General features: G+C 40.4%; 3 protein-coding genes across 4 annotated transcripts; 2 read left to right on the top strand and 1 right to left on the bottom strand.

The window, feature by feature from the left end:
- Window positions 1–36,161: 36,161 nt before the first annotated feature.
- On the top strand, window positions 36,162–41,288 carry LOC109213532 (5-methyltetrahydropteroyltriglutamate--homocysteine methyltransferase-like). 2 transcript variants are annotated; one of them, XM_019377340.1, is made up of 12 exons: window positions 36,162–36,271; window positions 37,616–37,969; window positions 38,058–38,145; window positions 38,414–38,541; window positions 38,612–39,003; window positions 39,088–39,251; window positions 39,374–39,454; window positions 39,542–39,708; window positions 39,786–39,891; window positions 40,012–40,262; window positions 40,351–40,552; window positions 40,641–41,288. In XM_019377340.1, exons 2-12 carry the CDS (start codon window positions 37,620–37,622, stop codon window positions 41,007–41,009), a joined length of 2,298 nt encoding a protein of 765 aa, XP_019232885.1. In that variant the 5' UTR covers window positions 36,162–36,271; window positions 37,616–37,619; the 3' UTR covers window positions 41,010–41,288. The 2 variants fall into 2 exon arrangements, with proteins under 2 accessions (XP_019232885.1, XP_019232886.1); XM_019377341.1 differs by lacking the exon at window positions 36,162–36,271 and adding an exon at window positions 36,414–36,431.
- Window positions 41,289–42,843: 1,555 nt separating this feature from the next.
- Window positions 42,844–45,533, top strand: LOC109213531 (blue copper protein-like). Its single transcript, XM_019377339.1, has 3 exons — window positions 42,844–43,016; window positions 44,145–44,423; window positions 45,040–45,533. Exons 1-3 carry the CDS (start codon window positions 42,854–42,856, stop codon window positions 45,408–45,410), a joined length of 813 nt encoding a protein of 270 aa, XP_019232884.1. The 5' UTR covers window positions 42,844–42,853; the 3' UTR covers window positions 45,411–45,533.
- A 599-nt stretch (window positions 45,534–46,132) lies between these two features.
- On the bottom strand, window positions 46,133–52,783 carry LOC109213533 (V-type proton ATPase subunit d2-like). The gene is made up of 10 exons (XM_019377342.1): window positions 52,396–52,783; window positions 50,114–50,234; window positions 49,000–49,107; window positions 48,823–48,925; window positions 48,001–48,081; window positions 47,815–47,900; window positions 47,654–47,713; window positions 47,522–47,570; window positions 46,788–46,922; window positions 46,133–46,596 (listed from the first exon to the last, which is right to left on the bottom strand). Exons 1-10 carry the CDS (start codon window positions 52,574–52,576, stop codon window positions 46,465–46,467), a joined length of 1,056 nt encoding a protein of 351 aa, XP_019232887.1. The 5' UTR covers window positions 52,577–52,783; the 3' UTR covers window positions 46,133–46,464.
- Window positions 52,784–72,089: the final 19,306 nt, after the last annotated feature.

The raw sequence follows: 72,089 nt of genomic DNA, 5'->3' as shown, positions 1-72,089 counted from the left end.
TGTCTAAATCAGAACCAATTCGAGTTCATGCCTGGCCGTGCAACTACGGAATCTATCCATCTTATCAGGAGGTTGGTGGAAAAGTACAGGGATAGGAAGAACGATTTACACATGTTGTTTAGCGATCTAGAGAAAGCGTACGACAAGGTCCCGAGAGAGGTTCTTTGGAGGTGTTTGGATTCTAAAGGTGTTCCGGTAGCATATATTATGGTGACTAAGGACATGTATGATGGAGCTAAGACTCGGGTTAGGACAGTAGGAGGTGACTCGAAGTATTTTTCGGTGGTTATGGGATTACACCAAGGATCTGCGCTCAGTCCTTTCGTATTTGCCTTGGCGATGGACGTTCTAACGCACTATATTCAAGGAGAGGTGCCATGTTGTATGTTATTTGCTGATGATAGTCCCGATTGATGAGACGCGAGCCGGTGTCGATGAGAGGCTGGAGGTTTGGAGATAGACCCTGGAGTCTAAAGGTTTCAAGTTGAGCAAGGCTAAGACATAATACTTAGAGTGCAAGTTCAGTGACGTGACGAGGGAAACAGACAGTGACGTGAGGCTTGTGTTTACCCTCAAATTCGGATAACAATTAAACTTATATTGTGATTTTAAGGATATGTGATTTCGTCCAATATCAATTGATAAGTAAGAAAATAAACAAATAAATTGGAGAATAAAATAAATCAAACCAGTATGCTAGCCAGGTCTCGACCTCGACTTGGGATAGCCTCGAGGTGGGATAGTAAATGATAAAGCAACTTTGATGAATAGTAAATGAAATAGAAAGAAAATAATGAGAGTATAAATTTTTATCAATGAACAATGATGCTTACAAATGAATGGGATCCCTCTTTATATAATAGAGGAGTCCTAAATAAGATACACTTCTAATTATAGTAGGAAATCATATTAACATCTAATTAACCGCTATAGATTGATCCGTTCCGAGATTCACGCTATGATCCTCGACCAATTGCGGATATCTCGCCTTTTCCGTTATCAAGCTACGCCGATTTCACTCGAAGTGTGCCTCTTTCTGATCGCAGTCGATGTCTATCTCGATCCGGACTCGACGTCCCAGCTCTTTGATGTGACGTTCCTATCCTGACCAAAGAATGAAATCGGGTAGCCCCGATTTCTACCGTATACAGATAGTCCCCTTGTTTCTTAGAGTAAAACGATAAGAAACGACTTGAGCCTCGATTTTCTGGAGACCCTGATAGTGATGTCATCCCCGTGACGTAAGCGATCGAGGTGACCAAAACGTCCCGTCGGTACAGTTCCCCAAACTATTAATGCTTGACAGTGGGCGGTCACCCACTAGCACCACCGAACCGTCGTCGTGAATCTATAAATACAGGTTCTTTGGTTGAATAAAATTTTTACTTTCACCACCAAGTTTTCTAAGTTTCTTACTTTCTCCATCTCTTCTCTTTCACCGCCCATTGAGTCAACTTAGTCAGTACCAAAAATACCAAATTTCACCTCTTTCTGCTTCCTTCTACCTGAATCAATGGCGAAAACCTCCAAGACCGTCCCACAAAAGGAGAAAGCTTCTTCTTCTTCTTCCCGGCCGGCCGGTGACAAATCGCCGGTGGAACCGCTCCCTCATGAGTATGTTCCCGGCCCTTATGTCTTAAAATCCGACTTCAAAGTCCAGAACCCTCCATCGATCCCTGGCCGATGTGAACACGTGTCGAGATACATCTGTTCGATAATGGCGGGCCATCTTAAGGCTATGAAGAGAGATTGTAACTGGGGGGCCAAGGTCGTGTTACTAATCCCCGCTCCTAAAGAGAGAATTACCACATATGTGGAGGGTTTTCTAAGCGTCTACACTTACCTCTTCACATTGGGTCCTCTCGACCCAATCATTGTCGATTTTTGCAAGAGGTACCAGGTCACCCTCGGCCAGGTTCACCCCTCATTCTGGCGCATAGTGATCATGCTCCGCTTCTTTTCCAACACGGCCGAGGGGCTGGAGTTCACTCTCAGCTACCTCATACAGTTATATCGACCTCGGTTTTTTTGAGGGTTGATCAAGCTCCAACACCGAGCGACGAAGGCCTTGTTCGCGAGCATCGATGAGGACAAGTATCGGGGTTGGATGAGCCGGTTCGTGCGGGTAAGGACCTGTGACCTCATCCCAGAGGAGAAACTGCCGTTCCCTAAGAAGTAGAACCCCGATCGTAAGTAACATATTACCCATTAATCTTCGTACTCTATTTTTTGCCTTATATAATACTTTCATCTGTTATGCAGCGGTTGCCTAGATGCCTCATACGGTCTCCGACCTCGAAGACTGGGTTTGGAAGTTGGCTGCAACTTCCTCCCGTGCTGAGCGTTGCTGGCGTGACCGAGCAAGGGGCAGATGGAAGGCCAAGAATCATGGTAAAATTATCATGTACGCTTTCGATGTCTTTTTTTTGAAACGTTTCTTTTTATTCATACTTGACTCCCTTACATGCAGGCCTCGGAGATGTTGCTGAAATAAGACCGGCCCCGCCTGAGGAAGAGGCCGAGTCCCCAATTTCGAAGTCGGGGAAATATAACAAGAGAAAGAGGGTCTCGAGTTCGAGGACCCCCAACCTAAAAAGGCTCCAGCTCGAAGACGCAGGAGAAATGTCATCCCTCTGACTGTAGAGTCGGTCCACCAGCTGGGGGAAAAAGAAGAAGAAGATGAGGGCGATGACTCGGCGCTGGTGGTTCGAGCAAGGAAGCCGGTCAAGGTCGCCAAGCCTTCCAAGCCGGCGATGATTGTCGAGACCCGTCCTCGTGATGAGGAGGCCTTGAAGAAAGATTTGGGCCAAGATCCCGAATCGCCTGAGGTTGAGGTGATGCCTCGGCCATCAACGAACATACCAGAGGGGGCCGGTTCTGAGACCCTAGGACTGAACAGGGCACCCCGAGCGATTTGCTTGGGGTTGTGACAGTAAGTCACTCTCCTTCTCTACCGGCCTTTTCGGAGGAGGCTATAAGGGATGCTCGGGCTCTACAGACCCCCGGCATAGGCGAAGCCACCAATGAAGAGGATCCCTTTCGGGATTATTTTACTGGGGTCGATGATGCCGCTGATCACAATGATGCGTCTACCCTCTTTGAAGAGGCCCAAAGCATTTTATCTCGAGTAAGTAGTGATCCCCATTGTTGCAATTTTCTTTTCCTTCTTCTCCCTTTAACCTAATTTGTATTTTTCTTCTCATATAGGCTTTTACTAAGTCTCGGGCCGACCTGAGCCTATGCGAGGTCGAGCCCAAAAGACCTCGGAGGAGAGGAATGCTTTGAAGCTCCTTTTTGGTCAGAAGGATGAAGAGCTCAGGGATCTTCGAGCAGACTTGGCCCAGGCTCGTAAGGAAGAGGCCGAACTGGACGAGCTGGTAAATTTCCTTTTGAGAACATATGGGCTTGACCAAAGAGTGGAGGATAACACCTCGATGTCTCAGTTGCAGCAAAAGATGGAAACAATCGAGCTGCTCCGGGGGGAAGTCAATCAAATTAAAGCTGACTGCAATCGGTAGAAAGAGAACATGGACCGCCTAGCTGCGAGAAAGAGGCTGCCTCAGCGCGATTGTCATCAGCTGAAGTTCAACTTCGGAGTACCAAAGAGAAGAGCTTAGCCCAAGCCAAAAAGATTGAAGAGATCGAGGCCGAGCTTGTTGAGGTCAAGGCGGAGGTCAGAAAGGTGAAGGTCTTAGCTGACAAGTCCATAGCCGTATACCTGGCTGATTCTGAGGGTGCTCAAACTCAGCTAAGGGAGGCCACCGATCAAGCGCAGTGGAGTAATGATCTCGCCAAGTGCCAATCTCGGAGGGAGACCCTCGAGGAAATCCATGCTCGAGGTTTTGACCTCTCCAAAGAGACACCTCAAGCTAAGGTGCTCGAAGCCGATGCCAGGTTGCTTGTCTCCTCCGATGATGACGATGATGATGAAGGCAGCCAAGGCGGCTTTGATAACGACGAGGGGCCCGAAGGAGAAGCTCCCCCCGAGGGAGAAATTAGACCCGGGCATAGTTAGGATTTTATTTTTCCTTTTCTCTTTTGTAAGACCCTTTTCTGTCCCTTGTACATATTTTGCCCATATATATAAAGAAATTTCTCTTTTGGATGCTTTCTCAAATTTTGCCTTCAAACATTTTTCGTGCCTTGTACAATTTTAGCACATTTTTATGCTTCAAAAATATGTTCGAGGTTTTGGTTTCAAATGACATGATCGAAGCCACAATAATGATACTGCTTTTATAGTCGGTTTCGAGTGAAACCTGAATTCGAAGCGAAAAGACCCTTAGGTTTGTTTTGAACGACATAGTATCCTCGATCTGTAGTCGAGTAGGTTCCTGTTCGAATTCGGGATTAGGATTTTATTTTTCCTTTTCTCTTTTGTAAGACCCTTTTCTGTCACTTGTACATATTTTGCCCATATATATAAAGAAATTTCTCTTTATGATGCTTTCTCAAATTTTTCCTTCAAACATTTTTCGTGCCTTGTACAATTTTAGCACATTTTTATGCTTCAACAATATGTTCAAGGTTTTGGTTTCAAATGACATGATCGAAGCCACAATAATGATACTGCTTTTATAGTCGGTTTCGAGTGAAACCTGAATTCGAAGCGAAAAGACCCTTAGGTTTGTTTTGAACGACATAGTATCCTCGATCTGTAGTCGAGTAGGTTCCTGTTCGAATTCGGGATAGTGGGACCTTTAGGTTCGAATTGATCGAGAACGTATTCTCGAACTCAAAGTGTGTTGGCCCTTGGGCTCTTTGAATTGGGCCGATATGGCCTCTAAAGGATGGCTATTTTTTCCCTCTTTCGGCTCAAAGACTTAGTAAAAATTTTCTTATGCATTAGCATATTTTTTTCTTTTTTGGTACCCATTAGGTTTTTTGAGGGTTTAGTGTTGATCGAAACCCCTTTGTTTTTTGTGCCTTAGCACAAGTTTGTATTTGAATAACTCGATACCTCTTAAGGTTTTTCGAGGGCGGATTCTATCGAAGCCCATTGATTATTTTGCCGAGGGTAGCCTTTTTTAACCGGTTTTTGGAGAATTCGAAGGCTTGTTTTTATTGCGAGGTTCGGACGTCTCCGAGCCGGGTTAGTTTGACCGTAGCCTTTGGGCATGACTCTTGGTCTCACTTTCCTATCAACACTTCGAAGTGTTAGTCCTCGAGAATGATGACCTTGGCCTATGAATCGAGGGGTGCCTCTTTGAGGTCTTTAGATAATTCAAACATGTTGGTTTTTTATGGCAATCCCCGAGTAAGGGGGGTCGATTCGTTCGAGGTGCATTTATACTTGGCCCTTGAGCCATTTTTCACAAAATCATAAGCATGGAACTTGTATAGTAGAAAATTTTCTTTGAGGCACAAGGTATTTGATAAGGAAAAATGCTTCTTTGAATAATTTATACATGCGTACATGTATCGCCATTGGGCTCGATTAATCTACATGGACACGATTCTTTCGACGGTTTGGCCCATTATAAAGTTTCCCTATCGAGGCCCTTTTGACACGAAGTACTTTTCCTTGAAAATAAATCATCTGAGGGTGATGCCCCCCCCCCCCAGTATTCGAGGTTGAATATAGAGAAGCCTCGGATACTGTTGAATTACCCCCAGGTAGCACATATAATTGTTGCCTCATTAAAAACCTCGCCGGAAAAACCCATTTGGGATAAAAAACAGATCTAAGGAAAAAGAGTGCAACGTGTGCTTTAAAACCTGAGGTCCTTGTGTTGAAGAGCTTCTTCGACGTCTTCGATTGAACGCCTGCAACAAGTTAGTATCAAATACAAATGGAAAGGGAGGAAATCATACCTTAGCAATAATATCCTTTGAGGAGTGATATATTCCAATTGTTTGGCAACTGTTCGCCCTCCACTATGCCAAGTTTGTAAGCTCCCTTCCCAACGATATCGAGGACTTGATAGGGTCCTACCCAACTTGGGCCGAGTTTTCCTTTGTTAGGATCTCGAGTGTTGATGGTGACTTTTCTTAAGACTAAGTCCCCGATTTTGAAGTGGCGAAGGTTGGTTCTTCTATTATAATATCTCTCCATTCTTTGTTTTTGCATAGCCATCCGAACGAGTGCGACTTCTCATTTTTCATCCAATAGTTCGAGGGTAGTATTCATAGCCTCGTGATTTGATTTTTCCGTTGTATGCCAAAATTTGGCGCTAGGTTCTCGGACTTCGACCAGAATCAAGGCTTCGGAGCCATATACTAAGGAGAACGGGGTTGCCCCCGTACTGGACTTCGATGTTGTTCGATATGCCCAAAGAACCTCGAGTAGAATTTCTCTCCATTTTCCCTTGGCGTTGTTCAATCTTTTCTTTAGATTCTGAATGATGGTTTTGTTCGTTGACTCGGCTTGTCCATTTCCACTTGGATGATATGGTCTTGATAAGACCCTTTTTATTTTATGTTCTTCGAGAAACTTCGTTACCTTGTTGCCGATGAACTGCTTTCTATTGTCGCATATGATTTCGGTAGGTATCCCGAATCGGCATATGATTTGATCCCAGATGAAGTCTATAACTTCTTTTTCTCTGACTTTCTCGAAGGCCTGTGCTTCCACCCATTTAGAGAAGTAGTCAGTCATAAACATAATGAATTTAGCTTTACCTGGAGTCGATAGCAGAGGGCCGACGATATCCATCCCTCATTTCATGAATGGCCATGGAGATATGACCGAATGATGTTGTTCTCTGGGCTGATGGATCATTGGTGCATACCTTTGGCATTTATCACACTTTCGAACAAACTCCTTAGCGTCTTTTCGCATACAGTCCCAATAGTATCCTGCTCTGATGACCTTGTGAACTAGTGATTCGGCACCGGAGTGGTCCCACAAGTACCTTCATGGACTTCTCATAGAACATAGTCGGTGTCCCCTGGTCCCAAACATACTGCTAATGGTCCGTCGTACGTCCTCCTGTATAATGTTCCATGTTCAGTCAATGTGAATCGAGCAGCTTTTATTCGTAGGACCCTCGATTCTTTAGGGTCCGATGGGAGCTTTCCGTTTTTCAAGTACTCCATATATTTATTCCTCCAATCCCAAGTTAATCTTGTGGAGTTTATCTCAGCGTGACCTTATTAGATCACTAATATCGAGAGCTGAACGACAGTTCCCGGGCTGATTTCGTCCTCCTCGACTGATGACCCCAAATTTGCAAGAGCATCGGCTTCACTGTTCTGCTCGCGAGGTACGTGCTGCAAGGTCCATTCTTTAAAACGGTGCAAAGTCACCTGTAGCTTGTCCAAATACCTTTGCATTCTATCCTCTCGAACTTCGAAAGTATTGTTTACTTGGTTTATTAATAGCATAGAGTCGCACTTGGCTTCAATGACTTCTGCCCCTAAGCTTTTAGCTAGTTCGAGACCTGCAATCATGGCCTCGTACTCGGCCTCATTGTTAGTCAGCTTAGAAGTTTTGATAGATTGTCTAATAGTGTTGGCCATGGGCGGCTTCAAAATGATGCCTAGCCCGGACCCCTTCACATTCGAGGCGCCGTTTGTGAAATGGGTCCACACCCTCGGTGATGTACCTGATTTTAACAAGAGTTCCTTCTCGACTTCGGGTACGAGGGTTGGCGGGAAATCGGCCACGAAGTCTGCTAAAATTTGAGACTTGATGGTCGTTCGGGGTTGATATTCGATATTGTACCCACTGGCTCGACGACCCATTTGTCCAATCGGCTCGATAGCTCGGGATTATGCAAAATATTACGAAGTGCATAAGTGGTTAGTACACATATGGGGTGACACTGAAAATATGATTTTAGCTTCCTAGAGGCGCTTATCAACGCAAGTGCCAATTTCTCTAAGTGTGGATATCTAGTCTCTGCTTCTCCTAGAGTTCGACTTACAAAATAAACAGGAAATTGCGTACCTTGCTCTTATCGAACCAGGACACCACTTACCGCGATCTCCGAGACTGCCAAATATAAGAAGAGTTTCTCATCCGCCTTTGGAGTATGAAGCAATGCTGGGCTAGAGAGGTATCGCTTCAATTCTTCTAGCGCATGTTGGCATTCGAGGGTCCAGGCAAAATCATTCTTCTTTTTGAGTAGAGAGAAGAATCTATGACTCCGATCCGATGATCTCGATATGAATCAGCCTAAGGCAGTTATCCGCCCTTTCAGCCTTTGCACTGCTTTAACGCTGTCCACGATGGTGATGTCTTTGATAGCCTTGATTTTATCGGGGTTGATCTCGATTCCCCGATTTTACACCATGAAGCCAAGGAACTTGCCCGAACCGACCCAAGAACACATTTCTCAGGGTTGAGCTTCATGTTGTATTTTCTCAGTATCTTGAATGTTTCCTACAAATGTGTCAAATGGTCCTCTGCGCGCAGGGACTTAACTAGCATGTCATCAATATATACTTCCATTAATTTACCTATCTGTNGTAGTATGTATTTATAAGTGGTCGGCGCGCCACACGATCCCATTTCATAATTCATAAGTGGACTGCATGCCACACGATCCTATTTCATAATTCATAAGTGGACGGGGTGCCACACGATCCCATTTCATAATTCATAAGTGGACGGCGTGCCACACGATCCCATTTCATAATTAATAATACATATAATCTTTCTAGAGGAGACCCCAATAGGGGAATTCAACAACATAACGATTTAACCCGGCAAGGGTACAACTAACAGCCCAAATATCCCGGCAAGGGAGAATACATATAATGCTTAAATCCCGGCAAGGGAGCAACAACAATAATAGACTGCGCGTCCCGGCAAGGGAATAATCACAACACTTCCTCTTTTAATCACTTCTTTCTCAATTATCAATTTCCAGTTCGAGCCAACGCTCCAATAATATACCAATCACATTTCTTCCTCAACTATTCACATTATATGAAACTTATCAATTAAACAAGGAAGATGTATCACAAAAATCCGAGTCAAACACAATTAAGACTCACGGTCATGCTAGACTCCGGTGCATAGATAATCGTCACCATGCCTATACACTGTACTCCACATTTAGCAGATAGCAAATAACATCCTAGTCCTATTCCCTCAAGCCAAAGTTAGAACAAACACTTACCTCGGTCCAAAGAATAGCGATCAATCCTCAAATACCGCCTTTCCTCTACAATCCGACTCCGAAACAATGGTATCTAGGCATAATTAATTCAATAATATCAATAAGGACTCAATGGTAACATCCCCTAGCCTAGATATGAATTTCCTAGCATTCTTCCAAAAATACCAAAATTCGACACCGGGCCCACATGGTCCAAACACGAGGCTCGGACCAAAACTCAATCACCCATAACCCCACGAGTTCAAATATGCAATTTGTTTTAAGATTCGACCCGAAATTGAGGTTGAATCACCCAAAATTCTCAAAACCCTAGCTATACCCAAAACCCTTAATTTCTACTTTGATTTCATGATTTAGGTCTAGGAATTCAGTAATTAATGAAGAGGAGTGAAGGAATTAGGTGGGAAATTACTTACCCAAAGACTTTGGTGAAGAAGAGCTCCAAAAATCGCCCCCAGAGCTTGAAGAAGAGAAGTTTTATGAATGAATGGGAATAATCCCGTAATGGTTCTGTTTTGAACTTTAAAAATCACTGGGCGAAAATGCCCTTCGCGTTCGCGGGAAAGGGGCCGCGTTCGCGAAGGGTAAGCTGGGTAGGCATCGCGATCGCGTGGGAAGGAACGCGAACGCGTAGAAGGCTAGAGGCTGGGGTCCTGGGTTTACTCTACGCGAACGTGTAGGTACATACGCGAACGCGATGAAGGGTGTGCTAATACTATGCGAACGCGAGGACGAGTTCGCGAACGCAGTGAAGGAATTACTGGGGGTCCTGAAATTGGCCTACGCGATCGCGATGATGGGGACGCGAACGCGAAGGAGACCAACCTGAAGCTATGCGAACGCGGGGGAAACTAATGCGAACGCGATGAAGAAAATCCCTTTGTAAAAATTGCAGAAAATCTGATATCATCCTAAGTCCAAAACCACCCCGAACACCTCCGAAAACACTCCCGAGCCCTCGGGGCTCCTAACCAAACCCACACACTAACTCAACAACCTCATACGAACTTAACCGAGCGATCAAATCGCCATAACAACATCAAAATCAATGAATCAAACCCCAAAATCATCATTTTTCATTCTAACTTCATAAACTTCAAATTTTAGATATTTAGGTCCGAAACACGTCAAACAACGTCCGATTTCGACCAAACTTTACAGAAAGCGCTTAACACATATTTAAGACTTGTTCCGGGCGTCGGAACCAAAATACGAGCCCGATACCATAGTCTTTTAATCAATTTTCATTTCCATTTTCCTTAATAATTTCAGAAAAATAATTTCACAGAAAAATTCTTTTCTTGGGTTCTAGACCTCGGATTTCGACTCCGGGCACATGCCCGAGTCCCATATTTTTCTACGGACCCTCCGGGACCGTTAAATTATGGGTCCGGGTCCGTTTACCATAAATGTTGACCGAAGTCAACTTTAATCATATTAATATCAAAATTCTTCAAATTTTTCAGTGAATTCACATGTTTCAACATAAAAGCTTTCCGGCTACGCGCCTGGACTATGCACATAAATTGAGGCAACTAAAAGTGAGGTTTTCAAGGCCTCAGAAGCACAGAAAAAGAGAGAAAACCGGTGTTGACCCTTTGGGTCGTCACATTCTCCACCTCTAAAAAAACGGACAAAAGAAAGTACCTGAGTCGGGAAATAGATGAGGATAACGGCTCCGCATATCAGACTTGGACTCCCAGGTTGATGCCTCAGGAGGCTGACCTCTCCATTGGACACACACTGAAGGAAAACTCTTCGACCTCAACTGTCGAACCTGCCGGTCTAGAGTAGCTACCGGCTCCTCCTCATAAGACAGATCCTTGTCCAACTGGACAGTGCTGAAATCTAATACGTGGGTTGGATCGCTGTGATACCTCCGAAGCATGGACACATGAAACACTGGATGCACGGCTGACAAGCTGGGCGGCAAGGCAAGTCTGTAAGCCACCTCTCCCACACGATCGAGAATCTCAAATGGGCTAATGAACCTAGGGCTAAGCTTGCCCTTCTTCCCAAATCTCATCACGCCCTTCATAGGTGACACTCGGAGCAAGACCCACTCACCAACCATGAAAGCTACATCTCGAACCTTACGATCCGCATAACTCTTTTGCCGCGACTGAGCGGAACGAAGCCTATCCTAAATGATCTTGACCTTATCCAAAGCCTCCCGAACTAAATCTGTACCCAATAACCGAGCCCCTCACAGCTCAAACCATCCGACTGGAGACCGACATCGCCTACCATACAACGCCTCATATGGAGCCATCTGAATGCTGGACTGGTAGCTGTTGTTGTAGGCGAACTCTGCTAAAGGCAAAAATTGGTCCCACGTGCCTCCAAAATCAATGACACAGGCTCGGAGCATATCCTCCAATATTTAAATAGTCCTCTCAGACTAGCCGTCCGTCTGAGGGTGGAACACTGTGCTCAACTGAACCTGGGTGCCCAACTCCTGCTGAACTGCTCTCCAGAAGCACGAGGTAAACTGCGTACCCCGGTCCGAAATGATAGATGTCGGCACCCCATGAAGGCAAACAATCTCTCGGATGTAGATCTCAGCTAACCTCTTCGATGAATAAGTGGCTGCAACAGGAATAAAATGCGCTGACTTGGTCAGCCTATCAACAATGACCCAAATAGCATCAAACTTCTTCCGAGTCATCGGAAGTCCAGTAACGAAATCCATGGTAATCCTCTCCCACTTCCACTCGGGAAGCTCAATCCTCTGGAATAAACCACCAGGCCTCTGATGCTCATACTTGACCTGCTGACAGTTCAAACATCGAGCCACATATGCAACGATATCTTTCTTCATCCTGCGCCACCAGTAAAGCTGCCGCAAGTCCTGATACATCTTCGCGGCGCTCGGGTGAATAGAATATCGAGAACTATGGGCCTCCGCTAAGATCAACTCTCGAATCCCATAGACATTGGGCACACAAACTCGCCCCTGCAATCTTAAAACACCATCATCATCTAAGGTCACCTTCGTGGCACCTCCACGCTGCACCGTGTCTCTCAGGACACACAAATGGGGATCATCAAACTGCCGATCACGGATACGCTCCAATAATGAAGAACGAGAGACCGTGCAAACTAACACTCTGCTATGCTCAGAAATGTCCAACCTCACAAATCGATTGGCAAGGGCCTGAATATCCAAAGCAAGCGGTCTCTGGCTGATCGGAACATAAGCAAGACTACCCATGCTGGCAGACTTCCTACTCAATGCATCGGCCACCACATTGGCTCTCCACGGGTGGTACAAAATAGTAACATCATAATCCTTCAGTAGCTCCAACCACCTCCTCTGCCTCAAGTTCAACTCCTTCTGCTTGAACAAGTACTGCAGACTCTTGTGATCAGTGTACACCTCACACGTCACACCATATAAGTAATGCCTCCAAATCTTCAAAGCTTGAACAATGGCTGCCAACTCTAAATCATTACCCGGATAATTCTTCTCGTGGATCTTCAGCTGCCTCGAAGCATAAGCAATGACTCTGCCATCTTGCATCAATACCGCACCAAGCCCAATACGGGAAGCATCACAATAAACTGTATAAGGTCTTGAGCCTGTGGGCAAAACCAATATCGGTGCCGTAGTCAGAGCTGACTTGAGCTTCTGAAAGCTCGCCTCACACTCATCTGACCATCTGAACTGGGCACCCTTCTGGGTCAATCTGGTCATCGGGGCTGCGATAGATGAAAAACCCTCCACGAACCGTCTGTATTAGCCTGCCAACCCCAAGAAACTCCGAATCTCTGTAGCTGATGCTGGTCGAGGCCAGCTCTTGACTGCCTCAATCTTCTTCGGGTCCACCTGAATGCCTTTCTGCTGATACAACATGACCCAGAAATGCAACCGAACTCAACCAGAACTCGAACTTCGAGAACTTAGCATACAACTGACTATCCTTCAGAGTCTGAAGAACCACTCTGAGGTGCTGCTCGTGCTCCTCCTGGCTGCGGGAGTACACCAAAACATCATCAATAAAGACTATCACGAACATGTCCAAATATGGTCTGAACAGTCGGTTCATCAACTCCATGAATACTGCTGGGGCATTGGTCAACCCAAACGACATGACCAGGAACTCATAATGCCCGTACCGAGTGCGGAATACTGTCTTAGGGACATCGGATGCCCTAATCCTCAACTGATGGTAGCCAGATCTCAAGTCTATCTTTGAAAACACCTTCGCACCCTGAAGCTGGTCAAACAAATCATCAATCCTCGGCAGTGGATACTTGTTCTTAATCGTCACTTTGTTCAATTTCCGGTAATCAATGCACATCCTCATCGATCCATCCTTTTTCTTCACAAATAACACTGGCGCACCCCAAGGAGAAACACTAGGCCTGATAAAACTCTTCTCTAGCAAATCTTGCAACTGGTCCTTTAACTCCTTCAACTCTGGCGGGGCCATGCGATACGGCGGAATAGAAATGGGTTGCGTGCCTGGGGCCAGATCTATACAGAAATCAATATCCCTGTCGGGCGGCATACCCGGCAGGTCTGAAGGAAAAACCTCGGGGAACTCCCGAACAATAGGAACAGAGTCAATAGAAGGAATCTCCGTGCTGGAATCGCGAACATACGCCAGATAAGCTAAACTCCCCTTCTCGACCATGCATCGAGCCTTCACATATGAAATAACACTGCGGGTGGCATGACCTGGGGTCCCTCTCCACTCCAATCGGGGCAAATCTAGCAAAGCCAAGGTCACGGTCTTGGCGTGACAATCCAAGATAGCATGATACCAATCCATCCCTACTATAACATCGAAATCCACCATGTCTAAGAGCAATAAATCAACACGGGTCTCAAGGCCCTCAAACACTACCACACAGGAACGATGAACTCGATTGACCACTATAGAATCCCCCACCGGTGTAGATACATAAATAGGAATACCCAAAGCATCACTGGACATAACCAGGTAGGGTGCAAAATAGGACGACACATATGAATACGTAGACCCAGGGTCAAATAGCATTGTTCACAGACCAAAATAGTACCTGTAATAACTGCATCTGAAGACTCAGCCTCTGGCCTGGCTGGAAGAGCATAACACCGGGGCTGGGCCCCACCTCCCTGAACCATATCTCTGGGACGATCGGCTGCTGGCTGGCCTCTACCTCTAGCAGTCCGAGCTCCACCTCTATGATCTCTACCTCCACCTCTATGGCCTCTACCCCCACCTCTAGCTGGCTGGGCGGCCTGTGGATCACCTGATGCCTGAATCATAGGACGAGCGCCCTGCTGCTGAGAGCTGTCAGAAGCTCGAGGGCAATACCTGGCAATATGTCTCGTGTCGCCACACGTGTAACAAGCCCTCGGCTGCTGAGAAGTGGTGGTGCGCTGATAGGTGCTGATCAGAAGACTGCGGCTGAGAGCCACGACCACCTGAAGTACCATGTGAGACCTGTAGGGCTGACTGAAAGGGTCTCGGAGGATGGCCTCTACCATAAGAATCCCCACCTCCAGACGAGGTACCACTGAATCTACCTGCATGACGGGGTCTCTTGTCTGACCCATGACCACCTCCCCGTGCAAGAGCCATCTCAACTCTACGGGCCGCATTGGCCGCCTCCTGAAAAGAAATCTCGCTACCAGCTCTCGTAGCCATCTGGAGGCGGATCGGCTGAATCAATCCATCAACAAACCTCCGTACCCTCTCTCGCTCTGTGGGGAGTATAACATTAGCATGGCGTGCCAATTCAATGAACCGAGTCTCATACTGCGTGACTGTCATAGTGCCCTGCTGGAGGCGCTCGAACTGCCTGCGAGAGCCTCTCGCTGAGTAACTGGGAGAAACTTCTCCAGAAACAACTCTGCAAACTGGTCCCATGTCAATGCTGGCGACCCTGCTGGTCTAGATAAACAATAGTCCCTCCACCAAGTCTTGGCGGACCCTGCAAGTCGAAAGGTGGCGAAGTCGACCCCATTGGTTTCCACAATGCCCATAGTCCTGAGGATCTCATGGCAGCTGAATAAGAAATCCTGTGGATCCTCTGAAGAAGCACCGCTGAATGTGGTGGTGAAGAGTTTGGAGAACCTATCAAGCCACCACAAAGCATCTGAGGACATAGCCGCTCCATCGCCGGTCTGAGTCACAATACCCGGCTGAACTGCCACCGCTGGCTGAACCACGGGAACCTGTGCCTGGGGAGCTACCTGCTCCGGAGTACGTGTAGCAGGAGTCTGAACCCCTCCCCCAGCCTGAGAAGTGGCTGGTGCTACTGGAAGCAAACCCGCTCTAGTGACGCTCTCCACAAAGCCTACCAATCTTACCAGAGCGTCCTGAAGAACTGGGATGTCTATGAACCCCTCTGGGACCTGAGCTGGGCCCACCGGAGCTGCTGGGGCTGGAGCCTCCTCATCATAATCAACATGAGGCTCCACCTCTGGGACTGCTGCTCGGGGCTGAGCTTTGCCCCAGCCTCGGCCTCTGGCACGGCCTCGGCCTCGCCCTTTGCCCCTCTTAGGAGCTGCTGCTGGGGGCTCGGGCTGCTGCGCGGTAGAAGAGGAAGCGCGTGTTTTCGCCATCTCGAAAGAACAGAGTGGAAAGACAATCAGTATTTGGGGAAATAGATTCGCACGACAAGAAAGAACAAAAGTGAAGTTTTCCTAACTCTGTAGCCTCTGGGGGATAAATACAGACGTCTCCGTACCGATCCCTCAGACTCTACCGAGTTTGTCCGTGAGTTGTGAGACCTATGTAACCTACTGCTCTGATACCAACTTGTCACGACCCGGATTTCCCACCCTCGGGAGTCGTGATGGTGCCTACTAATAGGAGCTAGGCAATCCAATTAATTTAACATTTCTCTCAACATCATTAACAGTATAAAGAAGAACGAGTCAATTAATATAAAAACGGAAGTCTCGAAACATAAATAACTAAACTAAGTGCGGAAATTCAAATACACTTCTACCCAGATCTGGTGTCACTAACTCACGAACTTCTACTGAATGCTAAATACAAAGTCTGAATAAGAATACAGTACTGTCTGATCTGATACAAGGGAAATCAAACGAAAGACAGAGATAAGAGAGAATACGGGCCATGCGGACGCCAGCAAGGCTACCTCGGAAATCTCCGGACTGAAGTAAGCTCCCAATGCTCCTACTACTGTCCAAAAGCTCCTGCTCCGGTACTATGATCTGTGCAAAAAGCACAGAAGTGTAGCATCGGTACAACCGACCCCATGTGCTGGTAAGTGCCTGGCCTAACCCCGGCGAGGTAGTGACGAGGCTAGACAGGACCTACCAAAAACAACCTGTGCAGATATATATATATATACAAAGGCAACAGAAATAGCAACAGAGAATATCAACTAAAAAAAAAGGGGAAGGGGGCATGCTCGGGAAAAAAAAATACAGCGAATACAGATCAACGGATATAACGACGAAACTATCTCAATACCATAGGTCATATATAGGTGGTCGGCGCGCCACACGATCCCATTTCTTAATTCATAAGTGGACGGCATGCCACACGATCCCATTTCTTAATTCATAAGTGGACGGCGTGTCACACGATCCCATTTCATAATATATAAGTGGTCGGCGTGCCACATGATCCCATTTCACAATATATACATATATGTGGACGGCGTGCCACACGATCCCATATTGTAGAATATAAGTGGACGGCGTGCCACACGATCCCATATCATAGTATATAAGTGTACGGCGTGCCACACGATCCCATTTCATAGTATATAAGTGGACGGCGTGCCACACGATCCCATATTATAGTTCAAAATATCTGACTTTGTAAAGAAGGCCCCATTAGGGGAATTCGACAACATAACACTTTAACCCGGCAAGGGTACAACTAACAGCCCAAATATCCCGGCAAGGGAGAGTACATAATAATAGTCTACACGTCCCGGCAAGGGAATAATCACAAGACATCCTCTTTTAAATCACTTCTTTCTCGACTATCACATTCTTGTTCGAGCCAACGCTCCAAAATATACCAATCACAATTCTTCCTCAACCGTTCACATTATATGAAATTTATCAATTAAACAAGGAAATTGTGTCACATCATTCGAATTAAAAGCAGTTAAGACTCACGGTCATGCTAGACTCCGGTGCATAGATAACCGTCACCATGCCTATACATCGTACTCCACATTTAGCAAGTAGCAAATAACATCCTAATCTTATTCCCTCAAGCCAAAGTTAGAACAAACACTTACCTCAAATGCTCCAAACTCAACTCAATCCTCTAGTATAGCTTTACCCTTCGAATTCACCACCAAACCGCTCGAATCTAGTCACAAATTACTTGAGTGTATCAACAAAGGCTAATCTAATAAATTTGAATGCATGAAAAGTGAATTTCCCAAAGTTTCTTCAAGAATCCCCAAAATGCCCCCGGGCCCACGTGGTCAAAACCCGAGGTTCGAACCAAAACCCGACTACCCATTCCTCCATGAACTCAGATATATAAGTTATTTTTGAATCGGACCTCAAATTAAGGTCCAAAACCCCCAAATTTTGAAACCCTAGTTCTACCCTAAATTCCCAAATTCCCCCATTAAAATCTTTGTTTTGAAGTTGAAATTATGTTTAAAGATGTTAAGAAGCAAGGAAAATAAGTTAGAAATCACTTACCAATCGTTTTGAAGGAGAAGAATCGTTTGGAAAATCGCCTCTTATGTTTTGGGTTTTGAAAAAGTGCAAAATGACTGAAAATCTCAGATTTATATACTTTGCTGAAGGACTGGCGCGGACCGCGCAAAAATGCCCCGCGGCCGCGCCGAGGAAGGGAGGGAAAACGACTCTCTGAACCTATCCAGCGCGGACCGCACTAATTTGGTGCGCGGCCGCGCTGGTTGACCTAGAGTTCACTGGCCCTCTGAACCTAGCCACACGGACCGTGCAGAAATGCACCGCGAGCGCGGTTTCCAGCGCGGACCGCGCAGAAATGATCGCGGCCGCGCTGGAGGCCTGCAACACCTGGACCTGCAATTTCTGATACTTTTAAGTCTAAAACCCTCCCGGGACGCACTCAAAACTCACCCGAGCCCTCGGGGCTCCAAACCCAACATACACACAACTCCAACAACATCCTACGGACTCATTCGTGCGATCAAATTGCCAAAACAACATCGAATTAGGCCTCAAGACCCATGATTTCCTTCCAATTTCCATGAAACATCAAATTTTACTGTTTCTAGCTCAAAACACGTCAAATGACGTCCAAATCTAACCAAACTTCACAGCAATTGCTTAACTCATATTTAAGACTTGTGCCGGGCGTCGGAACCAAAATACGAGCCCAACAGCACAGTCTTCTAACAAATAACACTTTCCAATTCTTTAATTATTTTCAGAAAACAATTTCACGTAAAAATTCATTCCTCGGACTCGGGACCTCGGAATTTGATTCCGGGCACATCCTCAAGTCTCATATTATCTTACGGACCCTCCGGGACCGTCGAATCACGAGTCCGGGTCCGTTTGCCCAAAACGTTGACCGAAGTCAACCTTAATCAATCAAAACATCAAAATTTTTATTATCTTTCTCGCAAATTCATCTTTAAACGTTCCGGCTACGCGCTCGGACTGCGCACACAAATTCGAGGCAACCCCCAAGTGAGGTTTTCACGGCCTCATAAATACAGAGTGAGTAGGAATACAGGTGATNGCAAAAGATGTGTGAAAATTGCATAATACTGGAAATAAAAAAAGAAGGTCAATATGTGTTTTTTCAAGTTTTTCTATTCCATAAAACATTCATAATTGTAAAAAAAAAGGTTCTCTATTGACTGGTAGCCTTATTTCACATTATTTTTGATTCATAAAATCTATACCTATAGAATTTGCTAATCGGCTGTTCTGTAGAAAGGAAATTAGTTGAACTTAATAAAAATCAAAAATAAAATAAAGAATCCAAAAAAACACGATTTCTATTTATGGTTCCACATTTCATTTACATGCAATAAAATACTTCGAAAGGTTTAAAGATAAGAACCGCATTTTTACTTCATGAAATGAAAAACTTGAATCCCCGTTCGATTCACTGGTCAAACTTGGAGAAAAATAGGCCTATTTCAAAAGAGAAAAAGAGACTAGTAATTAATCCCTTTCATATCATTTGACCAATTGTAACTTCTTGATTTCAATAGTTGAAGTATTTAGCAAAGACTCAGAATAAGTAAGAATAGAAAATTCGATTTAAGTTTTAAATTAGTTTAAGTTAGTCCATATTTTGACTTTTTATTGACTCCTTTCAAAAGAGGTAAGATCCGGTGAATCGGAAACAATTAATTAAGAATTCTAAACTTTTTTATGGAACAGACATATGAATATGCGTGGATCATACCTTTCATTCCACTTCCAGCCCCTATGTTAATAGGAGCGGGACTTATTCTTTTTCCAACGGCAACAAAAAGTTTTCGCCGTATGTGGGCTTTTCAGAGTGTTTTATTGTTAAGCATAGTCATGGTTTTTTCAATCTACCTGTTCATTCATCCATAATTACCTGCTCTATACCCAAATCTTACTTGATTCCCTTCCTTAAATACCTGTTCTGCTTTTACCGTTGATTTATTATCCCTTGATTAAGGGGAAGACATACTGATTTTATGTGTGTGATTGATTCTGTAAATTTCCTTAATTGCTACATGATTGATTCTTTACCATATTTTGTTTAACTCTCGACTACTATATATACCTTTACCTATTCTCACTTCTTGACACGAACACTAGTTCCTCCACACTTTGACACTCTCAAAAGCTCTCTATTCTCTTCTGTTACTTGCAATTCTCACTAATCCAGCCGGCTGTGAGCCAAGGCTGGCTATTTGCACCATCTTTGCTATATACCTTGTATTCTCTCCTTAACTGTATGTCCTGATTCAATTCAAATCCCAAAACTATGTGTTTCTTTGTTGTTTCAGTTCATTAGTTGTAGCTTTCAGTCCTATGTATTATTTTACTATCATGTTGCTCAATGTATAACATCATGCTTAGATTACACTGCCTGATTACTGTATCACTCAGCATGCTTAAGTTTGTTCTGTTAAAAGCTGTAATTAGTATATTGCTTGGCATGCCCCAATCCTGCTTTAGATAATTGCATGAACCCTGTTTGTTCACTAGTATGTTCAAGCTGCATTGTTTGATTACTGTCTCACTCATGTGTATTGGTCATGGTTAAATACCTTTGTGTTCTCAGCATGTCTTTGTAACTAACTTATCAATTCCATGACTTCTTGAAGAGTTTGTGTATTTGTCTGCTGTCAATAAGGTACATTCTATGTGTCCCTACCCCTCTCTCCTTGTGTGAAGTCTGCTTGCAAAAAATGTCTTCTGAGGATGTTCTGAGACTGGTATGCTGATTTCAAAATATTCCTTTTTTATGTTTTTCCAACTACTGTTTTACTCAAACCAGTACAGGTTTTCAGAAAACTCTTTCATTCCTAGGACCTTCTTTGTACTGTTTACTAAACTCTTTCAAATCATTATGCAGTCTCACACTACTCTTAAATACTAAGTCCTGCCCCTCTGGTATGTGTACTGCCTTGAGACCCTTGAGATCTCTCTGAACTCTGGCATATCAGGATGGCCCTTCCACACTGCACATAAATCAGTTCATTTGGAAAGGTCTGGGTGTGAGCACCGCCCGGGATCCTTGAGGTCCTTAGGGAACTCTGACACACCTAGGCATGAAATTGGCTATGAAACTTTGGGCATTTGAGACTACTGGAGGCTTGGAAATCACTTTGGGCCTACTTCAGGCTCCCTATAGTTTAATTTCAGTTCTATTTATGTAATTTATTCAATTCTTGGTCTGTAATAATTAATTATAAACAAACATTGCGGTTATTAGTGAAAAAGGGTGGGTAGTCATATATTGTGGGTAAAATTGGGTAGATACAATGCCTATAGGGTCCATATTGATTCAAATGTATTTGTTAGATAATATGCCTATAGGATTTGCTTTGGTTTAGATGAGTTATGTTTGCCTTACTTCCACAAATTAGAAGTCATGCCTATAAGATCTAAACCGGCTTTAATAATAGAGATCATGTCTATAGGGTTAAAATCAGCTTTAATAGAAATCATGCCTATAGGGGTTTCACTTTGGTTAAATGAATATTGTTTATTTCCCTCTAACACACGTCAATTATGACAACACGTAACGACAAGATCGGAGTAGGAGAAAAATCCATATGATATTCTTGAGAAAGATTACACTGTACTCCCTTAAAATTATAACACCTCACGTTAATAAGATGCTAAGAGATCTTGTTTTGAATTTTGTTTCAAGAACATCACGTTACTAAGATGCAAACTTTTGTTTGAATTTGATGAAGCCTTCATCTCCCATATCATAGAGATATCAACATCCCTTAAGTGAGTTAGAGATGTTTCTAAAGATTGGTGGGTGTGAGCCCCTCATATTAGATGACTAAGCCACATATCCTCTTAATTTTGCCACCTATATATGAATTTAATGAGTCAAAATTGTTGGCTTTCATGGCTGCCACGTTAAGGGGTTTAATCTTACCCAAATTCTTTAACTAATCACCCACATTTTCTTAATTAACTAGGTAATCTCTCATTACCCAATAATTAACTAATTACCCATATAATTAGAAAATTTTTCAAATTATTTAAAATACTACACACTTTAACATATTGTATACACTTCACTATCATGGTCATGTGGTACCTTGTATGGCACTAATCCCAGGTAGCTCGGGCCGTATTATATCCCAAATTGACAAACTTCGACGAAACTTATTTTCTTCGATTCGCTTACCCTCTCACCTTCACGAATTTACTTATCACTTGTTTAAAATAGTATAATATTTGTAACCTCAAAATTATCTCATTCCCGAGCTTGCGTCGATTAACTTACGTCGAAACTTTAACGTCCGTAAATGCGGGATGTAACATCTCATTCCCGAGCTTTCATCAATTCACTTATGACATACTTTCACGTACGAAAATATGGGGTGTAACAAAAACTATGAATAACCTATCGGGTCATCACACTCATAATATATATTTCCAAAATATATCTCATGTAATTCCCATTTCAAAATCTTTCTTATCTTTCGGTGTTTTCAGTGCCATGTTAATATTTCTATATGCATTTTGTCTCGTTAAAAATATTTAATTCACTATCCACAGGCAAAAGTCATAATATGCATTTGCAATTAATCGACATGATATTGCAGCATGGAGGAAAAACCTTTGTTTACCCTCAAATTCGGATAACAATTAAACTTATATTGTGGTTTTAAGGATATGTAATTTCGTCCAATACCAATTGAAAAGCAAGAAAATAAATGAATAAATTAGAGAATAAAGTAAATAAAACTAGTGTGCTAGCCAAGTCTCGACCTCGACTTGGGGTAGTCTTGAGGTGGGATAGTAAGAATAGTAAATGATAAAGCAACTTTGATGAACAACAAGTGAAATAGCAGGAAAGTAATGAGTGTATATATTCTTGTTAATGAACAATAATCCTCCTTACAAATGAATGGGATCCCTCTTTATATAATAGAGGAGTCCTAAATAAGGTACACTTCTAATTATAGTAGGAAACCATATTAACATCTGATTAACTACCGTAGATTGATCCGTTCCGAGATTCATGCCACGATCCTCGACCAATCGCGGATATCTCGCCTTTTCCGTTATCAAGCTATACCGATGTCACTCGAAGTCTGTTTCTTTCTGGCGCAACTGATGCTGACCTCGGTCCGGACTCGACGTCCTAGCTCTTTAACGTGACATTCCTACCTCGACCAAAGAATGAAATCGGGGAGCCCCGATTTTTACCGTATACAGATAGTCCCCTTGTTTCTTAGAGTAAAATGATAAGAAATGACTTGAGCCTCGATTTTCTGGAGACACCGGTAATGATTCCATCCCCGTGACGTAAGCGATTAAGGTGACCGAAGCGTCCCATCGATACAGTTCTCCAAACCATTAATGCTTGCCAGTGGACGGTCGACCACTAGCATTACCGAACCGTAGTCGTAACTTTATAAATACAGGCTCTTTGGTTGGATCAAAATATTACTTTCACCTCCACCAAGTTTTTAAAGCCTCTTACTCTCTCCATCTCTTCTCTTTCACCATCCGTTGAGTCAAACTTTGTTAGTACCAAAAATACCAAATTTCACCTCATTCCGCTTCCTTCTACCTGAATTAATGGAGAAAATCTCCAAGACCGTCCCACAAAAGGAGAAAGCTTCTTCCTCTTCTTCCCGTCCGGCCGGTGACAAAACACCGGTGGAACCGCTTCCTCACGAGTATGTTCCGGCCCTTGTGTCGTAAAATCCGACTTCAAAGTCGAGAACCCTTTATCGATCCCTGGTCGATGTGAACACGTGTCGAGATACATCAGCTCGATAACGACGGGCATCTCGAGGCTGTGAAGAGAGATTGTAACTGGGGGGCGAGGTCGTGGTACAAATCCCTGCTCCCGAAGAGAGTATTACCACTCATGTGGAGTAGGGGTGGGCATCGGTCGATTCGGTTCGGTTATGAATATTATCGGTTTAGCATATCGGTTATCGGTTTACAAATATGATATACTGCGCTCTCCAAGTGTGCTTATTCCCCCCTTCTTCCTTACCCTAGCAAGTCTAAATCGATAACCAAATCGATAAGATATTAGTTATCGGCTATCGGTTAATCGGTTATCGATCATTATCGGTTCGGTTATCGTTTACCCGATAAGATAACTCAATCTAGAGTTAAGCAAAAAAGAGAAGAGTAAAACAGTTGTAAAACTCGCTTCAGGCCACAACAAAAACAGTTTTATAAAATAACTTTATATTGGTTCTGGACAGTGGACACAACTAATTGTGCTAATCTTCCTGCTAGCTTTGACTTAATCTGACCCTTGCAATACAGTTGTTGTATCACATGTCTTACTAATTGTGCTAAAACAGTTTTATATCGGCAACTAATATTCAACGTAAACAACAACACATTGAACAAAGAATCTGCAACAAACATAATAAAACACTACATTGAACAAAGAATCTGCAGCTAATATTCAACATAATGTTGCTGCTACAACTTTCCAGTTTCCAACACTACAAACATCAACATAATGTTGCTGATAAGCCATAAAATCTGCAACTAATAATTCAACACTACAAACAGTTGTCCAATTGAAGAGTGAAGAGTCTGAACTCTCAAGAATGCGGCTGAGGCTAAGAAAGAATAGGAAAGAATGAAGCCCTAGCATATCTGCATATGTATATACTTAAGGGTAAAGTAGTAATTTCGTTAATACTTATTAGGTTATCGGTTAACCCAATAACAGATTTCCAAACCGAGGCCTGAACCCATAACCCAATAGTGAAAAAAATTCTAAACCATTACCGAACCGTTAACCCAATAACGATAACCCAATAAATAATTAACGGTTCGGGTTATCGGTTTCACCCGATATATGCCCAGCCCTAATGTGGAGGGGTTTCTAAGTGTCTACACTTACCCCTTCACATTGGATCCTCTTGACCCAATTGTTGTCGACTTTTGCAAGAGGTACCAGGTCACCCTCGACTAGGTTCATCCCTCGTTCTGGCGTATAGCGATCATGCTTCTTTTCTAGCAAGGCTGAGGGTTGGAGTTCACTCTTAGCCACCTCATGCGGTTATATCGACCTCGACTTTTTTGAGGGTTGGTCAAGCTCCATCGCCGTAAAATGAAGGCCTTGTTCTCAAGCATAGGAAAATGACCAGGGTTGGATGACCGGTTCATGCGGGTAAAGACCTGCGACCTCATCCTAGAGGAGAAATTGTCGTTCCCCGAGAAGTGGAACCCCAATCTTAAGTAACATATTACCCATTAATCTTTGTACTCCATTTTGCTTTATATAATGTTTTCATCTACTATGCAGCGGTTGCTTGGATGCCTCACGCAGTCCCCGACCTCGTCGACTGGGTTCGGAAGTTGTCCTTGACTTCCTCCCATGTCGAGCGCTGCTGGCGTGACTTGGCAAGAGGCAGATGGGAGGCCAAGAATCATGGTAAGCTTATCTTGTACGCTTTCGATGCCTTTTTCTGGAACATTTCTTTTTATTTATACTTGACTCCCTTTTATGTAGGCCTCGGGTATGTTGCTGAAATGAGGCCAGCCCCGCCTAGGGAAGAGGTGGCTCCTAAACCGGCTACAAGAAAGGGAGAAAGGCCTCGCCTTCTGATACCCTGAAGCCTAAGAAGAGTAAGGCTCGCAAGTCGAAGGACGAGTTCACTGCTCTGTCTGCTGCCCTAGCCTAAAAACTACGAGATGAAGAAGAGGAGGGGGAAGATGCTGGTTGCGAGCTGGTGGCTCGAAAGAGGGGAAGCGTCGAAGCTTCGAAAGAAGCTGAGCCGGTGATGGTTGAGGAAGCACATCCTCGGACTGAGGAGATCTCGAAAGGTGGTCCGAGCAAAGTTCCCGAGTCATCGGGGGCCGAAGATATCTCTTGCCATGACGAACAACCGGCGAGTATGCCCGAAGGGTCTGGTCCCGAGGTTCTTCAAAAGGGATAGAGTGCCCCAAGTGACTTGCTTAGGGCAATCAATATTTATGATTCGCCGCCCGACCCCACATTTTTTTAAGGGCAATTTTGGGAGGCTCGGTCTGTGGAGACCCCCGATGTGGGAACGACCCATGATGGGGAAGACACATTCCATGGCTGCCTTGCGGGGGTCGATAATATTCCTAGATGCAACGATCATTTTTGACGAGGCTCAACGACTCCTGAACCAGGTAAAGTTCATCCTCTGTTATTACGTTTGCTTTTATTTCCTTCTGTCTGATTTCTTTCCTTTCTCCATAGGCTGTGACGCTTAATCGGGAAGCATTCACCAAATCCCAAGCCGAGCTGAACCAGTGTGAGGCCGATCTCAAAAGGTTATGGAGGAGGGAGACGCCCTCAAATGCCTCTATGTGCAGAAAGAAAAGGAGATTAGGGACCTCCGAGCTGAATTAGAAACAACCCATAAGAGGCAGACCGACCTCATCGAGCAGGTAATGTAAATTTTTAGGAGCTTGACATATCAATTTGATATTGGTGACTAACACCTAGATCCTGCAGGTTCAGCAGAAGGCCGAGAAAATCGAGCAGCTTCGCGAGGAGGTAGAGACAAAAGAGGTAGAGACTTTGGGGTGGAAGCAGAACAAGGACCGTCTTGCATCGAAAAAAGATACCCCTCGGGCCCAACTATCTTCGGTGAGCATCAACTCCAAAGCATAAGGGAAGAGAGCTTGGCTCGAGCCAAGAAAATTAAAGAGCTCGAGACTCGGCTGGCTGCTGAGTTTGCAAAGGGCGCATCTGTAGCGGAAAAAGCAAAGGTCGACACGGAGGCGGTCATCGCTGTCTGCCGAGCCGACGCTGAAGCCGCTAACGCTCGAGCAAAGGAAATTTCTGATGCCGCTCAGGTTCGATTAGAGCATGCCAAATGTCAATCTTGGAGGGAGACTCTCGAGGAGGTTCATGCTCGTGGCTTTAACCTCACGACCGATATTGAGAGTGAAAAAGCGTTGGAGGCCGAGGCCGAAGCTTTGCTCTCTTATGACGATGACTCCGGGAGTGTGAGCGGATCCGAGAGCGGAGAAGATGGAGATGAAGCTCCCGGGGAAAATTAGGCACTTAGGGTTTTTTCCTTCTCTTTTTTTTAAATTTTGTGTAAGGCCCTTGTCGGTCTCTTCTACATATTCTTGTCCATATATATAAAGAAATTTCTCTTTTGAATGCCTTCTCAAATTTTGTCTTCGATCATGTTTCGTGCCTTGTAAAATTTTAGCACATATTTATGCTTTAAATACTATGTTCGAGACTTTGGTTTTAAATGACTTGATCGAAGCCATAATAATACTACTTTTATAGTCGGGTTCGGGTGAAACCTGAATTTGGAATAAAAGTAACCTTAGGTTTGTTCTGAATGATAACGAATCTCGATCTGTAGTCGAGTAGGTTCTTATTCAAATTTGAGAGAGTGGGACCCTTAGGCTTGAATTGAGTGAGATGTGTTCTCGAACTCAAAGTGTGTTGGCCCTTAGGCTCTTTGAATTGGGCCGATATGGCCTCTAAAGGATGGCTATTTTTTCCCTCTTTTGGCTCAAAGACTTAGTAAAATTTTCTTATACCTTAGCATGTATTTTTTGTACCCATTCCCCTTTGTTTTTGTGCCTTAGCACAAGTTTGTATTTGGATAATTCGATACCTCTTAATGTTTCTCGAGGGCTGATTTTATCGAAGCCCTTTGATTATTTTGCCGAGGGTAGCCTTTTTTAATCGATTTTTTGAGAATTCGAAGGCCTATTTTTATTGCGGGGTTCGAACGTCTCCGAGTCGCGTTAGTTTAGCCATACCCTTTGGGTGTGACTCTTGGTCTTACTTTTCCAATATTACTTCGAATTTGTTTGAAGTGTTAATCCTCGAGAATGATAGCCTTGGCCTATAAATTGAGGGGTGCCTCTTTGAGGTTTTAAGGTAATTCGACACATGTTGATTTTCGACGGCAGTCCCTGAGTAGGGGGTCGATCGTTCGAGATGTATTTATACTTGGCCCTGGAGCCATTTACCGTTCGAGGTATAGTTGCACTTGGCCCTTGATCCATTTTTCACAAAAATCATAAGCATGGAGCTTGTATAATAGAACATTTTCTTTGAGGCACAAGATATTTGATAAGGAAAAATGCTTCTTTGAATAATTTATACATGCGTACATGTTTTGCCATTGGGGCTCGATTAATCTACATGGACACGGTTCGTTCGATCGTTTGTCCCGTTACAAAGTTTCCCTATCGAGGCCCTTTTGACACGAAGTATTTTCCCTTGAAAATAAATCATCCAAGGGTGATGCCCCCCAGTATTCGAGGTTGAATGTAGAGAAGCCTCGGATACTGTTGAATTGTCCCCAAGCAGCACATATAATTGTTGCCTCGTTAAAAACCTTGCCGAAAAAACCCATTCGGGATAAAAACCGATTTAAGGGAAAAAGAGTGCAACGCGTGCTTTAAAACGAGTGCGGCTTCTGGTTTCTCATCCAATAGTTCAAGGTTAATATTCATATCTTCATGATTCGATTCTTCCGTTGTATGTTAAAATCTGGCGCTAGGTTCTCCGACTTCGACCGGAATCAGGCTTCGGAGCCATATACTAAGGGAACGGGGTTGCCCCCGTACCGGACTTTGATGTTGTTCGATATGACCAAAGGACCTCGGGTTGAATTTCTCTCCATTTTCCCTTGGTGTCGTTCAATCTTTTCTTTAGATTTTGAATTATGGTTTTGTTCGTTGACTCGGCCTGTCCGTTTCTACTTGGATGATATGGTGTCGATAAGATCCTTTTTATTTTATGTTCTTCAAGAAACTTCGCTACCTTGCTGCCGATGAACTACTTTCTGCTGTTGCATACGATTTCAGCAGGTATTCCGAATCGGCATATGATGTGATCCCAGATGAAGTCTATAACTTTTTTTTCTCTGACTTTCTCGAAAGCCTGTGCTTCCACCCATTTAGAGAAGTAGTCAGTCATAAACAAAATGAATTTAGCTTTACCTGGAGCCGATGGTAGAGGGCTAACAATATCCATCTCCCATTTCATGAATGGCCATGGGGATAGGACCAAATGAAGTTTTTCTCCAGGCTGATGGATCATTGGTGCATTCCTTTGGCATTTATCATATTTTCGAACAAACTCCTTAGCATCTTTTCCCATACTATCCCAATAGTATCCTGCTCTGATGACCTTGTGAACTAGTGATTCTGCACCGGAGTGGTTCCCACAAATACCTTCATGGACTTTTCGTAGAACATAATCGGTGTCCCCTGGTCCCAAACATACTGCTAGTGGTCCATCGAACGTCCTCCTGTACAATGTTCCATCTTCAGTCAATGTGAATCGAGCAACTTTTGTTCGTAGGGCTCTCAATTCTTTAAGGTCCAATGGGAGCTTTCCGTTTTTTGAAGTACTAGATATATTTATTCCTCCAATCCCAAGTTAAGCTTGTAGAGTTTATCTCAGCGTGACCTTCTTCGATCACTGATCCCGAAAGTTGAACGACAGTCCCCGAGCTAATTTCGTCCTCCTCGACTGATGATCCCAAATTTGCAAGGGCATCGACTTCACTATTCTACTCGCGAGGTAGGTGCTTCAGGGTCCATTCTTTAAAACAGTGCAAAGTCACTTGTAGCTTGTCCAAATACCTTTGCATTCTATCCTCTCTAACCTCGAAGGTTTTGTTCACTTGGTTTACTACCAGCATAGAGTCACACTTGGCTTCAATGACTTCCGCCCCTAAGCTTTTAGCTAGTTCGAGACCTGCAATCATGGTCTCTTACTCGGCCTCATTGTTAGTTAGCTTAGAAGTTTTGATAGATTGTCTAATAGTGTTGCCCGTGGGAGGCTTCAAAATGATACCTAGCTCGGACCCCTTCACATTCGAGGCGCCGTTTGTGAAAAGGGTCCACACCCCCAATGATGTACCTGGTTTTAACAAGAGTTCCTTCTCGACTTAGGGTACGAGGGTTGGCGTGAAATCGGCCACGAAGTCTGCTAAAATTTGAGACTTGATGGCTATTCAGGGTTGATATTTGATATCATACCCATTGAGTTAGATGGCCCATTTGGCCAATCGGCCCGATAGCTCGGGCTAATGCAAAACATTATGAAGTGGGTAAGTGGTTAGTACACATATGGGGTGATATTGAAAATACGGTTTTAGCTTCCTAGAGGCGCTTATCAACGCAAGTGCCAATTTCTCAAAGTGTGGATATCTAGTTTCTGTTTCTCCTAGACTTTGACTTACATAATAAACAGGAAATTGTGTACCTTGCTCTTCTCGAACCAGGACACCCCTTACCACTATCTCTGAGGCTGCCAAGTATAAGTAGAGTTTTTCATCTGCCTTTAGAGTATGAAGTAATGGTGGGCTCGAGTGGTATCGCTTCAATTCTTCTACCACTTGTTGGCATTTCGGGGTCCAGGCAAAATCGTTATTCTCTTTGATAGAGAGAAGAATCTATGACCTCGATCCGGCGATCTCGATATGAATCGGCCTAAGGCAGTTATCCGCGCTGTCAACCTTTGCACGGCTTTAACACTGTCTACGACGGTGATGCCTTCGATAGCCTTGATTTTATCGGGGTTGATCTCGATTCCCCGATTTGACACCATGAAGAAGGAACTTGCCCGAACCGACCCCGAAAATGCATTTCTCGGGGTTGAGCTTCATGTTGTATTTTCTCAGTATCTTGAATATTTCCTGCAAATGTTTCAAATGGTCCTCTGCGCGCAGGGATTTAACTAGCATGTCATCAATATATACTTCCATTGATTTACCTATCTGTTCTTCGAACATTTTATTTACTAGGCGTTGGTAGGTAGCTCCTGCGTTTTTTAGCCCGAAGGGCATTACATTATAATAATATGTTCCATACTTGGTGATGAATGAAGTTTTTTATTGGTCTTTCGGGTTCATGTGAATTTGATTGTACCCGGAATAGGCATCGAGAAAACTAAGGATCTCGTGGCTGGCCGTGGCGTCGATCATGCGATCGATGTTAGGCAGTGGTAAAGAATCTTTGGGACATGCCTTATTTAAATCTTTATAATTTACACACATCCTAAGTTTGTTCCCTTTTTTAGGAACTACGACTACATAGCTAACCATTCGAGGTACTTAACTTCCCGAATGGACCCTATTTTGAGAAGTTTAGTTACCTCGTCCTTTATGAATGCGTGCTTTACTTCGGACTGGGGCCTTCTCTTTTGTTTTCACCGGTCTAAACTTTGGGTCCAGGTTTAGTCGATGCATTGTTATTTCCGGCAGGATACCTGTCATGTCTAAGTGGGACCAAGCAAAACAATCTATGTTATCAATAAGAAAATGAATAAGCTTTTTCCTGAGTTTGGGGGTTAACCCCATTCCCAGGTATACCTTTTGCTCGGGCAGGTGCTCGATCAATATAACCTTTTCCAGCTCTTCGACCGTTGATTTGGTGGCGTCGGAATCCACTAAAACACGCTTAACTTGAACTTTGTTTAATAAGATAGAGATTACCAGATCGTCATTGTGAGGATGAGAAATTCCTTCTGCCTCTTCGTCGTTGGATGATAAGGTGCCTTCTGGCACATAGTCTCGGGTCCGTTTCTCCCTAGTAATTGATACCTTAGTGCGTTTGAACAGGGCCCTTGTGGAATATCGGCCCCTCCGACGATCATATGAAGTACATGTTGTGGCTCTTCCTGTTCAATTTTCTTGTTGGCGTCCCTTTCCCTGAAATGATTCTTGGCTCCATCACTTAGGAATTCTTGAAAGTGGCCCTCATTTAATAAACGAGCTACCTCCTCTCTCAATTGCCTGCAATACTCGGTCCTGTGACCATGTGTGCCATGATATTTACACATCATATTGGGGTTCCTTTAGGAAGGATCGCTTTGTATGGGCCTAGGCCATCTGGTGTCTTTGATTCTTCCAATTGCTGACACAATACCTGAGGCGTCGACACTAAAATTATACTCCGATAATCGAGGTGCCTCTGGGGGGCCGACATACTTGTCAAAACCATTTTTGCTTATGAGTCCCCAAGAATTCTGTCCTCGATCACTTCTCCGATCGTTCCGGACGTGATTGCGTCCTGGATCATTGTTCCTGCAATCTGAGGTGTACGGTTGATATCGGTTTTTGTTCGATCTTGGATCAGTGTCGATGTCTCTCTGATTTTTGGCGGCTGACCTGTTTGGGTGCACTAAACCGGAAGGAGCTCCTAATTGGTCATCCTCGACCCTGATCTTCGATTGGTACCGATTGTGTATATCTGCTCAAGTTGCAGCCGGATACTCGATCAGATTTTGCTTCAGCTGACGTGATGCTATCGAACTTCGTTCATTCAATCCTTAAGTGAAAGCTTGAACGGCCCAATCATCTGTGACCAGTGGCAATTCTGTTCGTTCCATTTGAAATCGGGATACAAACTCCCTTAACATTTCATTCGCCCTCTGTCTTACTTTGAAAAGGTCCGATTTCCTTGTCGCAACCTTTATGGCTCCGTCATGTGCTTTTACGAAAGAGTCTGCCAACATGGCAAACGAGTCGATAGAATTTGGTGGTAGATTGTGGAACCAAATCGTTGCTCCCTTCGATAGGGTTTCCCCGAACTTCTTCAATAAAATAGATTCGATCTCATCATCTTCCAAATCGTTACCCTTGATGGCGCATGTGTAGGAGGTGACATGCTCGTTAGGATCGGTGGTCCCATTGTATTTAGGTATGTCCGGCATACGAAACTTCTTTGGAATGGGTTTCGAATCCGCACTCGAAGGGAACGACTTTTGTACAAATTTCTTCGAATCCATTCCTTTCAAGATTAGTGGTGCCCCTAGTATCTGATCAACTCGGGAATTGCATGTTTCCACTTTTTATCATTAGCTTTGATTTTCTTCTCTCCTGACTCAATTCTTTTGGTGAGCTCTTCGAGCATTTTCATTATTGCAGGATCAGTCCCCGATTCATTATCATTCGACCTTTCTGGCACTAGCTCGGTGGGGCGAGTGATTTCTGGCTCGACCACACTTGGAGTTCTATGTTGATTTTGTAATTGAGCAATAGCAGCCTGTTGAGCCTGTAGCATCTCGAATATCACCTGGAGACTAACTCCTCCATCTCATCTGCCTTGTGTACCTTGGCCACCAGATTGGCTTTCTCTGCGTACACTCCCTTTGGGGTCCGCGCCTAGGTCCACATTTAAAGCAATGTGCGAACTAACATCGACTGGATTGGCAACTGGTGCTCCCCTGAGATTAGCCTATGGCACCTCGGCTCCTGGGGCAATTACATTGTCATTTTCCCCGTGAAACCCGAGACCATCTTCACCATGTGTGGGTGCGTTTTGTGAGTTTGACATGTTTTAACCTGAGAGCAAAGATACTTGACAAGAACAAGTGTAAATAATGTGTGTTATCAGAATTAGCACCGAACAATCACTATTATCCTTAGCCCCACAGTGGCTGCCAAACTGTTTACCCACAAATTCGGATAACAATTAAACTTATATTGTGGTTTTAAGGATATGTAATTTCGTCTAATACCAATTGATAAGTAAGAAAATAAACGAATAAATTGGAGAATAAAATAAATCAAACCAGTGTGCTAGCCAGGTCTCGACCTCGACTTGGGATAGCCCCGAGGTGGGATAGCAAATGATAAAGCAACTTTGATGAACAGTAAATGAAATAGCAAGAAAGTAATGAGTGTATAAATTCTTATCAGTAACAATTATGCTTACAAATGAAAGGGATACCTCTTTATATAATAGAGGAGTCCTAAATAAGGTACACTTCTAATTATAGTAAGAAATCATGTTAACATCTAATTAACCACTATAGATTGATTCGTTTCGAGATTCACGCCACGATCCTCAACCAATCACGGATATCTCGCCTTTTCCGTTATCAAGCTACGTCGATGTCACTCGAAGTCTGCCTCTTTTTGGTCACAATCGATGTCTACCTCGATCCGGACTCGACGTCCCAAATCTTTGACGTGACGTTCCAATCCCGACCAAAGAATGAAATTGGGTAGCCCCGATTTCTACCGTATACAACTTGATTCACAAATCATCCCCAAGAAAGGGAGCTTAAGTATCTTGGGTCTATTATCTAGGGTAACGGGGAGATAGAAAGTAGGATGTCACACATTGTATAGGGGCGGGATGGATGAAATGGAGGTTAGCATCTGGCGTCTTGTGTAACAAAAAGGTGCCACCGAAACTTAAAGGCAAGTTTTGTAGAGCGGTGGTTAGACCGGCCATGTTGTATGGGGCAGAGTGTTGGCCAGTCAAGAATTCTCATATCCAGAAGATGAAAGTAGCATAAATGAGGATGTTGAGGTGGATGTGCGGGCATACTAGGTTGGATAAGATTAGGAATGAAGATATTCGGGCTAAGGTGGGGGTGGCGCCCATGGATGACAAAATAAGGGAAGCGAGGCTTAGATAGTTCTGGCACGTGCGGAGTAGAAGCCTTGACGCCCCGGTTAAGAGGTGCGAGCGGTTGGCCTTGACAGGTATGAGAAGAGGTAGAGGACGACCTAAGAAATATTGGGAAGAGGTTATCAGGCAGGACATGCGGCGACTCCAGCTCAGCGAGGACATGACCTAAGATACGAAGGTTTGGAGGGCGAGCATTAGGATCGTAGGTTAGTGGATAGTTGAGCGTTTTTCTTCCCCGTTCAGGGTGTTAGGCTAGTTTGTAGTGTCTTGCTTTAGATTGCTAGTGGTACTTGTTGTGTTTGTACTGTTTTCTGTTCCGATTGCCTAGTACCTTTCCATTGTTCTGATTATCGTTACTGCCTTTTCTATTTATTTTTCTGATTCTTAGGTTGTTGGCACTGTCTTCCCGACATATGTGGTTGTTATTGTTCCATTGTCTATTTTTCATCTCCTTGTGCTGAGGGTCTTTTGGAAACAACCTCTCTATCCCCCGGGTAGGGGTAAGGTCTGCGTACACACTACCCTCCCCAGACCCCACACGTAGGATTATACTGGGTTGTTGTTGTTGTTGCTTATTAATAATATTTTTTATGCGATTTTATTATTTTTATTATTGAATATTTTAGTATAATGTCATGAATCATCTCATATTCTATGTTATTTCTTAAAAAATACCGTATATAGTTCTGTCTTATTTGGATTAAAGAAATATTTGGAGCACAAATTCTATATTTTGTGCTATGAAGACTTTATGAAAAAAATCCTAACATCGGAAAAACCCGAGATTAAAGAACCCGACTTTTATTGGTTTGGTTTGGTCTTTAGATTTAATAACCTGACACAATTGGTTTGATTTGGTAATTGAAAAATCGGAACCAACCCGACTTATGCAAACCCCTAGTTATGTAGTCCAAATCAAACTGGTCTAAAGAATATTATACATACTACTTGCCAAATAATAAAGGTGAAAGTACGAAAATTGAAGCACCCTTTATAAATGGGGTTAAAACTTAAAAGTACATGGTAAATTTACAAAAATTGTGCCATTGAGTAAGATCTCACGTCTTGTAAAAATATGAATTGCTTCGACTATAAGGCAAGACAATACTAGCATTGATTTTGTTTTACTTAAATGCTGGACTTGTACCATCATTTACTAACTCATGATGCACCGACAGCCAAGGTCTACAAGCTGAATATGTAGATCTATTTCGGTTTTGGACATTTATTTGAACTAATCAATGTAAAAAACAAATTTTAGATTAACGTAACTACGAAAAAAAGTTCATGACAATGCAATATTATTTTACATAAATCAATGTACAAAATTTAAATCTTATTTTTAAAAAATGAATAAATTATGCGTTTCATTTCTCAGGAACAATGTATATAACTTCTACACGATCAAAATCAAATCAATTAAATGCAACTTTTCTATATAAGAAATAAATTGATCCCTACAAAATATGGTAATCTGTTACAGCGATAAAATTATATTAACATAATAATTTTATTAAAAAAAATCTTATTCATACTTGATGTTAATTAAATCAGTGAACATATAACCTGCATCTTCACATATGACATAATTATTATAACTAACTTATATAGTTAATTAGCACATCTTTTTATCTTAATTAAAATAATTAAATATGATAAATTAATTCTTTTTTTGTTCTAGTTTATGTAGCATACTTCTCTTATTAATCAATTTAGAATACTGACACATTTCTATATATTAAAATAATTATCTCAGACTTTTTTTTTACTGATAATATAAAACTTGTATAGCCATATTTAAGACTACGAGTCTCAAAAGTCTTATAATGAAGAAGGGGATTATAAGGTGGGGAACTTAACCTCAAGTTCATATAATCAACTAAATGAGCTACTAAAACATGTTTAAGATGACATAATAAAAGTTATAGTTTCTTTTTTAAACTGCTGTATCTAGTCAAATTGTACACATAAATTAAGTATGATTTAGTAAAAATATGAGGGAATAAGTTTTTACCTAAAATTTAATCAATATTTATATTCTCATGCCAGATCTACCACACGACACCAACTTTTTGTACAACCCTTTCTATATAAACCAAATCATCTTCCGCTTCAAACTCGCGTCCTCCCCTTTTCTTCTTCTTCTTCTTCTTCTTCTTTTTCATTCTATAACCAAGAACCACTCTTCACCGGTTCCTATATTTTCCTAAAGGTACGCTTTGTCGTTCGTCCCCTTGTAATTCTGTTAATTAATCTCTCATTTCTTGTATTTCTGTTGCCATATTCCTTTTACAACACTTCATTTGAAGTTGGATTCCTTTTTGTTTTAATTTCCCCCCTTCAAGATTCTGTTGTTGTTTCTTCGCCAATTGGTATGGATTTAGTGTTAATTCTTGAATCCCAATGGTTTTTGTTGTGTGTTTGTTTAGTACTATATGGTTATGGTCTTATGGACCGATTTGATGTTGTGTCATTTTTGCTCTGTGGCTCTTAATAGATTGCTACTAAATTATATACTACTACTTACTCACTGTTTTTGTTTATGGGGTGTGAATCTTTATGCATGGATATTGATTTTTAGATCTGTGTAATTATGGGTAGAGGGGCGAGCCCATTATACACTGTGTTTTGAACTGTTCTCCACTGTCCCTCGGGATCTGTTTTAAAAGAAAAATATGTGGTGGTGAGGAGTTGCAGATCTGTAATAAGGTCTTTGTTGTCTCATTAGATCTGATATGAGGTGGGTATTGGGTGTTTGTGAACCAACTTTTATTGCTTGATTTAACGCAGATCTGGTGCTCTGAAGTTCATATATATGATGAATAATTGCATTATTTAACTGAGTGTTTATTTTTTGTTTGGAACTCAGCATTGTGTACTTATTTTGCTTTTGTATCATTGTTTTAAGGTTTCATTCTCTGTTTGTTAGTTGTACTTGGAAAATGGACAAGCTCTGCTTTTTGTAATAATGCACTTTCTAATTCTATACATTTAATACAACACGTGGCAATGCTCAACCACCCCCAACCACCTTCCAAAAATTTTTAAAAAAAGAAAAAGAATGAATCTTTAAGCATTTTAAATACCCGTTTGGCCATAGATTTTGGGTACATTTTTTCAACAGAATTTCTGAAAACAGTCATGATCAGTTTTCGGGTGAAATTTTTCTTCTACTCACAAAACTTCAAGTTCTTTTCATATAAAATACATGTCCAAGCACAACTTCAACAAAATCTATGTCCAAACGCTAGCTAAGTATATTCGTTAACCATTAACTACACTTGATTTGGGTCAGCTATACTTCCAAAAATTATTTTTCAAAACAACTTCAAATACTCTTTTTTCAAGTTTCAACAAAATCTATGTCCAAACGCTAGCTAAGTATATTCCTTAACCATTAACTACACTTGATTTGGGTCAGCTATATGAATCCTTTATATCCACTCCGCTCTAATCAAGGGCGTTTTCGTGGGAACCTTTACCAAAAATAAATCTATTCAAAGTGTGTGATCATTGGTTTAAATTCATGTCTGATTGAGTGTTTTTGGTGAAGCAGAAAAATGGCATCTCACATTGTTGGATACCCCCGTATGGGCCCAAAGAGAGAGCTCAAATTTGCTCTAGAGTCTTTCTGGGATGGAAAGAGCAGCGCTGAGGACTTGAAGAAGGTGTCTGCTGACCTCAGGTCATCCATCTGGAAACAGATGGCTGAAGCTGGCATTAAGTACATTCCCAGCAACACCTTCTCTTACTATGATCAAGTGCTCGACACAACCGCAATGCTTGGTGCCGTCCCTTCTAGGTACAACTGGACCGGTGGTGAGATCGGGTTCGACACTTACTTCTCCATGGCCAGAGGAAATGCCTCTGTCCCTGCTATGGAGATGACAAAGTGGTTTGACACCAACTAGTAAGTGACACATCAACTTTTTCTTTTCATCGGATATATGATTATCTTGTCCGTGTGCTGATTTATGGCTTTTCAATGTTTGATCCAGCCACTTCATTGTCCCTGAGTTGGGACCTGATGTTAACTTTTCTTATGCTTCTCACAAGGCAGTAGATGAGTACAAGGAGGCCAAGGGGGTATGTGATTCGTTTCTTATGTATACTTTTCATTTCACAATACATGTCACTTCACTTTTTGCTTTGTGTAATTTTCGAAGAGAGCAGATACAAGTTCGGATTTTGTGGTCTAGAAAGACGATTGTTCATTTCTTTTATGTTTTCATTTTGTTTTGGTGCATATTTAGTTACAGCATTTACATTGTCTTGTTAAATCTATTTGTGCTTATGCATGGAAATAAAAGATTAGATGATTGATTTATTGATCTTGATCTTGTTACTCACGCAGCTTGGAGTAGATACTGTTCCAGTACTTGTTGGTCCAGTTTCATACTTGTTGCTTTCCAAACCTGCTAAGGGTGTTGAGAAATCTTTCCCCCTGTTGTCACTTCTGGACAAAATCCTTCCAATTTACAAGTAAGTGTTTTTTTTTCACGACCCGCTATATCTGAATGGACATACTCTTAACTTAAAATTGTCAATGCAGGGAAGTTATTGCTGAGTTGAAGGCAGCTGGCGCTTCTTGGATTCAGCTTGACGAACCTACGCTTGTGTTGGATCTAGAGGCTCACAAATTGGAAGCATTCACTAAGGCCTATGGTGACCTAGAGTCATCTCTATCTGGCCTTAATGTTATCGTTGAGACCTACTTTGCTGATGTTCCTGCTGAGGCATTCAAAACCCTCACTGCTTTGAAAGGAGTTACCGGATTTGGCTTTGACTTGGTCCGTGGAACTCAGACCCTCGATTTAATCAAGGGTGGTTTCCCTTCTGGCAAGTACTTGTTTGCTGGAGTTGTTGACGGGAGGAACATTTGGGCTAATGATCTTGCTGCATCTCTTAACCTCCTGCAATCTCTTGAGGGCATTGTAGGAAAAGGTAATGTATTTCCTATCTCACCACTTGGTAGTTGGTAGTGATTTTGTAGCAGGAAATGATCAATTTTTTCTTTCAATTATGCAGACAAGCTTGTTGTCTCTACATCTTGCTCCTTACTCCACACTGCTGTTGATCTGGTCAACGAGCCAAAGCTAGACAATGAAATCAAATCATGGCTCGCATTTGCTGCCCAAAAGGTTGTTGAAGTAAATGCTTTAGCCAAGGCATTGACTGGTGCCAAGGATGAGGTATAGTTCGTTCTTAACTAAAAGGTCTTCAAAAAATCACTTCGGGAAATGAGTCTTTTTTACTTATACTCTCGACAAAGTTTTTTGCATATCACGGCTAAATGTATTCATTGTACTTTCAGGCATTTTTCTCTGTCAATGCTGCTGCTCAAGCTTCCAGAAAGTCCTCCCCAAGAGTGACAAATGAAGCTGTTCAAAAGGCTGTAAGTGTTGAACTGAAGGATTGTCTTCTCTTTCAATTGACTTGTGTCATATTGTACTTACTACTTTTTACTCTTGTGATATCTCAGTCCGCTGCTCTTCAAGGATCTGACCACCGCCGTGCTACAAATGTTAGTGCTAGACTTGATGCCCAACAAAAGAAACTTAACCTACCAATTCTGCCTACAACCACCATTGGATCCTTCCCTCAGACAGTGGAGCTTAGAAGAGTTCGTCGTGAATACAAGGCCAAGAAGTCAGTGTTATACTTGCTTTCTGCTTCTTATTGTTGGTGCTGTTGAACATCTCTTCTCATAATTCATTTATTTATAGGATCTCTGAGGAGGAATATGTTAAAGCCATCAAGGAGGAAATCAAGAAGGTCGTCGATCTCCAAGAAGAGCTTGACATTGATGTCTTGGTTCACGGAGAGCCTGAGGTAGGACAATTACCTACTTAACCTACATGCATATGCATGTATTAGCATCTTTTATGTCCATATGCACACGCTTGCATGCATAAATATGGATTAATAAGTTTGAATGCTTGATGTATGCAGAGGAACGATATGGTTGAGTACTTTGGAGAGCAGCTATCTGGTTTTGCCTTCACTGCTAATGGATGGGTTCAATCGTATGGATCTCGATGTGTGAAGCCACCTATCATCTATGGTGATGTGAGCCGCCCAAAGCCAATGACTGTCTTCTGGTCCTCAGCTGCTCAAAGCATGACCAAGAGGCCAATGAAGGGAATGCTTACCGGCCCTGTCACCATTCTCAACTGGTCTTTTGTCAGAAATGACCAGCCAAGGTAACTTTAATTTATACCCTCCTCCTAATTTGAGTTTTATACCTTCTTCGATTATGTTTGTATTGTTTACCATCATCGCTTTTTCTAGGTTTGAGACCTGCTACCAGATTGCATTGGCCATTAAGGATGAAGTGGAGGATTTGGAGAAGGCAGGAATCACTGTGATCCAAATCGATGAAGCTGCTTTGAGAGAAGGCTTGCCTCTGAGGAAGTCTGAACACGCATTCTACTTGAACTGGGCTGTCCACTCCTTCAGAATCACCAACGTCGGCATCCAGGACACTACACAGGTTCTATTCTGATCTTGTTTTTTTAACTCTGGAACTTCGTTTAATCCGATACCTGCTTGTTAATGAGCTTATCTTTTGTGGCTTGCAGATCCACACCCACATGTGCTACTCCAACTTCAACGACATTATCCACTCCATCATCGACATGGATGCTGATGTCATCACCATTGAAAACTCACGTTCTGATGAGAAACTCCTCTCAGTTTTCAGGGAGGGAGTGAAGTACGGAGCTGGCATTGGTCCCGGTGTCTATGACATCCACTCTCCAAGAATACCATCCACAGAGGAGATAGCCGATAGAGTTAACAAGATGCTTGCAGTTCTTGACACCAACATCTTGTGGGTCAACCCCGACTGTGGTCTCAAGACTCGCAAGTATACCGAGGTGAAACCAGCCCTGCAAAACATGGTGTCTGCAGCCAAGTCCATCCGCACTCAGCTTGCCAGTGCCAAGTGAACTAGAGGGTTCTTGAATCAACTATAACATGGTGTTCTTTGAACTTTAATGAGAAATTTCTCTGTTGATTTTAAATAATTGTGGTTGTGATGAAATATTATTGTGTAGGTTAGTCTGCCCTCTGGGCCTTTTGCTGATTTTTTCTGAGCTATCCTTTTCTTGAAAATCATTTATCAACTATATTTGATGGTTTTTGGATTTCCTTATTACAATACCAGCAAGCGGATTGATGTATTTTGGAGAAGAAATCAGAGAAATCTTGTTGTCAGTTTATGCTAACTTTTCTGTGTTCTTTTTTATTTATTTTTTATTTTCAATACACCATGTGACCATATTTAAATCCTTATTTAGAAAAAAACTTTCAAAAGAGTTGCCATTCCAAATGTCAAATATCCTGCAAACCATCATTTACCTATAAGGATCAAAATTTAAGAAGCTTCATCTCTACACTCACCTTACATTCACAAAATATTTTAAACCACAGTTATTCAAAAAAAAAAAAAAGAAGGATCCTTTCCCAAAATTGTGAGTGGTTAAGATCCTGGATGTGTTTGTTATTAACAGTATCTGTTTCCAAAAGAGTTTTCCTAGCAAACAACGAGTCAAACATGTGATAATCTAAGCTAACGTTTGGACATAGATTTAGTTAAAACTTGAAAAAATAATTTTTGAAGTAGTTTTGAAAAATAATTTTTGGAAGTTGAAATTATGTTTGGACATGCATTTTATTTGAAAAAAATTTGAAGTTTTGTGAGTGGGAGAACAAGTTTCACCCAAAATCTACCCTAAACTAGATTTTGGAACTTGAAAAACAATTTCAGAAATTTTTCAAAAATAGATCATTAATCTATGAACAAACAATGTTTTCAAAAAAGATTTGAAAAAACGGTGCCAAAATGTATGGCCAAACGGGGCCTAAGTTTTTAAGAATGTATTCTCTGAGGTCCTTTTTAGGATAAAGATAAAAACACATAAGTACAAAACAATATCAACACCTTAAGAAGACAGCCTCATGCACGAAGCAATTCCGTATTCACATAAGGTCTGGGGAAGGATCACACCTTAAAAGACCGTGCTGTAGATAGTCTATTCCGACGCAACCATCAGTAGCTCTAGACAAATATAAGTAAAATAGAATGGTAATGTACTCCACTCGCTGAAAAAATTAGTGTTTCATAGCAAGCATATGCTCCACAATTTAAGAGTATGGAGCCATAATATTTCCAATATGAGTGACCCTATAGCTTAAAACATGATAAACTATGGTCATATTTGTACTCACTTTTTTTGCTTTAATTTTGGGTATGATAAAATTCCTTATAAATGCTAACAACCTACTCCGTCCTGTCCCAAATAGTAATCGTTTTAGCAAACTGAATTTGTTTCGAAATATTTGGCGTTTTAGAAAAATAAAATATACTATTTGTTATTTTTTTTAATTAGCCTTACTACTCCAATTAGTCGAGTGTTAATAAGATGAGACATTTAAGAGAAAAAAATAACGATAAGTTAGACAAATAATCTTATAATTAAAGACATTAAAATTCTTTTAACGAGCAAAAATCATAAAAGACAAATAATATGGAATAGAGGAAATATCTACCTACAATACTAAGGTATTCTTCTCCTTTTTTCTTCTTTGAACTTTACGAGAATAATTAGTGGAATATTTGGCAGGCTAACTCATTGGATTTCACGTACAAATTAATCAATCACACTTTGTTATCCTCGGATCTCGCTAAGCTTTCTTGTTAAGTTTTAAGCTATAAATAGCAATACCAATTTTTCTTCAAGTTATCCTTAAAGATTTCTATTTTAGTAATTAAGCTCCTAATAAAATTTCCATGGCTTCCAAGAATTTGTGTTTAATGATAATGATTGCAGGATTTCTGCCTGCAATCACAATGGCAACTGAGTATTGGGTAGGGGGTGACAAAGGTTGGACCATTGATGTTGATTATCAAGCTTGGGCAAAGGACAAAACTTTCAAAGTTGGAGATACCTTAGGTATGACAGATTTAAGTTATATATTGGTAATGTAAATTATTTTAGTTGCATCATACTTTCTTAGACATATGAAACATGTATTCTTTCACTTTCTCAATTCATTACTATTACTCTTTTTAAGAAGAGATAAAAGGGAAATTTAGTCAAATAAACCTTAAACATAATGCTACTAAATGATTTTCTTTAGGGCCACTAAAATGGACTTGATCTGTGAGCCAGCTAACTCAGTCTGCTTATTAGGTGGAGTTGGGCTAAATATTTTAGCTCATTTTGAAGGGGAAAAAAATAATTAGAAATAGCATGATTTATAATTGGTAATTGAAAAGTATCCACAATTTTAAAAGTAATCGAAATTTAATCATTTTTTCATGTACAAATAAAATCTGAAGAAAAACACCTTTAAAAATCCGGAAAAATTCCAGCATAATATGCTGGTGTTCGAATTTTTTTTACATTTGAGATTCCAGTATAAAGTGTTAGAATTTCATAATGTGCAAGAATTCCAACATAATATGCTATAAGTTATACGAAGAAGCTCCATAATCCAACATATTATGCTGGAACTTTTTGTGTTTCAGCTAGGAATTTTTGTCGAGATTTTATCTCGGCATACAGTAGTACTCCATCCATTTCAAAAAGATTGTCTTAGTTTGTCTTGGCACAAACTTTGATAAAGAAGGGAAGACTTTTGAGACATGCGGTCTTAAATAAGCCATAACATTTGTGTGGTTGTAAAACTTTTGAAACTCGTGATCTGAAACTTGTCATATAAAGGTGACAATCTTTTTGAAACAGACTAATAAGGAAATATTATCAATCTTTTTGAAACAGAGGGACTAGCTATTTTTCGATGACTTTGCAACGCTGGCTATTTTTCGATTATCAGTCCGAGAACCGGCTAGCCCAGGGTGTTTTCACCAATTTGAAAAATGGGTGTGCCACAAAACTTAAATGAAATTTAAAATGGACCGGAGGTAATATTAAAACAAACAAGGTGTTACCAGTTAAACGGTGGCTATTACTTAAAACTTTTTCCTATCTTCTTTTCATTTGATGCAGTTTTTAAGTATACCAAAGGGCATCATAATGTGTTCAAAGTGAACCAAACAGCTTTCCAAAGTTGCACAGCTCCTCCACCAAGTGAAGGTTTAACTACTGGCCATGATGTGATAACATTGGCTAAGCCTGGTAAAAAATGGTACATTTGTGGTGTTCCAACGCATTGCTCTGACCATAACCAAAAGCTTGTCATCACCGTCGAAGATGGAGCTCCGGCACCGGCACCGGCACCCGCCGCTCCGGCACCGCCAACTGAGTATTGGGTAGGGGGTGATAAAGGCTGGACCATTGATGTTGATTATCAAGCTTGGGCCAAGGACAAAACTTTCAAAGTTGGAGACACCTTAGGTATGCCAAATATATATTTGAATGAAGTGGTCTAGAAAGAAAATAAAGTTAATGTTCTTAAGAATTAACGTTTCGTTTACTAATATAAAAGTGGATCCTATATTACAATTTTGTATATGGTCTCTGGTCTCAAATATTAGTCGTTTATGTAAATATTTGTCGTATTAGAAAAACAAGAAGTCTTTTTTACTTTTTTCCCGATCTACTCTTATTGCTGTGTTAATTTAGTGAGATACTTATGGAGAGATAAATGGTAATTTAGACAAATACTCATATGATTAAAACTATTAAATATCTTTCCCGAGGAATATGCAAAAACCTTAAAATATAGATGACATCAATCAAAAGTAGTAAAGGACTATCAAAAACTTTGTGGAGTATCGGAAGTAACTCCTCTTTTCTTGACTTAGTGTAATTTCTCTGTTCTATTTCTCTTCATTAATCAATAGGAAGAATGTAATTTCCACTTCTTTTCTTCTTTCTTTTCCTTTTCTCAATTGGTTAATAGAACTGAGGAATTATTATTTATTATATGGCTTAAGGAAGCTATTTAACTAGTTAAATGATGTAACTATTACTTGAACTATTTTCTACTTTTTCTTTGTCTTTGATGCAGTTTTTAAGTATACCAAAGGGCATCATAATGTGTTCAAAGTGAATCAAACTGGTTTCCAAAACTGCATAGCTCCTCCACCAAGTGAAGGATTAACTACTGGTCATGATGTGATCACATTGGCTAAGCCTGGTAAAAAATGGTACATTTGTGGTTTTCCAACACATTGCTCCGACCATAACCAAAAGCTTGTCATCACCGTGGAAGGTGGAACTCCGGCACCGGCAGCTCCCGTTCCCGGACTGGCAGCTCCCGTTCCGGGACCGGCACCAAAGAAGGATGACTCCAACAACTCATGCAAGGTTACTACATCTGCGTACAAGATTTTTGTTGGGGGTGTGGTTTTAATTTGGACAATTCTAACATTAGTTTGATCCAAGTTGAGTGGCCTTTGGATACTACATTTGTAAACCTGGCTTCATCTAGGCAGAAATAAATGAATAATTGGTAACTTTTGGGTAAAGAGTGTATTTTGTGAGGACGGGAGAGTCCTAATTACGTGCAAGTCTTTGATTCGCTTCTTTAACAACGTTTCAACGTGTATGTTTACTTGGAATAAAAACTCTGATTCCATCACGTTGGATCCTTTTTTATGTCTTCATTTGGTTTTTCTACTTGTCACTTGTCAGCGTCTTTCCTATTAAATTTTTGGTCCAAGGGAAGAGAGGAGGCGGTGAGAATACGGGAAAATAATCTAGTTATTGCTTTATCTTATATTATTTGGTTCGATTAGAAATAGAATAAATGAGTCTAACTTGGAAGGAATGTTTTAAACATACAACAAAAAATGAATTATTTTGAGAAAAGAACGCTCTCTCTAACCACCTTCTTTCAATGTCTAACAGATGAAGTTAGTAGAAGATATTGTTGAATCACCTAATTCGAAGAAAACGATCAATCAGAAAGAATATATCATCACCAATATAAATTTTTTTCATAACTGAAAACAGAGGAAAACTTCCAGTTTTTATATCAACAACAAATGGTCATTCTCCTCTAATGCGGTTTCTAATGTTCAGCTCTGCAAGTTCAAGCAGGTATTTTGTAACTCATCACTTTACCAAAGGAAAATACCCATATAATGAAATGCCGATAATTCAAGTAAATGACAGCAGCAAAACTCTATAAATAGTGATACATTGATACACATCAATCCAAGTATTGTTCCAGATGACAAATTTAACCAACATACAATGACTTATTAAGTTGCAAACGAACGGGTAATATCCATGTGAAACTGTAACCCCCATCCTACGGCTTTGGAAGGGCAAGTTCCAAGGAGAATGGCCTCACAATTACGGTAACCCCCATCTTACGGCTGGGTTCAGGCCTTCTTAACCAAAAACTCATAGTTATCAACAAATGGTCGTGCAAATCAAATTTACAGATGAGCATGGAGAACACATCATCTCAAATATGGCTAAATCGCTAAAATATTAAAACAACACTGTCATGGACTCTGGATTTTTGGTTTTGAGAGACGCACTCAGAAATCCACATTAAGTTCCTGATCTCCTGCTCTCTCAGCCTTATATATGCAAAAAATACACCATAGTGGAACTGCAATGAAAAGAAAAGAGAATATCAATCAGGAAGCAGATGGATTATAAATTGTAATAGTCTTTCTGCTTCTGCTCCCTATCACTTTCTTGGAGGGACATTTTGGGTTGGGAAAATTTGAAGTTGTCCTGTACAAGTAAGAGACATTAACAGTATAGGATTTTTTATACAGAGAGCTCAAATGAACAAACCTGTTGTTCAAAAGCTAAGCAGAGGCGTTTGACTTCCTCTTCATAGAAAGCCTTGTCGAGCATCTGGCTCTCCCCATATGCCAACTTAGCAAATATGGATTGATAAGGGGGGTACTTTTCCATGACACCACGGACCTACAACAAGTAATAAAAGGATAATTAGAAGACACGAAAAATATTACTTTCCCTGTTTCAATTTATGTGACGTAGTTTGACACGGCATGGAGTTCAAGAAAAAAGGATTTTGAAACTTGTGGTCTTTAAACAAACCATATGATAATTGTGTGGCTATAAGACATTTGAAATATTTAAAGATAAATGGTTCCAAAGTTTTTGGAGTAGACTAATAAGGAAATGGGCCACATAAATTGAAACGAAGGGAGAAATAGCTTGTATCCTTTATTCTACAAACAAATTCTGAATTTGTTTTCTCTTCTCTTCCTCTTATCTGTCCGCTCCCTTCAATAGTATTTAAACTCCCTCATTGCCACCACTGCACTCCCCCCTGCCAGCAAAGAATTAGGTAAATCTTGCCCACTTCCAGGCACTATATGATGCTTCAGTCTTATCCTTTTAAAGGGCAAGGTGGGGGGAGAAGAACTGCTAGTGATGTAGCACCCCAACAAGATTACTGAATCATCGTATCTAGCTAACTATTATTTAACCAACACAAGAATATTTCACATGCATAAAGCGGCAACAAGAAGAATAAAGAAAAGTTGCTCATACAATACCTGATCTATGTCTTCGCATATGGCAAGTTCCTCATGACCGTATGGATAACTATTTAACATAGACAGTGTCAAAAAGAGATGTTACACGGCGTATGCCATCAAGAACATAAAAGACTGAGCTAATGAACTTACAGTAAGCCAAAATTAGAGTACAACTTCCTGCGGTCATCACGTGTTAGCTCAGTGCCGATGCTGCAAATGAAAAATGTTTGTTAATAGTAGAAACATTATGACAAGGTCCATCATAAATGTTTTCCAGCAAGATTATGAGAAATTCTGAAACAGTGACATGCCTGTTTATGGTAATATTAACTGCTCTTCTATCGGCCTCAAAAGCAAGCAAATCAGACATGATCTCTGCAGTAGCACCGCCTAGTTTCTATTTGCAAAAATTTCAAATTAGACACGTGAAATGAGTGTTAAACTTTATTAAAATGAAGAGTAGGAAAATATGATAGAAATTGTACAACAGATTGTACCTGGCAAAATCTGTAAAAATCTTCAAGGTACGCCTTGTATAGTGTGTTTCTCATTATCTCAATGTTCATGTCATCCAAGTCCTGCTCAAAAGTAAGTCCCATATATGAAAGGATATGTTCATACATGGAAGAAAACAGACTGATAAAAGCAACTGATGCATGATGAAAGATACTCTGAAATTATGAACCAATTCTACTTGGAATGCACAAAAAAAGATAAGATAACTATCATCCTCAAAACTGCAAGCAATAAGTGACAAAATACTAGGGCCCTGTAATGCGGGGAGAGGATACTGGTTAACTACATATGAAGTGCATGGAACTACAACCATTTACTTGATATTGATTCTTCAAAGGGACAGCATGAAATGAAAATGTCGATACTCAAGAAAACTAAGGGGTCGTTTGGTACATGGGATAAGGAATTAAGGATAATAATACCGGGATAGAATTTGGGATTTAACAGTCTCTCTACCGTCATAAGGTAGGGGTAAGGTCCGTACACTTTACCCTCCCCAGACCCACTTGTGGGATTTCACTGGGTTTGTTGTTGATAGAATTTGGAAAATTTATCCCATGTTTGGTTTGGGGTATTAGCTAATCTCGGGACAACTTTTATACATAGTGGGATTAGTTATCCCATATAAAAGGTGGGATAACTATCCCATGGGATATCCCACTACATGGGATATTTTGGGATATCCCACCATTGTACCAAATGACCCCTAAAAGCATATGCAACCTTTTCTTATTTGTAAACGGCAATAGGTAGTTTCTGATTACCATATCAAAGTTTAAAGAAAAGGGTGAAGCATTTGATACCTCGGAAGTAATGCACTCAGAGAAGTATGGGGCCAAGGGTGTGTCAACAAGCACCAGCCTGTATAGCTCCCTCATATTCTGGGCAACTGCCAGAGAAGCAATGCTGCAACATATTAAAATGGTTAATACATATTTCATTTAGCTATAAAAATCCAAGGCATGCATTTGGAACAATACCTGTCAAACATGCCCAAAGGATGGCATTTCTCCAACAATTCTTGGACATCTCTCTCATGCAAAGTTCCGGTGACAATTAAGACAACATTATCAATCATGTGACCATATCTGAACCACGTGAAGGAACACCACAATTTAGATTCAATCATATTGCAGAAGTGGAGCTATGTTAATGAGCTTTAGATCGTGAAGTTAATGAGCTATGTTTCAAATCGAATTAAACTTTCCAAGTCTATCATCTTCTCTGACTGTCTTTCGAACAACATAAGATAACTTGCAGAAATGGGAGAAGATATGGTGTAATAGGTATTCTATGTGTGAAAAACATGAATAGTCAGCCAACTATATGCTTTTAGATTATGAGGTGCCGAATGAACAGTAGAGAATGTTCCTTTTGCTGTATGGGGCATCTCGGGTAATGCTAACAACTGCGAGACTGCTATACTATCTGGAGAGGCTGCCTAATCTGCATTAATGTTAGGGAACTTTAGGACATAACTCCTTTCTGCATCTCTTGGAAGCTCTGGGAAGAAAGGAATAGAATATGCTTCAAAGGGGTTAAGAACAAAGCTGGAAAGATAGACGCATTATAACTTTATTTATTTATTTGTGAAATAAAAATAATGTATATAGTATACAAGACCACATTGATATCTTTAAGCTCTTTAGAGATGTAACTAATTGTAAGGATGCGTAACACCCATGTTGCTATTTACGACAAAAATGTTTATTAAGGAAGCAATAGTTGATCTTTCTTAAACAGCAGCACCAATTTGGTATTGCTTCATCTTTTTCTTAATACAAAATTTATGATGCATTTTCCTGAAAAATATCGGTAAAAGTTAAGGGTATGAGACTAACTGTGTATGTGATATACACCCATACAGCCTAATGCAACATAATAAACCCTATGTTAATGGAGTAGTAAAATGAGCTCTCAGTTCTATTATACAAAATGTGCCCTTTAATGTAAAAAGGTAAAATTTCAAATATCATGCACTGGAGGATAACTTATTATCATATTTCTCTAAGATAATTCACCATGCATAGCAAAACAGAAAAGTGGTATATAGATAAAGAGACAATTTTTCCCAGCAACACAAATAATATGTACCTGATGTACTCCAGAAAGGTTGACAAGGGCTCGGTGGCTTGGCAGAGCATGTGGTTAAACTCATCGACAAGTTTAAGAGTGCATTTCTCCACAATCGTAGTGGTATGTAAAGGGGAAGGCTCTGCAAATTGCAAAAGACCAGCAAAACTAGAATAAGGAAGAGTGTCAAAGTGCTCTCTGTTGAGCACTGCACAAGAGCGGTGTGCTTTGAAAAATTCCTAAAATATTGGCAGTTAAGCAACTGCCTAGTATAGGCTGCTTAGAATTCCTCCTCTCTATCCAGCATATCTATGGAATCTAGACATTTTGAAGACAGAATCACCTTGAGGAAAGATTTCAGGCTATTGGCTTCCATTTCACTACATTATATTACAACATTGGGTAACATGAACATTCTACCCACAAGGTTTAAGGAAATTCAATTAGTACAGAAAACATATACTCCCTCCGTCCCAAAAAAGGATGATACTTTTTGGAGTTGGAGAGTCAACCTTCTTAACTTTGACCATGAATTAGACATAGAATTAATACAAAATTTAAAATAATATTTACATTTTTGGAAACTACATAAAAAGCAGTGTTATCAAAGGCGAAAAGCGCAAAAAAGCTCTAACGTCCATTGGGGCTTTAAGCACAAAGGCAAATAAAGCGTGGGCTTTAATGAAAAAAGGCACAACTGCAGAAAAAGAACAAAATATGTATATGTAGTCCAAGACTAATAATTATAAGCATGAATAAGAAATATATGGGCAAAGAAATTGAATTTTTTTTACGATAAGTGAAATATCAATTGTTTAATATCGCCTTTTCATGATTACACTCATTGGCAAGGAATAGTATGCCTCAGAGCCTTGATGCGATACTAAAGCGTCCACAAAGCGAGGCGAAGCGCTCAACATGTTTTGAGCCTCGCTTTAGGGCTTAAGCGCGCCTTTGACAACACTAATATAAAGTACCATAAATCACAATAATTAACAACTCAAAATATTTAAAAGGTATATGAAAAATCATGGTCAAAGAACAACTCGCTTGACTCTCGAAATCTGAAAAGTATCATAGTTTTTGGGACAGAGGGAGTAGGATAAAATGAGCCAGTCAAAACAATAAAACAAATTGATATCCGGAAACACGGAGAAACTTACAATACAAGCGCTTGCTTCATCTCAAATGCTTAGCACCTAATTTCTTTTGAGAAGCTTCTCTCAGCTACACTATACTGTCCACCAAGAAAAAATTGAATTATGGAGTACAAAAGAACGTTGCCTCCGTCAAAAGAGAATATTAGTCTAATTTGGCAAGTACTCTAACTAATTTTTCTATATCTATTCCAAATCCAATATCATAGGAAACACGCTCCAAATCATACTACTTTCTACAGAGCAAAATCAATTATTGTATGGAACAAGTTTATCTCATGTTTGATCCACTAAATTTCTAAGCACAGGACAACAAAATTTCTGAAGCAAGTTGATCTTTTTAAATAGGAGATTCGGTCTTCACTTTATTTGAAATCCAATAACTCATCTAGTGAGCATCACTGCATCAGGTAGCTTGTCTTTGTGGTAGATTATGAATTGGGGTTTATGGAGCAGCTCTAAAGCAAGGATAATAGTGTTCCCTGATCATAATACACAACATCACTGCACTAAAAGCAAGAATTAGATTCTTATTGCGACATAGGTGGCCAAACTAAACCCTTCCTAAATGCATCAATTAACTCAATCCCTTTCCTCATAAAACTAATTTCACTTCAATTCCCAACTAGCGGAAAACCTCGCATCATATATGCCTTTCACATTGTCAACTGATCCCAGATAAAAGATAATGTTGTACTAGGTTGACAGCCAGCGTAAAACTAGTAATCAAAGTCAAATTACGATGAATCCTCATAATGATGAAGATTTTCACGTCAAGGTACTGATAAATGCGAGATTTAGAGAACCTCTAGTGCCATAAACCTCTAATTTGACTTAAATGACCAACTAGTGAGTATTGGATGAATATAGAGAATTCAAATAGTGTCATAGGACAAAAAACTTACTCATACCTTTTTATAACAAGTCTACGTCAAACTTCAATTTTTTTTTATTATATACGCAATACAAATATCAATCGGTTCCATTGAATTAGCTACACATTGTGTATTATCAACGACTTCTACATAACAAATTTCAAGCCAATTCCGAAACAAAAAAATCAAACTACCTCACTACCTTTTACATACAAATCTGAGTCAAAATTCAATTAATTGACGATCGTAATTAGAAGGAAGAAAGTTTTACCGTTTTGAAGGAAAGGACCGTATTCAGTAGCGGAGAGGTGCATTTTGATATCATCTAGGGTTTCGCATTGGCAGAGGTTGTTGTAATCGGCGGCGGTAAGAAGGCCAGATCGATGACCTCTGACGATGGCTTCCAAATAACCACTGTGAATGTTGAAGGTAAGCGCTTCGAATCCGTACATATTTGTGCTGCTTTAGTAGAATGAATCCCCCAGGAAAATTGGAAGATCCAGAATACAGATCTGAAGCGGAAATTGGAGATATATCTACAGATCAATGATGCAGAATAGAATTATGAGGTGTTTTGTGTATAGTGGTGGGTGCGTTGGGGTAACGAACAAAGGAGATCGATCAACTTCTGAGCCTATCTCACGTGTTCCGTTGACAAAACGACATGTATGTGTCTATTCTTTTTTTCTTTTTTCTTCATACTAGTTTAGTGTACGTGTTGCGTTGCAGGTGTGCCTCGCGTCAAGTAAATATATATACAAAAATAATGTGTTTGACTATAAATGCTTTATCCCAATTTTATATTTTTTTTCTTATCAACTTAGCATTGATATATTTGTGATAATTTCCATATATACTAATCTTAGCTTGTACTACCTTTTCAATTGTTGTAATTTCAAGGGGCAAACAAATTAGAAAACAATATGGAAAATTAGAGTTTTGGAATAAGAAAAATAAATCTGGTCATCTAAAAAATTTTAGGGTTATTCTCACCATTTTATTCCCTTTCTTTTGAGTCGCCCGCTTATTCTGATCCCATAAAGTTTGTACAACCAAAACTGGCACGAGAACAATATACAACTAATATCAAATATGTCAATAAAGTTACAGATGAATATAAAAATACTAAGCGACATGAAGTTTAAATCAATAATTAAAGCTTGGATCATAAATTAATAGGATTATGTTATCATGCCAACAAATTTTTTACAAGAACTATGAAATACATGACACACGGAAAAAAATTAAAAGACTAAACAAATTCATTCCTCCTAATCTCGTCCAAAAATCATATGAATACTATATTCATCAGATAAATAAATATCAAATACAAAAATATAATAGAAGAAAATCGAACTTTTCTATAAAAACCTATCAGAAAGAGAATTAAATAACTTCCAAAAGCCTATCCAACAATTAATAACTAACCATGGAAGCTTACGAACAAACAAAATATTGAAATAGCAATACATGTGTAGAAATAATTAAAAGTTTTAAACCCAAAAAGAGAAAAAATAGGTTTCTGAACGTGAAATCAATAGGTAATTTGACTTCAGGTTGTAGTCCTACCCCAGCCAAATATATGCTTATGGTATTATTTTCCAACTTTTCTGTCAAATAAAATTTACTACATTCGAATGTTAAAAATTAAAATTACACCAACATATTTTCGTAAGGAAATCAATTCAAACCATTAGATCTTGATAAATAGTGGATTGAATTTAAATTCGGTTTTTCTTTTTTGGCCATGAATTAGAGCTTTATGTAGATACTATATATGTATTTCTGACAATAATATCTTCTTAAAAGATCTACCACTTTTTGAATTGTGAAATGAATAAAATTTATTTGAGTTATATAAAATTATAAAATAAACGTTAAAGAACTTTTTCTGAACATAATAAATATTGTTCTAATTTAGCTAGCTCAATAAATAAAGATATCATACACCATAAAAGTTTTTCGGATGCCTTGTTTGTGATTTAAAAAAGACTTATATGAAGATTTGAAAATTAAAATTAAATCCTTTGGTGTTCTAAAATTTAGGATGAAAGTTGACATTATACCTCCTAAAAATTAATAGTGACAATATAAAGTTTAAAGAATATCTAATATTGAATAATATTTTACTACAACTAACTTAATTTAAAAAGATAATATAGTGAGACATTGTCACCTATAAGACTGAATAACCGAATGCAAGAAAGAAAAAAAAACGATAACTCATTACGATATATTTGGTCTTCTACCATGTCATCTTTATTGCTTCAAATTCATATTATTATCAATTTGACTCTTAATTTTACACCATAAATTGACTTTTTAATTTCTTTCACCATTAATGCTCTTCATACAACTACAAAAATTAATTTATATACCTTAAAGAGTTGTCAACGTGACAAATAAACTTACTTATATAATGAATTTAAAAAAAATATTAACTTGAACTCTTTTGCATTAATTAATTCAAAAACTTAATTATTTATTCTCAACATTAAAGAAAATAAATTAACTTTTATTATCAAATTCTTAATATTAGTTCATCCCAATTTTAAAATTTAACTATAATTAGAACTTTGTTCAATAGAATTTTTTATTTCAAATAGTTAAAAATCATTAGTATGTCAATTTTGATTCGTTTTAGTGCTTCCGAAATCATTGTTCATTAGTATGCCAATTTTGATTCATTTTTGTGCTTCCAGAATTATTGTTCTTTTTTACTTCTAGAAAATTTACGCATAATTTCTAAAGTTCTGAATAATAAGAAAATCTTATAGTTTAATATAGTATTAAAGCTTTAAAATTATTAGACGTCAAATAAGGACATTCATATAAGGTCTTAAAGCGCTAATATTAATAGACGTCAATTAAGGATATTCATTAAGGTAAAAAGTTTAATAATTTAAAGTGCTAAATATTAGGATTTGCTACCTAATTTAATAAGGAAAGATTTAATAAACAATTTAGTTGATTTTAAAGTCCTAAAATTTTGGAAAGCAACTTAAAATTACAAATTTATCCAATGTAAAATCTTTTTTTAAAGGGTAAAAAAGGCGAACAACATTTCGCTAAAGGCCTTCGTGCTTTTAGGATAATATAGACTAGTATTATTAGAACCCGCGCAAATACTAAAAAATATTAATTATTTTAATTATAATTTATCTTTTTAATATATTATATCATGTTGCCTTAATTATATGTCAATTTGCGTCTTACTTCTCAATACAATATTTCATTAACTAAACTATATGAAATTAAAGAAAAATGAATTACATAGTTACCGTATAACATTTTTGTTTCTTATTTTTTATTATAATTTTTATTATTTAATATTATTATGTTATTAATATGACTATTTATTAGCGTGTCACTTGGCATAATATTATTATCACTATTACTTCTCGAAAAATTATTTTTAAATTTTATTTTATTGTTCACAATTCGTCAATTTTCTAAATTTATCAATAATATCTTGGTGTATTATTTTGCTTATTTTATTTTATTTTTATAAATTAATTCAATGTTGAGATATCCTTATTATCTCTATTTTCATCTTTGTATATTTTTTCTACTGTAATATTATAATTAGTTTTTTTTCGTTTTGAATTTTATATATAATCGAAAACTATCATATATAAATAAAATTGTAATTTTAATTTTTTCAAAATATAAAAAGAAAAGTAATTTTACTATTTTGTCATAAATTTATTGATATTTTTAATAATTTCTATTTTGTATTATTTTCAATAAGCAAATGAACTGTTGTTTTTATCTCAACTCGAATATTTCTATCTATAAATCCAAAATAAAATTATTTTCTTTATCAGAAAAATATTTGGCTATTTTTTTTAGTAGATGTAGACTATCAGATTAGGAAGAAACTACTCCTAAATTTGAATTGGCGGTTTTTTATATTTTCTTATTTTTGTTTTTTATTTTAAAATAATTTCAAAACTCTAAATTTGTAAACTCAAAGAGAGTAAGTAATTATTAACAATATGATAAGTACATTTTACTTGATTTTTAATATAGTTTTCTCTATAAAAATAAAAAAGCTATCATATGCTTCCCTAATTTTTAGTAAATTATGTAGGAAAGACTACAAAGCAAGTGGTGCAGAATCAAGGAAGATTTTATGAAATAGCGCACTAAAGAAGAAGAGTAAGCTGTGATGGAGTAAATAAACAAGGTACCAAGAAGACAATGTACGAATCGAAACTTTCATAACAGACCCATAACTGATCCATAACCAAGATCCATAATCAACCCATAACGAAGCTTATAACCAAAGCATAATTAGTTATGGAATGGTTATAAAATGGACGTCTCATAAATTCGGAAAGGGCGCACGACCCAATTTCATTAACTAAACTATATGAAATTAAAGAAAAATGAATTACATAGTTATCGTATAACATTTTTGTTTCTTATTTTTTATTATAATTTTTATTATTTAATATTATTATGTTATTAATACGACTATTTATTAGCGTGCCACTTGGCATAATATTATTTTCACTATTACTTCTCGAAAAATTATTTTTAAATTTTATTTTATTGTTCACAATTCGTCAATTTTCTAAATTTATCAATAATATCTTGGTGTATTATTTTGCTTATTTTATTTTTATAAATTAATTCAATGTTGAGATATCCTTATTATCTCTATTTTTATCTTTGTATATTTTTTCTACTGTAATATTATAATTAGTTTTTTTTTTCATTTTGAAGTTTACATATAATTGAAATACTATCATATATAAATAAAATTGTAATTTTAAATTTTTCAAAATATAAACAGAAAAGTAATTTTACTATTTTGTCATAAATTTATTGATATTTTTAATAATTTCTATTTTGTATTATTTTCAATAAGCAAATGAACTGTTGTTTTTATCTCAACTCGAATATTTCTATCTATAAATTCAAAATCAAATTATTTTCTTTATCAAAAAAATATTTGGCTATTTTTTTATAGATGTAGACTACCATATTAGGAAGAAACTGCTCCTAAATTTGAATTGGCAGTTTTTTTATATTTTTTTATTTTTGTTTTTTATTTTAAAATAATTTCAAAACTCTAAATTTGTAAACTCAAAGAGAGTAAGTAATTATTAACAATATGATAAGTGCATTTTACTTGATTTTTAATATAGTTTTCTCTATAAAAATAAAAAAGCTATCATATTCTTCCCTAATTTTTAGTAAATTATGTAGGGAAAGACTACAAAGCAAGTGGTGCAGAATCAAGGAAAATTTTATGAAATAGCGCACCAAAGAAGAAGAGTAAGCTGTGATGGAGTAAATAAATAAGGTACCAAGAAGACAATGTACGAATCGAAACTTTCATAACAGACCCATAACTGATCCATAACCAGGATCCATAATCAACCCATAACGAAGCTTATAACCAAAGCATAACTAGTTATGGAGTGGTTATAAAATGGACGTCTCAAAAATTCGGAAAGGGCGTGTCACGACCCAATTTTTCCTATAGGCCGTGATGACGCCCGACGTTACCGCTAAGCAAGACAACAGTGAAATAACTATCGGACTGTTCCTTTTAACAATTTAGAAATAGTTGGTTTTTAATTATTAGATAAGTAAAAGTGAGATCCCTTTGCTTGAACAAATGCTGCAAGCTGCGATGATCGGTGTAAACCTCACAGGACACCCCATAAAAATAATGCCTCCAGATCTTAAGAGCATGAACAATCGCGACCAACTCCAAATCATGTACAGGGTAATTCTTCTCATGGGGCATCAGCTGACGTGAAGCATATGCAATAACTCACCCCTCTTGCATCAATACACAACCCAAACCGCCGCGTGAAGCATCGCAATACACAGTATACATCCCTGAACCGAAAGGCAACACTAACACCGGTGCTGAAGTCAATGCGGTCTTGAGCTTCTGAAAGCTCGCCTCACAATCATCGGACCATCTGAACGAAGCACCCTTCTGGGTCAATCTAGTCAAAGGTGCTGCATAGATGAGAAACCCTCCACAAACCAGCGCTAATAGCCTGCTAACCCCAAGAAGTTCCTGATCTCAGTCGCTGTGGCAGGACGAGGCCAACTCTGAACTGCCTCGATCTTCTTGGGATCTACCTTAATACCCTCGCCTGATACAACATGCCCCAAGAATGCTACAGAATCCAACCAGAGCTCACACTTGGAGAACTAAGCATATAGCTTCTTTTCCGCAAGGTCTGAAGTACCACTCTCAAATGCTGCTCGTGATCCTCCATGCTGCGTGAGTAGATCAAAATGTGATCAATGAAGACAATGACAAACGAATCAATATATGGCCTAAACACCCTGTTCATCATATCCATAAACATCGCCGGGGCATTAGTCAAGCCGAAGGACATCAATAGAAACTCATAATGGCCATATCTAGTCCGGAAAGTTGTCTTCGGAACATCCGAATCCCGAATCTTCAACTGATGGTACCCTAAACTCAAGTCGATCTTAGAGAATACCCTGGAACCCTGCAACTGGTCAAATAAATCATCAATACGCGACAACGAGTACTTGTTCTTAATGGTAATTTGTTCAACTGATGGTAAACAATGCACATCCGCATAGTCCCATCTTTCTTCTTCACAAACAACACCGGTGCACCCCAAGTCGACACACTCGGTCTGACGAACCCCTTTGCTAGCAACTAATCAAGTTGTTCTTTCAATTCCTTCAACTCTTTTGGAGCCATGCGGTACGGTGGAATAGAGATAGGTTGGGTACCTGGAACCAAATACATACATAAATCGATATCACGATTAGTGGCATGCCTGGAGGATCAGAAGGAAACACATCGAAGAACTCCCGAACTACGGGCAATGAATCAATCGCCGGAGTCTCTGCAGCCGTATCCCGAACATAAGCTAGATAATCCAAATAACCCTTCTCGACCATGTGTCGAGCCTTCATAAAAGAAATAATCCAACTAGGTGCACTGACAGACGAACCCTTCCACTCCAATCTAGGCAACTCTGGCATCGCCATGGTAACAATCTTGGCATGGCAATCAAGGATGGCGTGATATGAAGACAACCAATCCATGCCCAGGATGATCTCAAAGTCGGTCGTATCGAGCAACAGAAAATCCGCTCTAGTCTCATAACCACAGAAGGTAACAACACATGACCGGTAGATCCGATCCACAACAACAGAATCGCCCACAGGAGTGGACACATAAACAGGAATACCCAATGACTCACGAGGAACATCCAGAAAGTGTGCAAATAGAGATGAAACATATGAATATGTAGACCCTGGATCAAATAGTACTGAAGCATCCCTACTGCAGACAAAGATAATACCTCTGATCACGGCATCTGAGGCTACTGCATCTGGTCTGGTCGGAAAAGCATAGAACCTAGCTGGAGCGCTACCTGACTAGCCTCCACCTAGCTGGCCCCCACCTCTAGGACGACCCCTACCCACCTGCTCTCCGCCTTTGGGAGGTCGGACGACCGGTGTGGTAGCTGATGCTGTAATCATATGCTGCTGACCCTGCTGCACTGCCTTGCCCCGAAGCTTGGGGTAGAACCACCGCACATGTTTGAGATCCCCGCACTCAAAACAACCTCTTGGTACGGTGGACTAATGACCTGAAGTCTGACCCTGATAGCCTGAATACCCACTGGATGAACCCTAAATAGCTGGTGGGCGGTAGGAACTCTATGGCATGGCACTGAAATAAGGTCGCACCGGAGCACCCCGAGGAGGCGGCGGTGTTGGATATGTGGGCCTGCTAGACTGACCCCTCAAAAATTGACCTCTTCCCCCAGCCGAGGCACCTCTGAACTCTCTAGAATATCGAAACTGCTTATCCCTCGTAGCATGCTCTCGGCTACGCTGATGTACACCATCGATCCTACGAGCTATCTCTACAACTAGCTCGTAAGAGGTCCCCATCTCAACCTCTCGGGACATAGTGGTCTGAATACCAGTGTGCAAACCTCTAACAAACCTCCGCACTCTCTCTGCGTCGGTAGGAAGTATCATAAGTGCATGGCAAGACAACTCTGAGAATCTTCATCGCGGGTCACCGACATCTGACCCTGCTGGAGCTTCTCGAAGTGAAACCGCAACTCTTCCCTCTAAGAGGGCGGAATACACCTATCCAGAAAAATACGGGTGAACCGGTCCCAAGTCATGGGAGGAGAATCTGCTGGTCTGCCAAGGAGATATGACTGCCACCATCTACAGGCCTTGCCCTCCAACTAAAAGGTGGTAAAGTCCACCCCGTGGGACTCCAATATCCTCATGTTGTGCAGTTTGTCCCTGCACCGATCAATAGTCCTAAGGGTCCTCATATCGCTCACCTCCGAAGACATGAGGATGAAGCATGGTCCATCTATCCAATAAGTTTGGTGGCTCGCCGGCCATAGCTAGTCTGGGCTCAAGCATAGCTGCAGCAACTGGCTAAGCTCTGCCCACGGGTAGTGTGCCCGGGGTCTGATATACTGTAGCTGCATGCCCTGGAGCCTGAGCTGTAGGGGTCTATGGTCCCCCTCCTCAGATGTGGTTAGGTCTGCTGGAAATAAACCAGCTTGAGTCATAGTATCCATGAACAGTAGCATACGCCCCATGACCTCCTGAAATCCAAGTGCGGACATGAAATCCACCAGGGCTGGCTCTGCTGTAGGCACCTCAACTTGCTCCTCAATAATAGGATCCTCTACTGGATCCGCTGGTGGCATGGTTGGAGCAGGTTTGGGATGTCATCATCCTCTACCATGGGCTGGTGCCCTCCCTCGGCCTCTGGCAACAGGGGAAGCAGATCCTTCATGGTCTGGAACATCCGCTGCGCGCGTTCTCACCATCCGTGACAAAATAAGAGAAAGATACTTAGTACCACATCAAATGCATGATAGGAGATGAAGAAAGAGTAGTTTCGTAACACCCTATAGCCTCTCGAAGATAAGTACCGATGTCTTCGCACCGATCCGCAAGAATCTATTAGGCGTGCTCATAACTTGTGAGATCTATATGAACCTAGTGCTCTGATACCATGTTGTCATGACCCAATTTCTCTTATAAGCCGTGATGGCGTCCAACGTTACCGCTAGGTAAGCCAACAGTGAAATAACCATGTGACTGTTCCTTTCAACAATTTAGAAATAGTTGGTTTTTAATTATTAGATAAGTAAAAGCGAGAAATTTAATAAAATAAAGAGTAAACAACTATAAGGACAACTGTGACGAAATAAATACTCAAAAGTCATTAAGTGTCTACCAGCATAATCTCCAAGACCTGGTGTCACAAGTGTATGAGTAATCATGTCCAAATGCACACCTCACAAGAGGTATACCACGGTCATATGCAATTATAGAATCCAACAAAGAGTCGGGATCGAATCCATAGGGAGCTAAGATGGGAGTTAGGAGTATATATTCAGAATGAGCAAGAGAAGTATCTAGATTGCACTTCCACAATAGGGTATTTGTTTCTATATCTAGTATTAATCTAAGGAATGCTAATTAAAGGTATAAGACTAGAGATAATTGTTTTTGAGGGTTTTTCAAATATATAAAAAGCCTAGGGTTGTGACCATGACCTAGGTGTTTGCCTAATGGGATAAAGACTTTTATGCTCATTTTCTTGATTGGAGTGTATTATAGCTCACAACTCTACGTTACGCACTCAATACCTCTCGATCAGAGAGTGGTTTTGCCCAATTTGGCTTTCTTATGATCAAATGGTATCAACCAAAACAGTTGATAAGAGCTCAAGTCGGGTTGTTACTATCTCTAAGTTGAACCCTTTAATTGGCTTAGTCAATCTCTCAATTGACCCAATCCTTGTTAGCTAAGTTAACCTAGACTAAGTCCCTCTCTCTCAAGTAGAGACTAAGTCAAATAGGTATAAATCAATGTTTGCAACCATCAATTCCAAAAATGAAGCATGAACTAAGCTAAATAATAAACACCCAATCATAAACAAGCATTAAATTAATCACCCATAAGGTTTACACACTAGGGTTGGGTTACAACCCTAGTAAAAATCTAGCTACTCATAGTGGGTGTAGAAAAAAAGAAGAAGAAAAGCTAATAGAACTCATATTGAAAGATTAAAATAAAGAGATCTAATGTTAAAACACCAAAATAAGCTAAAGTTTTCTAAAACAACAAAGAAAAACGGCTACGGTGCTTTAGATATTCAAAACTTGACCTATTTTCGTGAAACTCTTCTATTTATACAAGGCTGAAAATCTCGGGCGAAAATGCCCCTTGGGAGGTTCTGCGGCCGCACAATTCCATGTGCAGTCCGCAGATTTCTTCATCTTGTCAGGAACTGGAGGTCTACGGCCGCACATTTCTGAATTGCGGCCGCGAGGCAACTTTTCTGCGGTCCGCAAAATTAGGACTGCGGCCGCATAATTCTTGTGCAGTCTACAGTTCTCAAAGGCTCCCAGACTTGGTCTTTTTGCACACTCTCTGATCTTCAGCTTCTAGCTCAGCTTTGTGGCCGCACAATTCATGTGCAGTCTGCAATTTGCGCAATTTTCTGCTAAACTTTCCTTCTTTGTTTGCAGTCGCAAATGGAAATCTACGGTCTGCAATTTCTTCTGCGGCCGCAAAATTCCTTCTGCGGACTGCACAGTTGTGCTCCTGCACCCTTATTGCCTTGTGCCTCGGACTACTCCTTTTTGAGTCGGATTTCATCTCGGGAGATTAACTTCCATCATTCTTGCAATTTTGCATAATTTCATTAGTTTCAGGAATACAATTCAATTCTTTTAGACTAAAACTAAAGCTAAAAGGCACTAGTAAGCAATCAAAATCCCCACTTATCGACTCCCCCAAACTTAAGTCTTTACTTGTCCTCAAGCAAATAAATTAGTTCCAACCTCCAAAAGTTAAGGGTCATTTCAGCGAGTCAAAAGTGAGCCATCTACGCATCAGTTGGGACCAACAATTACCCACACTACTCATGAATTATCAACAAGGCGACAAGTTAAACATTCATACACATATAGTTCTAATGTGACATTTGAGCTTCAAGAGTTGACTTCACTCATCAATGACTCTCGCTCTATCTTGCAGGTCATGGTGGATTCTAAACTCTTTCTCCTCTACTTTCCATTTGCCAATCTTACTCAAGAATTTAGCACTCAATTCAAAGATTTATGAAAGGTTCACTCATCTCTCTCAAGAGAATGTCACAAGTACGGCTTCAAGTACCGTAGGCTTGCCCCTTATGTAGATCACCACTAATGTAAGCTCACTCGGCTCAAAATCAAGTAGGACTTCTTTCGGGATGTAATGAAGACTTTTGGATTAGGGATTGATACAATATGGGTAAGTGGTTACACCTTCCTTAAGCACTCCATCTTCAATTTCCCGGCTCACACTTTGCCAATTCCTTGAGGCATTTTCTTTTTCTTGGAGAACTAGAGAGACTTAACATCACTCTTTCTTGATCATTACATTCATATTTCTCCATGTTTTGGATCATTGCCTTTCTTTGAATCTTATTCACGTTTTTGCATTTTTCTTTTTGCTATTTTCTTTTCTTTGCCTTTCCTTCTCATCATTTCTTTTCTCTTTTTGTGCCTTGATACCTTCTTCAGTTTCCTCGCCTCTCCCCCAAACTTACATTTTTAGCCATTTGTTTCACATGAGTGTTAAGAAAAGCTCGGGTGCCAAGAGAGGGTCACAATGGAATGGGTAAAGGCTTGTAAAATGGTTTTCCAATGAGAAAGGCTAAAGACTCGATGGGGTTGACTAGGAATGACATCATTGGTAGGAAATAGAAAACTCAAACGGGCTAAGGAAAGCCACAATCACTTCTCAAGCCAAGCAAAACTTAGGATTTCGCCTTGAAACACATTCGGGACAAGTTCTAGACATTTCGCATGGGTACTTGGACTAACAACAAAGCAACTCACCTCTCACGCAACTAGATTGTTAAAGAGGACAGAGTTGAGGTCCCACAACGACCATATTCAAGTTTGAAAATTACTACGGTTCAATTAAACCACTCGGTGGTTGCCAAAGTCAACACAAGAGTCATAAAGTCACTAACTAGAGCTATTTCTTTCAAAAACCTTGTTTTTAACCATAAGCACGTAGTTAAGTGTGTTGGTACCAAATGAAGCACGATTGACTCTTTGAGCATGACTCAATTTGGTCTTTTTATTCATTACTACAATTATTACCTAAACACAAACAGACTCATTCCCTTAAGAAGGTTGTCATGCCATCCATCGTTGGGACAAGTCACCCGGTTCACACAACAACTACCTTTGGAAAGAACCGTGGCATTAAGAAAACCAAAGGTTTATTATCTACCGAAACATAAGAAAGAAGCTGCTAATCAAACACTAACTAGTACGAAAACAAACATCAAGAAGATACATAGCAAAAACTATTGAAAACAAAACGAATATACATAATGAGAGAAGAGAGAGAATATATACATAATGAGAAAGAAAAAGAAAATAGTATCAAGTTAATTACAGGCCAAATGTCTCAGAATCATCAAATAAGATCAAATAACCTCCACCCCGCCGAATAAAAATAAGCATTGTCCCTAATGCTTAACAAAACAAGAGTAAAGGAAGGGAAAGAGTGAAGAAAACTCCCTAGGGATCCTTGGACATCTCTGTGTCCACAAAAACATCACCGCCCTCAGTCTCATCCAACTAGATCTCATCATCCTCAACTCTGGAGTGACTGGGTTGGTGAACATTTGATGCATTTCCTTGGTAGTGTCGGCAGCAAAGTCTAGCTCCTCAGGATGGCCAGCTGGTGCCTCTGGTGCTGTAGGATCTGGGCCTGGGTGGTGTGGGTCAATCAACATGTCAAAAGGGAGATCTCTGGCTGCAGCAAGCTTGGTCACCTATCTCCGGAGCTTGTCCACTGACTTCTTGCTATCCTGGGACTTTCTCATTTTCTTTATTTCTTTACCTAACTTTTAGATCACTGACCCATGCTGTACCAAGGTCTCCATGATAGTGTTCTGGTTTTCAAGGAGCTTCTTCAATGTTTCTTCAACTGACGGGGGAAGCTGAGGTGCCTAAACAGAAGATTGTGCTACAACAGTACTAGATATGTCAGACAGCTTTGCTGTGGATATCTGCATCCAGTTGTTGAGGCTCACCAATGTTTGGGAGACTCGCAGCATAGAAAGTGGAGCCGTAGGCATGTGTACCGGCTTCAAAGGTGAGGTGGAACCTGTGGCAGGAAATGTAGTGGGAGATGGTGGTGGAGGCATAGCTGCGGCACTGGAGGAAGGATCGGCTGAAGTGGATGGACCATCAACTACCTCCGCAACTACCATAGCTGGCTTGTCAGACTGGCCCGCAGTGGTAGGAGGCTGAACCTTCTTCTTTGGGTTCTTAACATCCATCAGAGAGTACCATGGGAAAGGCTTCTTTGGCCGCACCTTCGTATCATAATCCCTCGGCTCTAGCCCTGCATCCGTGAGATACTCTGTAATAGTGTTGGGATACGGGTAAGACGAGTCAGCTTGCCTAGCGATCACTGAGATATTGGCCGACACGACACCCACATTGATCGGGTACCCGGCCATGATAGAAGCAACTAGAACTGCCCGAGAAATCGAAAGATAGGTCTCATTCTAGCATGAGTCTAGTCTGCTGCAGAAAAAGGTTTGCCACCCCTTCGCCTCAATGTTCAAAAGTGTTCCTTTGAATAGGAACCCCTGCTGTGATCCATGGTGGTGGTGGACCAAGAGCTTCTAGAATCTCCTTTAACCAAGGACGAGCTGCCTCCCCAAGTGCATACTTCTCTAAGTACTCTGTGGGCTCGACATCATCAAGTCCCAAGTATTGTTCAATGTGTGCTGATCAAATCGCACTTTGAGGTTTCTCACTTTCGTTACTTGTGTCCCCTTTTTGATATGCGCCATATTGGCATAGAATTCCTGGACAATGTACTGCTTAGCATCCACCATGCTCTAGGTAAACCACATCCACCTTTTGCGTTCCTTGAACTGTCTCAGCACTGCTGGGTTATACTTCTTCAGATCCTTCAACTGAAACTGTCGCTCAAGAGTGAGCGACCTCACTGGCCACCATTCACGGAAGGTGGAGAAGGCTGCTAAGCTGACAAACCGGCCCTCCCATACCTCTTTCTTCTTCGACCTTTTAAGGCTGGCAACTATAGCATCTCCCCCTCTGCCATCATCGGGGATGTCCTGAACTGATGTGTCTGGTGCCTCAGGGACATGTGTAGTGGAAGGATCAGAAGCCTGACTAGTACTTTTCGAACCCTCGGAAGTGCTATAAGATGAGGACGTCTCGTTCCTGAGTTGGTATCTCCCTGGCGGCCTTGACCGGACAGCCGGCTGCTCTTGTACTGAGGCTGAGTTACCCTATGATGCTTCCCTAGATAGGACATAAGAACTGGTCTCAGAGAGGTCTGCACCTCTCCCTATGCCGGTTGTAGGCTTCTTTCCTATTGTTTTTGCTGGCCGAGGGGTAAGGCACTCTTGCCTCGACCCCTAGAAGGTTCACCCCTTCCTTTTGAAGTGTTACCTCTGCCTCTAATTGAACCATTGCAAAGGCGATTGTTAGTTGCAATTCAAGTTCAGGCATGCAGATAGATATGCAAAGACACACCGGAACACATTGAGGAACACAATGGAAACATGCTTGCAGGATAAGGATCTGCGTTCCGCACATTTTTCCTTGCGGCCGCAGATTGGGCCCTGCGGACCGCATAATTTTCACTTGCGGCCGCAGATATGGATTGCAGTCAGCACATTTTTTTCTTGCAGACGCAACTCAGAAACCAAAAATATGCCAACTCTCTGATAACAGAGAATTGGCTGTTTTGCGGCCGCAACCTGTTTTCTGCGGTCCACACATTTTGTCTTGCGGCCGCACTTGTGAGTCACCAATTTGGCAACTCTCTAATAACAGGAAAAAGGCTGTGCTGCGGCTGCAATGGGATTTCAACGGCCACATAATTTTGTTGCGGCCGCAGACCCATTCCTTACTAAAGTACCCTAGACTCAACTTCTGCGGACAATACAATTTCTTGTGCGGCCGCAGATTTCAAATAATTACGAACAAATTTCTAGGGCTTGCAATTTTTGCCCAAATTTGACATGGAAACAACATACACGCATGAAAATCTACTTACCATTATCCACAGAGCATGTACCAGCTGACCTACTACAAATTTACCCAACATGGTTGTATAATGTAGTTCTACAGACAAATGGCCTAAAACTAACTAAAAAGCTATAAATTAAACTAAAAATTGGAAAATCCAAACAAGTAATTGAAGCATACCAGATATAAAGGAGTGCAAGAAGTGAGTGATCACAATTGTTAGGCGTGTGGGCAGATGGTTTACCAAGATTTCAATTTTAGGGTTGTGATTGTTCAGAGAGGAAAAAGTGTAACAGTAGCCGTAAGCCTCTTATTTATACTTGACGATTTGCTAAGGGAAGAAAAGGGCGAGTGCGGCCGTAGAATTTCAATTGCGGACCGCACTCGATTACCTTGTGAGCTTAAACCAACATTTTTTCTGTGGTCTTCAAATTTTTGTGTGTGATCGCAGATCCCTGTTGGGGACCGCAGATTTTCTATTGCGGCCGCATATCGAGCATTTCTCTAAAAAATAAACTTTAGAGAGTTGTCAATTTCCATCCTCCATTTGTGCGGTCCGGAAGTCATTTGTGCGGCGGCAGAGCACTTTTTGCTACATCAACCATAATTATGCGGTCCGCACAATATTTGTGTGGTCCGCAATTCTTTTAACACAACCAAATTTCTGCCCACAATTCCTGTAAAGCACACTCATCCTGCAACACACTTCAACCAATAGCTAAAAAATAACATCTAACTACAAAAGAAACAAAGAAAAAAAAAAGAAACATGGGTTGTCTCCCAAGAAGCGCCTGATTTAACGTTGCGGCACGACACAGAATACTATCAATTGAAATGAATCACCGCCACGATGTGGCCATTTCCAATTTTTCCCAAATAGTGCTTCACCCGATGACCATTGACTCGGAATACCTCATTATTTTTGTTCTTCAAGTCCAATGCACCAAAAGGTGTCACACCCACAATTTCAAAAGGGCCACTCAGTTTAGACTTTAACTTCCCCGGAAACATCCTCAACTGTGAGTTGAACAACAACACCAGATCGCCCACCTTGAACTCTTTGTTCCAAATGTATTTGTCATAAAGGTATTTCATCTTTTCTTTGTACAAGGACGAACATGCATAAGCATGGTACCGGAACTCATCCAATTCATTCAAATGTGCAACCCTTAAATTAACGACTACATCCCAATCAAGATTTAACTTCTTTATAGCCCACATGGCTTTATGCTCAAGTTCCACCGGAAGATGACAAGCTTTTCCGAACACCAACCGGTATGGAGACATTCCGATAGGTGTTTTGTAAGCCGTCCGATAAGCCCATAATGTATCATCAAGCTTCTTGGACCAATCCATCCGATTAGCATTCACTGTTTTGGACAAAATACTCTTTATCTTCTGGTTGGAGACTTCCACTTGACCGCTTGCTTGATGATATGGAGTCGTGACTTTATGAGTAACACCATACTTTCTAAGTAAGGTGTCGAAAGACTTGTTGCAAAAATGCGACCCCCATCGCTTATAATAGCCCGCGGAGTACCAAACCTTGTGAAAATATTCCTCTTCAAGAACACCACCACACTTCTTGCCTCATTGTTGGGTAGAGCAACGACCTCAACCCATTTAGACACATAATCAACCACGACCAAGATGTAGGCATTTCCACAAAAACTCACAAATGGACCCATGAAGTCAATACCCCACACATCAAATATATCAATCTCCAAAATGGTGGTGAGTGGCATTTCATTTTTCTTTGAGATTCCACCGGCCCTTTGACATTCATCACATCATTTTACTAAATCACTTGCATCCTTGTAAAGAGTGGGCCAATAGAAATTGCAACGTAGCACTTTGGCCGCCATTCTTGCTCCACCATGGTCACCACCATATGGAGAAGAAAGACAAGCCCCAAGAATTTCACATTCCTGTACACATCTTCTAATCACCCCATCCATACAAATCTGAAAAAGGTACGGTTCATCCCAATAATAATTCAAACGAGACAAGTGGTCCGCCACTTGATTTTCACTTCCTTTTCTATCTTGGATGTCAACATCAAATTCTTGGAACAATAGCACCCATCTCATCGATTGAGCTTTGGAATCTTTCTTGCTCATAAGATAACAAACTGCCGCATGATCCGTGTTGTCAGTGACCTTTGCACCCATCAAGTACGGGCGAAACTTCCCAATTGCAAACACAATGGCAAGGAGCTCTTTCTCCGTAGTGGTATAGTTGACTTGGGCACTATTCATGGTCTTACTTAGACCGGATGAAAATTCTTGTTGATGTGTTGCCCCAAAACAGCCTCCACTGCTATGTCACTTGCATCGCACATGAGCTCAAAAGGAACACTCCAATTTGGAGCGGTGATAATGGGCGTAGTTGTAAATGTTACATCCCGCATTTCGTATGTTAAAGTTTCGTCGTAAGTTAATCGACGTAGACTCGGGGATGAGATTATCTTGAGGTTATAAGCATTTATGCTATTTATAACAAGCGATAAGTTAGTGCTGTGAAGGTTAAAGGGTAAACGAATCAAAGAAAATGAGTTTCGTTGAAGGTTGTCGATTTGGAATATATTACGATCCGAGCCATAATATCCGGTATTTATGGACTAGTGCCATATAAGGTACCCCATGACCATGATAGTAGGGTACATAACGTGTGTTACGTGAGTAGTATTTTAAGTAAGTTGAGATAATTCTTAATTATGTGGGTAATTGGTCAATTATTGGATAACAGGATATTACCTAATTAACTAAGAAATTATGGGATAAGATTACCCCCCCTCCTCCCCCCCCCCCCCCCCCAAAAAAAAACTGCGGCAGCACCCCTTAACATTAAAATGACTCTTAAAGCTTGCATAGATGTCACATTTTGGAGGATTAAAGTAGCTTAGTCATCCACTAAATGGACCACACTGATGACGTTCAAATCTAATACTAAAAAGTAAATGGACACGGTCGCATTCAATATAATTTACCCAACTATGAGTCGGGGTCGAATCCCACAGAGAACAATATGTAGGCGATTAGGAATGTAAGAAAATTATCACTTATCGCGCAATGCCAAACACTAAGAATTTGATTTTAAAAGTGTTTATACCTAAATGCGAAAATGTAAACTAACCTAGAAGGCAAGTAAAATGATCAATGGCTACAAGTATGGTTGCATCGGGAGTTACACTCAAGTAACGATCCAATGTATTTCATGATTTTACAAATATGAGCGAGTTTATGTTAATTAGCCACGGGTAATAATTCTTAATTAGCTTCTTCCGAAGACTAAAAAGACTTCCGAATTGAATTATCCCTAAAACAATTAAGAGATTAAGCACTCCCGGATATGGCTACAAGTAGTTCAATCCTATCCCTAGGTAGAATCTATAAAATGAGGGTTAACGCCTCAAGTTCTTGTTAATTAATCTTTCCCAACCCCAAATTATCTTTCCAAAATTAATTCGGAGTTAATGGGCGAGTCCTAGGGTTAGATAATCCCTTTGGAAACATTAAAGAACAAGAATAATTAAAGTAACAATAAATCACTTCATAAAAGGATAAAAATCATTCAATACATAAGCACAACAAAGTATTTAATCCACACTTTAAACATGAATATTTCCATAAACAAGATTCAAGTGTTGGATAAAGTACTACACACTTAGATATACAATACAAAGCAAGAAAATGAAGAAATAAACATAAATGGGTAAGAAAATCTTAAGCACAAGCTTGAAATCTTCAAAACCCAAGTGTGTGTGCAAAACCCTAGCTTCAATACTTGTTCTCTCTAGTTCTAGGAACTGAAAATAAGCCAAAGATTTGCCAAAGATGTCCAAAATATCTGCTTGGACGAGTATAAAAATGGTTTGGGGGTAGAAAATGTGAAATGCCTAATTTGCTCAGATCTGATGCCCATTTACCGCACCTGCGGAAGAATCACCGCATGTGCGGCTCCGCAGATGCGAAAATCCCATCGCAGAAGCGTTTTGCCAGCTAAAACTCTGTTACCGCAGATGTGGTTCACCAGGCGCAGATGCGCCACTGCAAAAGCGGTAATCCAACCGCAGATGCGGTTCCTTGAAATCTCTAACACTTCCGCAGATGCGAAACTATTCACGCAGAAGCGGGGTCGCGTCTGCGACCTTCCTTCCGCAGATGCGAACACTGGAGAGTTTTTGCATGTTTTCACCCTTTTTTGCTCAAGTCTACTCCAATTGAATTCAAATCACTTCAGGGCATCATTTACCTGAAAATATAACAATACACACAATAAACGACCTCATATGATAGTTAAAGGACATAAAAGCTAAGGAAAAGAGACTAGATTGAGTGGTAAAATCACCACTCATCAACACCCCCAACTTAAAGCTTTTGCTTGTCCTCAAGCAAATCAAAACCAACACTTCAATGAGGATTTACCATTTAAAACACAAGTGGTATTGCTATTATTTACAAATCACATTCTCCAATTAAGCACCATACTTATGGATTTGGTTGGTACTAATAATTAGGCTCAAGTATGTGTATCTTTCCCGAATGACTCCCTCATTTAAAAATAACTTCAAGAATGTGCAATGTCACGACCCAAACCGAAGGGCCGCGACGGGCACCCGGTGCCTTACTCAACCGAGTACCAATGTAACATATCTTTCTTATCATACTATCAAGGGTAAATGAGATATAAAACATGTCATGAGATAACAAGAATAAAACATAAGGGAATACTCAATATATGACGACCGAACATGATATACAAACTTATACATGTGACATACGGGCCTATAAGGCCGACATGACCATTTGTAAACTCAAGACATAGGCCGACAAGGCCATACAAGTATCCATACACCTTACATCTG

This window comes from Nicotiana attenuata, unplaced genomic scaffold, assembly GCF_001879085.1.
Source record: "Nicotiana attenuata strain UT unplaced genomic scaffold, NIATTr2, whole genome shotgun sequence".
In the NCBI taxonomy this organism is placed as follows: Eukaryota; Viridiplantae; Streptophyta; class Magnoliopsida; order Solanales; family Solanaceae; genus Nicotiana; species Nicotiana attenuata.
The sequence above is the reverse complement of the archived record's forward strand: the minus strand, read 5'-3'. Positions and strand labels throughout refer to the sequence as shown.

Excerpts from the sequence above, each read along its gene's own strand:
- LOC109213532 (XM_019377340.1), top strand. The coding sequence starts at position 37,620 with ATGGCATCTCACATTGTTGGATACCCCCGTATGGGCCCAAAGAGAGAG. Across the intron at positions 38,146-38,413 it reads AGTACAAGGAGGCCAAGGGG|CTTGGAGTAGATACTGTTCC; the intron begins GTATGTGATTCG and ends TTACTCACGCAG. Across the intron at positions 39,455-39,541 it reads ATGAAGCTGTTCAAAAGGCT|TCCGCTGCTCTTCAAGGATC; the intron begins GTAAGTGTTGAA and ends GTGATATCTCAG.
- LOC109213531 (XM_019377339.1), top strand. The coding sequence starts at position 42,854 with ATGGCTTCCAAGAATTTGTGTTTAATGATAATGATTGCAGGATTTCTG. Across the intron at positions 43,017-44,144 it reads CAAAGTTGGAGATACCTTAG|CTCCTCCACCAAGTGAAGGT; the intron begins GTATGACAGATT and ends AAAGTTGCACAG. Across the intron at positions 44,424-45,039 it reads CAAAGTTGGAGACACCTTAG|TTTTTAAGTATACCAAAGGG; the intron begins GTATGCCAAATA and ends TCTTTGATGCAG.
- LOC109213533 (XM_019377342.1), bottom strand. The coding sequence starts at position 52,576 with ATGTACGGATTCGAAGCGCTTACCTTCAACATTCACAGTGGTTATTTG. Across the intron at positions 47,901-48,000 it reads ATTTTTACAGATTTTGCCAG|AAACTAGGCGGTGCTACTGC; the intron begins GTACAATCTGTT and ends TTTTGCAAATAG. Across the intron at positions 46,597-46,787 it reads GCTTAGCTTTTGAACAACAG|TTCCACTATGGTGTATTTTT; the intron begins GTTTGTTCATTT and ends TTTTCATTGCAG.